Source organism: Saccopteryx bilineata, chromosome 1, assembly GCF_036850765.1.
Source record: "Saccopteryx bilineata isolate mSacBil1 chromosome 1, mSacBil1_pri_phased_curated, whole genome shotgun sequence".
Classification (NCBI taxonomy): Eukaryota; Metazoa; Chordata; class Mammalia; order Chiroptera; family Emballonuridae; genus Saccopteryx; species Saccopteryx bilineata.
In genome coordinates, this window is record NC_089490.1 from 193,552,802 (window position 1) to 193,624,890 (window position 72,089).

The 72,089-nt window shown below is 37.1% G+C and overlaps 1 pseudogene; it reads right to left on the reverse strand.

The window, feature by feature from the left end:
* Positions 1-22,305: 22,305 nt before the first annotated feature.
* Positions 22,306-26,372, reverse strand: LOC136319438 (small ribosomal subunit protein eS6-like; annotated as a pseudogene).
* Positions 26,373-72,089: the final 45,717 nt, after the last annotated feature.

Genomic DNA, 72,089 nt, shown 5'->3' on the forward strand with positions numbered 1-72,089 from the left:
GATGCCTGATATCATCTCCAGTTGAACAGAACTGTCCCTGTGGTCAACAAACCTGAGGCTTTGTTCCTAAGAGTACTTGATGCAGCTCAGAACCTCATTGTCCTGAGGACTTAATGCCTAAGGGAGTGGTCATGCAGGGGAACAGGATGCAAGAGAGTCAGTGTGCTGGATGAGGCCAGCTTGAAGCAGCCATCTGCCTCAGTTTCCCCATTCTGCTTGCCAAGAAATTTTCCTAGCTTCTTACTAACCTGTCTCAAATTGACAGGAGAAAACAAATGTAATTTTTATACTTATGAGAACTCCACATACATGAGAGGTTCCAAGGCTGAAAGGTAAAATCAGCTATCTATTCTATCTTGAGACAAAGAATGGGATAGGGGCCTGAGGCTGTAGAGGCGAGGATGAAATTCACAGGATGGTAAGAGCAGATGTTCAGTAATTAGGTGTTTGCCCTGCCGTACAGATAAATCATAAAAAGTTATTTCTGCTAGTAACTCCTTATGGGCAAGGCCCTCACTTCACATTCTTTAAAAGAGAGGTACAAGTTTCTCTTGGGCCTGCAGGGTATCCATCGTATTTAACACAAAATAATTCTCACGTAAAAGTGGCGCATCTTGGGAAGCCTGTTCTGAACCCCTAATCTGCTATTGTTAGATGAGTCTCTGTTTAGTGTTTGATCTGAAAGGAGTCAAATACAACATCAACTGCCCTGGCATGAACTTTGCCCAGTACCAAATGTTAATTAAAGCGGAAACCTGCAGGCAGGCCTTTTCTAAAAAAAAATCAGTCTAGTTGTTTGTATTTTCAGTATCCTGTATCATGATTCCACATTGTGAGGTTGTGATTTTTTTAATAAGAAATGTATCTTTGGTTCTTGTCCCCAATTCTGCAGTTTCCAAAACCCTTGGAATTTCCTAAGTGATAGGAGCAATAAAGGTATTTTTTTTCCCATTTTTCTGAAGCTGGAAACAGGGAGAGACAGTCAGACAGACTCCCGCATGCGCCCGACCGGGATCCACCCGGCACGCCCACCATGGGGCGACGCTCTGCCCACCAGGGGGCGATGCTCTGCCCCTCCGGGGCGTCGCCATGTTGCGACCAGAGCCACTCTAGCGCCTGAGGCAGAGGCCACAGAGCCATCCCCAGCGATGGAGCCTTAGCTGCAGGAGGGGAAGAGAGAGACAGAGAGGAAAGCGCGGCGGAGGGGTGGAGAAGCAAATGGGCGCTTCTCCTGTGTGCCCTGGCCGGGAATCGAACCCCGGTCCTCCGCACGCTAGGCCGACGCTCTACCGCTGAGCCAACCGGCCAGGGCTAATAAAGGTATTTTGATATTCATAACTAATCCCTTTCAAACCACATCTGAGTATATGGTAATGAGGTGACCTTTGGAAAGTGCCCATGGATGGGAGCTGGTTGTCAGGGAAACCAATAATGTTAATTAAAGGATTGGAATTTACAGCCCTACCATCTTTTCCCACCCCACCGGGACCAGAGAGGGTCTGGAGTTTGAATGAACAACCAATGGCCTGTGATGTAATCTATCATGCTGATGCAGTGAAGCCTCCATAAAAACCCAACAGGAGGGTGTGGAGAGCTTCCGTGCTGGTGAGCACAGACGTGCTGAGAGAGTGACTTGCTCCTTCCCATGTATGTTGCCCTGTACCTCTCTTCAGTCTGGGTATTCCTCCATTATATCCTTCTATAGTAAACTAGCAATCTAGTAACTAAATGTTACTTTGAGTCTTGTGAGCTGCTCTAGCAAATTAATAAAGCTGAAGAAGGGGCTCTTGGAAACCTCCACTTGATAGCTGGTCACACAGAAAGACACACAGGTCATAACCTGGACTTTTGATAGTTCTGTGAAGTAAGAGACCACAGTCTTGTAGGACTGAGCCATTAACCTGTGGGATCTAACACTATCTACTTGAAGAACAACTGAGTTAAATTTATGGGACACCCAGTCAGTGCCCAGTGAGAATTGGAAAATTGCTTGGTGAGTGAAAAACACCCACAACACTGATGTCAGAACTATTGTGAGTGTGGTTATAAAATCACACTAAGGGACAGATGTACAGGAAAACTGGGACTTTTCCAACACATTGGACACACATTTACATATGTTTTAACTGAAGTGCTTTTATTTGCTGACAGTCATTTGAGATTTATTTAGATTTTAAATGTGGTTTCTTAGCTATTAAAAGTACTTAATTCAATAACTTTAGAATGGTTTCTATTTTTTTGCAAACTTTTAGTGTACTTCTCAATTCTTTCCAAAAATTGAAAGATCATATAGCATATATGACCTTGTATATCAATTCTTTCAACTTGAATACCTTAAATACCTATGTTCCTAATTTTAACAAGCATCTAAAATTTGAACCACAATTTATAAGCTTTCTTTCCTGCCTCTAAGCTTTGGGAGTTCAAATTTCCACAAAAACAAAACAAGACATCATGGAACTTCCTAATATTTAGAGCATACGAGAGCACATTATGAAATTGATCTTCGTTGGGCTATGTGACATGAACATATATATTTTTTTCATGTGATGGCACGCCATCCACTATTCTTCCAGCCACTAAGGGATTGACTGTCTGTCTGTTGAACAGTTTCTAGAATAGGCTCGTCTCAAACTGCACAGCACATTAAGATCTGACATGTCACCCAGAGTAATGTTTTTTGCCTTAGTTGTCTTCACTACTCTGCCTCAGTACCGACTTGCTGTTTGTTTTCCTCTTTTGGTTCCTCTCTTGTACCAGCCTAAGATGCTAGTATAAAGAAGTGGATTCATAAACCATCTATTGCTGAAAATTGCTCAAATTTCTACCTAAATAACATTGAGCTAGGTCTGCTATTTTCTCTTTAAAATATGATTTGGGGAAAATGAAAAGAATCTGAATGCTTGTGAGGTTTAAGAGAGTCCATTCAGGAGCCAAAATTGTGAGAAAGCCAAACTATCAGAACAGTGAAATATGTGTACAAAAATGACATTACATTGTACAGTAGAGTACATTGTGCATTAGAAACACTTGCGCAATAGAGTGTGACAAATCTTGCTAAAAGGGTCAGAAGGGTTGAAGTAAAATAATAATAATAATAATAATAATAATAATAATAATCAAGCCATATAAAAGGAAAGCTCATGAGTATCATTCGCGGACATTTAACGATTTACTGCCTCTGAGCTCCAAGTTCACCCTTGATTGCCTGCTCTGCAGTGATGGAAGATGGTTCTGCCATCTTTTGTCAGCTGGCACCATATCATGCTTTGTCATTAGACGCTACTGGAAGGGGAAGAGGTTTCTTTTTCTAATGTGCTCCTCTTACTGGGATCCTCTGAAATGTGGATGGGTGGGAAGGGTGGCCCTGGGTAGGGGGGTGGCTTTTCCAACACCAGGCTCCCATAGAGCGGAGGGGGAAGCTGCTTCCCCTGGCATCTCATACTGCAAAGATGCTGGCCACTCACTTGAATAGCTCCCCATCAAGTACCAATATGTAGTATCTCTATCTCTCCATGGATGGCTTCCCTGACATCTCAGAGGGCAGGATTTTGCCAACATAGAACTTCAGCATACTGCTTACCCATCCACTGATCTCTGGTTGGACCTTCTCCAGTGAGGTCTTATACTAAGCCCTGGGTATAGGTGGGGGACTCTGGCTTAGGTGCTTGCTTAGCCCTGGGTTTAGTGGCTGCTCCTTATATTTGCTATTCCTATGTTTTTTTTCATCCATCTCTTAAACCCCTTAAAAGCCAAAGCCTCATTACTCCAATCCCCAGTTAAAGTTAGCAATTCTAACAACAGCTTTCCCTGTCCAAATTACTGTATACTTTGTTCGCCAGTTAGAGTCTAACTGATGCAGAGGGCCAAAGAAAAAAAACAAAAAGCTTGATTGACCATCCTCTCTAAAGCCTGCTTACAGGATAAAATTTAATCTATGCAGGAGATTCTTATGTATTTATTGTCACTCTTAAGATTCCAGAAGAGTATGTGAGGCTCATCTGTTCTATGACATCACGTTCACATCTCTTATAGTGGAGATGGGGGGAGTGAGAAGGTTTCACGGAAGAAATCAGAGGGAGAGAGAAATATGACTTTGCAAACATTCCCAGATGTTTTATTTTAAAAATTTTATCGTATTTCTTCTATTGTCGGTGATTGAGCACTCTTATCTACAACGCCAGGTCTTCAGGCTCCTCTTCATATTTAACTGGAAGTACACTTGGTTGATTTTTTTCTAATTTCTTAGTAGTTGCTGTTCTGTCAAATGTGGTTGGGCAAATGAGGGTTTCTTGTTTCCAAGGTGGAGGATAAAAATTTGCCACTTTCTAGATAGTAAACACAAACATCTGCATCCAACACGCCCTTTGGGAAAGGAAGAGTTCGTGATAACTGAGTAGATGATGCTGTCAGAGGCAGTCAGTGAACCTTTGCTAAAGCAAAGCCCAAACTAGATCTCTTCTAAGCCCTCAAATATGAGGATAGTCTGGGTATGGTCAATCTTTTTGGAGCAGCCAAGTGGGAATTTGTTTATTCTTATGCACCTGGATTTGTTTGAGATTCAAATTCCCAAACTCTTATGTGTAGCCATATCACTCAGACTTCCCCAGTCTGCCCTGAGTTTGGGGTGCAAACTTTATCATTTTGTCACATGCCTCAAGTATTAGTAGAGGTGCCTTTTTCCCCCTCTTCAACTATGATTACTTTGACCAACAGAAAGAATTAGAAAATATCTGGGTAGTGATTATATCTATTATTATTAACTGTTTCTGTGTATTTGTTTATGTTATCCTGATCTTTCAAATTGAGTCCATCAACCTGATTGATGTCTAGCTTAGTCCTTGTGTGACATGTGCTCTGCTACTCTAGTTGATGATGTATAATTTGTAATCTCATTCAGTCACACCTTGGCCTAAACAGTCCACGGCACTGAAGCAATTACTTGTAGAGATACAAGTTAGCATGACTTTGGGTCTAGGAACAACGTCTGGTAACAACATTTTAAATGGCCTATTACTGATTATGACATGTTCTCACCATGATTCATAAACACTTTCTCTGGTCCTTGACAATGACACTGTTTAAGAAAAGTATCAAGTTATTCATTGCAACTAGTCTTGCACCAACAGTTGGTGCAAGGATAATAAGTTTTGCTTTGACAGGCCGAACTTTGGACTAATTTAACCAATCCTCATATTGATATCTTTACACTATCTCCACATGCTCACAATTCCTGAATAAATTAAGGGTCCTTGGAAGTTTGACATAACAGGTAATTTTTAATAACAAAACATCCAGTAGTATAGTTTTACATATCCACAATTTAGTTAATCTGTTTTATGTAATATATAGTTTCCATTTTCTTAGTGTTCACAATCTCTAAATAATCTCCATATTTTCAACTCCAAGTTCAGAATATTTTCTATACTATCTCTTTGGATTTCTTATGTTATTCAAAAACCATATTTTCATGTTATTTAAGAACAATTTTTAATCAATAGTGCTGGTGACTATAATACCTTTGGTATCAAAAGTTGGATAGAATCAAATAAAAATTGTTAGAGATATTTTACCAGTGAGGAGTTTTATTATGTAGATTAGTTTCTATATGGATTCATATTAATGGTCAAAATAATATAAATGGAATTTTACTTGAATTTAATCTCCAAAGGATACGAACCCTATTTATTATAACAACAATATTCCTACAAAACTCCTACTATTACCAAACTGTATGTCTTCCAAACCCCTTACAAGTAGGTTAAAATATACCAATGGGCAAGAGTTGGACAGCACATTACCAATGCATGGACAGCGCATGATCATCATGTGACTGCCAAATGCATAACATGTGACTGCCATGTGGACAGCACATAGTTATCACATGGCTGCCACATGAACAGTGTGTGGCCATCATGTGGAGAGCACATGGCCATCACATAAAAAGCACATGGTCATTATGTGACAATGTAGACAACCCCTGGGCACCAGGTGGAGAGCAGGTGACCACCATGTGGACAGTGTAATGGACAGCAGTTGGAGACCCTTAGAGAGAGCAAGTAGGCATGAGAAAAACAGTCTTTCTTATTTGGTTTAACATAAAAAAAGTGAGAGATATCTTATTTGATTTAGATTTTTATTATTCTTCCAATCATTGTGAAGGTGCTACTGTACACTGTGTGATTTCATTTTTTTAAAAGTAGCATTCAATGTGATTGTTATTATACTGTTTATGATTTGAAACAGAGAGCTTTCTCCCTGTAAGGACAATGGTAAATTAATGAACCTGATAGAAGCAATTTGCTTCCAAGAGTTGATGCTTTAAATTATACTTTCTGGGTAAGAGAAGTTAAAAATTTTGGAAGAGCAAACTTTCCCCAAATACAACCTTAACAATTTGTGAGAAAAGAAGTACTCTTGTCCCCCATTGCACTTCCTTCCACTCTGACAGAATTGAATTGATAAAAATAAAATCAAATTTTGCCCCAGATTTAGAAGTTTTCAAGTCCCCCAAGTGATTCCCAAAACCCTCATGAAGTTTAATTGCCTTAGACAGATAAGAACAAAAAGGACAGTGTCACAAATTGTGCGTAAACCTGAATGTGTTCAATTCATCAAATTACCCTGAGCTTTAACATTATTTTCTAAGTTTGTGACTTTAAACTGGCTTTTAATTTTTTGAAATACTGTTGATAATAAACCTGTTGCTATTTTTTACTTGTAAAACTACAAAACTGACAGACTGACAGGTTCATGCTCATCTTTTAATTTCTATTTTTTCTTCGCTCTTTTTTAAAACTTTCTTTTCTTTTTCTTTACCTATCTATGAATTCAAATTGTTGTAATCTCTGGTTTCTTCAATAAAGTTGAGGATCTCCCAAACTGATGCTCAAGGCCTCATTGTTTTCACACCCATTTTCTATAATATCTTCTTTTTTTTTCCCTGAAGTTAGAAACAGGGAGGTAGTCAGACAGACTCCTGCATGTGCCCATCCGGGATCCACCTGGCATGCCCACCAGGGGGCGATACTCTGCCCATCTGGGGCGTTGCTTTGTTGCGACCAGAGCCACTCTAACGCCTGAGGCAGAGGCTATAGAGCCATCCTCAGCATCCGGGCCAACTTTGCTCCAGTGGAGCCTTGGCTGCGGGAGGGGAAGAGAGAGACAGAGAGGAAGGAGAGGGGGAGGGGTGGAGAAGCACATGGGCGCTTCTCCTGTGTGCCCTGGCCGGGAATTGAACCCGGGACTCCTGTATGCCAGGCCAACACTCTACCACTGAGCCAACCGGCCAGGGCCAATATCTTAACAAATGTATACATTCAACCATAGCCAATGGTTCTTCTTCATCTTTTCATTTGTTATTGCTTCTGAAGATGCTTTCCTACATGTGTCATACTTCAAGATACAAACATCTCAAACATTTCTAAACATTCTTCCCCTCTACTGCCTTGATACAGCTTGTGATTGCACTTAAGCACATTACATTTTTATTTTTTGCATTGCAATCCTTCTGTGATTGAACTTATCACATTGCATTATAATTTTTTAAAGCTCTTGGCTTCTGTAACAGGGTGAGCTTCTTGAGAATTGGAACAATGCCTAATTCATTCTTGCATTTTCATTTCCTAGAATATAATATATGCAGCGTCACTTAATTCCAATTTCACGCGTGAATTCCTGAACGAATGAGTGAATGAATGAATGACTCATCTAAGCTATCACCAGCTCTGACAAAATGATCATAAATGCCACTTATTTGCTAATTGTATGAAGATGGAATTGAAATGTTTACATTATTTGGTTGTGAGATTTTCAGCTCTGTCTGTGCTTTACCAGTTGTGAAGCTTTACAAAAGCTGTGTTTGGTCCTCTATATCTTAAGGAATCTGATCTATTGTTTTGGAGTAGATTCTGGTAATTGTATATTGGTTCCTTTGTTTTAATTTTTACTCGTGATTATAATGAGCAATTAAGTTGAGAACAGGGTGGATCACCAATGTCGAAATCAAGTCTAACATAGTGATTGGCTCAATATCAGGAACTTAAGAAATACAAATGAAACTACAGATATGTGTGCTTAACTTGAAGCTTTCAATGCATGTTGATTAATTGTAGAGTGCCAATTTGCTATTTACCTGCTTTGTGTGTAATTTTGTTCCAGTTTAATGATACCTGCAAAACAGTCTCAAACAGAACTAAGGACATTGGCAAACACTGAGGATATATTAACTACGACATTGACCCTGAAAACTAGCTAATGATGGACAAGATGACCAGGGTACATGTTATGGTTAGAATTTACCACTCTAAATAAACTTTACTTTGATGTTTGTGCTGCAGCGTCATCCAGATGGTGATTTAGTAAAGCTTTGATATATCCTGCTCAATCATAGCTCCATCTGAACAGGGAGTATTGCTGTGATTTGATTAATCTAGTGACACCTTGTGGTTTCATTTTTCAAGAAGGACAGTAAAATAAGATTTCATTGTAATGATATATACAGTAGAGAGCTTCATAAAAACCTTATCTCATAAAATGCCTAGATAAGTTTTCAAGTGGTAAGAAAAAAAGAGTCTCACAGAGTTGATGACAACCTACTTATGCCAACATGTAAAAGTATGGTGATTAAAATGCCAGGACAAGATGCAGCATGGGAAGTTGGGAAGGTTCCACTCTTAAATAGTACAATAGATATAATAAAATCATGCCACATTGTGCTGAAGAAAAAATTCTATGTAATAATCTAAATACAACTGCTCCTTGACCATGTTGATGTGTTCTGAGATTTCCTCAGTGAATGTCATGCTGTAGCATTTGTAAGATTTGTCAATGATGGTAAAAGTCAAGATTTTTTTTTCTACTGCAGAAAGCAAACTGAAACAACAGGCAAAAGCCAGATGTTTTTAATGTTTTTCCTCTTACCTGCAAACAAAGAGTCTGTTTTAAAGGAGCCCTACTGACATCAGTGATGATGGTGCCCTATCAGTGTGCTTGGTTTTGTGAGAAGCTTTATATCTCTTTAAACAAACAAACAAAAAATCCGGACATGGTCAGAACTATTCTTTCTTCACAAAGAAATCCTGGTGACAAAAGTTCTTAGGGGTGAGTTTTTTAAAGTTCTAAATGATGCTACACAATTATTTTATGAAACAAAGATCAAGTTACTTGATAGTATATTTTTTTGAGTGGGTATATACCTATATACCAGGTTGACAAGCACATAAATTTGCTACAAACAGAAATTTTGTGGCTTAGTAAGTGAGCAGTGCCCAGCAGGGTGTCTCAGCAGGTGGGTGGGTTGGAGGAGAGCTCTAAAGAAGATAAAAGACTGGAGCCAGTGCAGAATTGCAACGGGAAGTGTGGCTGCGAAAACCAGTCTGCTTAGCAGATTTGTTTCCATGCACAGACCAGTTTTTAACGGGTCTTCCTGAGGTCCTGCAGAAAATGTAAAAGGAAACAGAATCTTTTGAAATAAACTGCAGAAGGAAATTAGATTGTTTCCACCCCGCTTGGACTTGAGCACAGGGAAGGGAATCAGCAAGTCTGAGGTATTTTTGAGCATCACCTGGAAGGATACTAGGAGAGAGTTGAAGAGGGTGTGCTGTCCCTTTGAATGCGAGGTATGAATGGGTGAAGGATGCTTTCTCTGAATCTTGTGCTCAGACTGAGAACTAGACTGTGACACAACAGGACGAATTTTGTGAGCTGCGGTCTAATCATGGGTTGAGGATGGGATTTGTTGATCAGCTCCAACACAAGTTCTTGAATTCTGTGAAAGAATGGTGTCTTGACACTCATAGGAATGCACTCACAAGCAATTATTTTGCAAATTGTTGTATCTTTGGACACACTCATCAACTGTTGAAACACTAGATTCTGAAGTTTCCAATTACATATAACAATTGAAGTTCATTTTAAATGTCTCTTGAGGCATGTAATAGTTTGGCAGCCAGTCACTCCTACAGATTGACAAACTGACTCAGGACCACTCTGACAATGTTAGCTATTATTTACTTTATGGCTTGTTAGGAATAACATGCAAATATTGCTTAAAGTAGTAATTGTAATCAAAACACCTCTCTGTATTTCAAAACTAATAAATAATTCAGTAAAGCAACCTCTATTACAACAGTAGTTATGTTGCCTTTACTGTTACTTTTACTACTTTTCATTAAAAAGTAAATTAACTGCATTTAATATTTATGTAAATGTATAGTACTTTATATTTAAATTTAGTGTTAGTTGCTTTGAAAATTTTTAGTGAAGATATATTTGGCAAGCTTTTAAAGTACCTAGAATATTCAAAAGGAAATTAGAAAAGGGGTACAATTTTGAGGCTTTGTACTGTCTGATTCAAGAATTTGTGAGTAAGCTACAGCAATCAAGATGATATAGTATTGACTATTGATTTGAGAATAGAAAAAACTATATCAATGAAGCTGAATAGAAAGTTTAGAAAAAGACCCAAATAAAAATATTCAAGTGATTTACAAGAAAGGTGCCATACACTTCTACATAAAAGAAAATTATTTTATTTTTATTTTTTTGTATTTTCTGAAGTGAGAATCGTGGAGGAGGCATAGACTCCTGCATGCGTCTGACCAGGATCCACCCGGCATGCCCACTGGGCGGTGATGTTCTGCCCACCTGGGGCGTTGCTCTGTTGCAACCAGAGCCATTCTAGTACGTGAGGTGGAGGCCATGGAGCCATCCTCAGCACCTGGGTCAACTTTGCTCCAATGGATCCTTGACTGTGGGAGGGTAAGAGAGAGACAGAGAGAAATATGAGGGGGAAGGATGGAGAAGCAGATGGGCACCTTTCCTGTGTGCCCTGACCGGGAATCAAACCTATAATTTCCACATGAATGGCTGATGCTCTACCCCTGAGCCAACTGGCCAGAGCTGGACATTCTTTTCAATAAATTGTGCTACAGAAATGGATATCCCAATGGGGAAAAAATGAAACTGATTATTATCTTACACCACCAATAAAATTTACTTTAAAATTAAGATTCATTTTATATATAATATGTTGCTTCATTCAAACACAAGTCACTCTATAACTTTTATCCTGGGTGGATATTGTACACTGCATGTATAGATGCAACTATATATGTCTAGTTATAATGGTGTGTGTGTGTGTGTGTATATATATATATATTCTTATATATATAAACAAAAGCCTAGCTTGACCAGGCAGTGGCACAGTGGATGGAGAATCGGTACGTAATGCAGAGGACCCAGGTTCAAAGCTCAAGGTTGCTGGCTTGAGTGGGGGCTCATCCGGCTTGAGTATGGGCTCGCCACCTTGAGTGCAGGGTCGCTGGCTTGAGTGTGGGATGGTGGACATGACCTCATGGTCACTGCTTTAGCCCAAGGTCACTGGCTTGAGCAAGGGGTCACTTGCTCTGCTGTAGCCCCCCCAGTCAAAGCACATATGAGAAAGCAATCAATGAACAACTAGGATACTGCAACAAAGAACTGATGCTTCTCATCTCTCTTTCTTCCTCTCTCTCTCTCTCTCTCTCTCTCTCATAAAGAAAACAAACAAACAAACAAAAACCTAGGAGAATATCAAATTGGTCAACATATTTGTATTTAGAAGAAGCTTGTACTTTTTTAATAATTTTTATTTATTCACTTTAGAGGGGAGAGAGAGAGAGAGAGAGAAGGGGGAGAGGAGCAGGAAGCTTCAACTCCCATATGTGCCTTGACAGGGTAAACCCAGGGTTTTGAACTGGCAACCTAAGCATTCCAGGTCGATGCTTTATCCACTGTGCCACCACAGGTCAGGCTATTTTTTAACTTGAAACAAAAATAAGTGTCCATTAAAGGAAATGTCAAGTTTCTGTTTAATATATTTAAAAGAAATCATAATGTCTTTTATTCAGCAATATTGACATTATTGTCAGTCTTGATGTAGCTAGCCTTTGAGGAATACTGGGTTTACTTTGAGCATTGTTTTCAATAAACCATAGTACCTCAACTCTGTTTCGATCTATATACTATCTCTGGTCCAACTCAGTTTGTTGGTGGAGCAAACAGACAGCCATATGGTACAATTTGTATGGACTTTCAAAGCCTCTTTACTCAAAAAAAAGCTTTTCTTATAGCCTGCCATAGGAATTTACATTCCTGAACTTTGCCTAGAATTTCTATTATTATTGTAGCATACATGTATTGAATTAAAAGCTAAAGAAATGTTCTGAATGAATTGGGCCACTTCATTTGAGAATATTGAAAGGGACCGGGCAAGGAAGGAAACATGGAGTAGCCACCACTAAGTGGTGAGGGAGGAGGAAAATTGCCTACTTCTATTTGTATATCATTTTAATAACATGAATTTATTTTGTCAGTATAAAAGTAAGGAGAGTGTGGATAAAATAAAGAGTAGTAAAATCAAAGGGTGCTGTGGAAATCTGTGCCTTGTGGAGCTAAGCAGAAAACAAAACAAATTTCAAAAGTGAATCAGGCTGAAGAATAAAAATTAAGGAACTGGAAAATAAGGTGAACTCAAGAAACACATACTCTTATCCAAAATTAACATGATCATTTCTATTGCTTTTGAGCATGTCAAAATAAATTAGAAAAACACACTTCTAACTCAATAAATTTGATGTTTAAAGATACTGAATTATTAAAAATTTTGATAAGCAAAAGAAAATTTAAGAATTACTGGTCATAATTAATTGCTAAAAATCAAAAAGTGATGAGAATAGAGGAAGAATGCTTCTGGATATGTTTTGATATTATTAGTCCTATTCAATATGAAACATTTACATACTAGTTTCTCTTCTGCATAGGGAAGCCAGGAAGATTTTTGCTTCATTCAAACACAAGTCATTCTATAACTTTTATCCTGGGTAGATATTGTACACTGAATGTATAGCTGCAACACATACAAAATTTTGCAAAAATATATAGCAACCTGAAATGATGTTCCCTGAGGTTCTTAGAAAAGAGTTTCTCAAGATAAATTCCAGAAAATAGAGAAATAGCTGGAAGTGGGAATTCTTATATTTCTTTCACTTATAATGGGACTCAATGGAAGAATAAATTCTCATGGACCTGAAAGAGTTTACTCAACTTCATAATGAGGTACTTCTCCTGCTGACCGTCAGTATAATTGACATAGAAATTGTGTGAATATCTCCAAAGGAAAGAAGAAGGAAGGAAGGAAAGAAGGAGGGAGAGAGGAAAAAGGAGAAGGCAAGAAGGAAGGAAAGATGAAAAGAAAGAAGGAAGGGAGGGAAGAATATTGGCCTTTGTTTCTTCTTTTTATGTATAGGTAAGAGAAACAACCCAGGCTTTAGGTATGTAATCAAAGCTGTGCACTGACTAACTGCAGATGGTTATGGCTCCTTTTCCACTGTTTCTCATAGACACTATTGTCATTTGGGGCTGCACAATGCTGTCTTATGCAGTATTGTAATGATGTATCCAGAATATTTAACTAATAGTAACATAAAAATGCCACAAGACATTTACAAAACTTCAAATTAAAAAGCACTACTTTGAAGTTAATAATATTGATATCAAAAAGCCAGAAAACTACCGCAATCCACTTTCCATTATTTTTTTCTCATGTGTCTTTTATTTTCAATATTTAAACAATCTTATAAAGCAATTTTTAAACATTTCCTAGCTTGTGTTTTATCTAATTTATGCATTTACTTTTCTCTATTTAAAGTAGTATTTTCTTATATTTATCCTAACCGTACGTGTTTAACAACTACAATAATAGATGTAGAGTTTATTTACCTCTTGCAAAGTGATTTTACCTCATTTTTCTCATTTGAACCTCATTAAAGCCTGTGAGACAGGAATTTTTAATCTTTAATAGATAAAAATGTGTTTTTAAATTTCAGTTAATTGACAAAATCTTACAGATTATTACATTGCAGGAGTTGAATTGGAAAGTAAATCCTATGTTTTAGTGAAATGTTTCACTGCAAGTGTTATACCAATTCAAAATATTTTAACAGCATAAAAGTTAGTTGTCAACTTGTATAACATTTGCATTTTAATGTCTATGTAAAGGTTGAATTGTAACAACTGCTGCCATACTCTGAAATATATGCCACATAATATCACTGTCATCATCCTAAATATTTTAGACAAGTTACTTCAACTTTGATTTTCACTTTCTTCCCCTGGTACATAATTTGGGCTTATTCCAAAAGAGGCTACCATCTAAACATATCCAGGCAGTGCTCGATACTGATAGTATCTCATGTGTTTTTATTAAAAACCTACAGACAATACAAGAAGAGCAAATGAACTACATAATATTGATGCAATATTCTCTACTTCTGAAATGCTACTCTTTAAGTTAATCAATTAACATTTTTCTGTGGTAAGTATAGTCTAACAGAAGCTATTCTCCGCGTGCAATGTGGAGAAGGAAGCAGAGAAATTTTCCCTTCTAAAGGAAGCAGTTTTTTTAGCACCTCCCAAAGCAGAATTTTATAATGTCACTTTAGAGTGTTGGTTTGACAAACTATGAATTCCCACACTACCTAATCTATAACCAATTAAGATACAAATATAAACGTAACAGGTAGTTCCTTAGGCCACCTGCATAGGAATACAGTTATGAAGCAAATTAATAGCATAGCAATTATTCTGAGCCCAAACACCCAGATCCCTCTTTCAAATATTGAAAAATAGAAAGCACTGCTATTCTGGCTATTTTCCACTATGTTCTGCAACATCCTCTTTTCCCTGTAATCCCTTCAGGTATTTCTATTTCCAAGTTGCTACATGATTCTTGATTGACTGCTGATGTCACTCAGAGAATTGATGTACTTCCCAGACAATCTGTACATCCATTGCTAATTGCCTCACTACCAACTCTGTAATACAAAGAGACCAGGGACCAGCGAGCTTCTGCCAACCCTGGTCTGGACCATAGCACCAGGAAAGAACATAGGAGCCAATGAAAACATTTGTCCTAGGATAAACCAGGCAGTCTTACCACCACAAAAGGGGTAGCTATTCCTTGGCTACATAGGAATGCTTTCCATATGTTAACTGAGCCCATCGCTCACTGACTTAGTGTCATCTGGGCTTTTTCGTGGCAGAAGTTCCTCATGAAACCATTACCATCTTCTTATGCCAGACATTAATGTGACCCACGATTTCTTATTTCCTTCTCCATTCTGCTACCATCAGGATGGAGGCTCAATGCAGCGTCAAAGATTCTGCCTCCTGGGTTAGGAGTTTCTTTTTGAAATACCTTGTCTACAAATTGCTTTGTCTGAGCAACCCCTGAGCACTTATCCCATTCTGTTTACTATTTTGTCAGGGAGAATGAAAATATTTTTCACCTTAATTTTTTTTTTCAGGATTGTATATGTGTGAATGTATGTATGTGTATGTGTGTTTAGGTATTGTGTTACAAAAAATATTTTTAAAGATATTTAACGACGGACTCAACACAAGATTTCAAACTATATGTAGTTCTACTGAAATTAGTTTTCTTCTTTCTTTGAAAATATAAAAAATATAATTTCCTGACTCATTTCTATGTTCACTACTAGCACCATACTGCATGTATGCCTGTGCTTGCTTATACAGACAACAGGATACTCTTAATTAGAAGTGGGAGAGGGTGGCCAGGCAGAGGGAGAGGTACGATGGATACAGACCCTGGCTTACCTTCTGACTTCCCGGTGCAGCAATGGCAAAGAGGAGTAGAGTAAAAATGATCTGAGGTTGCCATAAACAGCATACACACACACGGCAAATAAGTATACTGCGGGCGGCCACAGGTGGGGCCAGGACGTTAAGGAGGGTGGGGATGCCACCTACAAAAAAAAGGCATTCAGGCAGAAAGGAAGAAGTTCATTTCACTTAGAGGAAGTACTTGAATTTGGTTGAAGCCAGGAAAACACTTACTGTAGTATTTTCCATAACCAGCAATGAAGGAACAGGCAGAGGCAGTAGGTTGAGGGAGAAGAGGTGAAAGGAGGCTTGGTAAGTTTAGTTGAGAGGAATACAAAGAGGGAGACCTTTTAGTGAATGAATATATTGAAAGAGTCTTTTTGATTAAAAGAAAAGTGGAACTTTATCTGAGTTAAAGTACACTGAGTAGGAGTCCACCAGTGTCTGGAAAGAGCGAGGCTACGATGGCCGTGATGAGGTCTGAGGTTTAGAGCTCTGCAAATGGAGGACAGATGTGGAAAGGAAACCTACTGGAGAAAAAATTAGCATAATTTAAGAAACATGGCATGGAGCTCCCTTTAGCAGATCAGCGAGTCTCCAAATTGAAAGCAAAATGTTGTGTATCAGAGTATATATTCATAGAGATATTTCTCTGGGAGGAAGATCAATGGATTTTGATCAGGTTCTCAAAGGGATTCATGCCTTTTTTTATTGAATATAAAGAGCAAGGCAGGAGCAGAAGTCCAAGAAGGAAGACCTACAGGAAGCTGGTAGCACCGAACGTGACGGGAAACGATGAGAAGAGTGAATTGGGGTGAAGTGATTGAGTTTACAATCAAGCCTTTTGGTGAAACTAAAGCTGAGAAAAGAGAAAGAACAGGGGGCAGTTCTGAGAACAGGGACGGGATATCTCGATGCCTATTTTACTTATTTTTGTACACTGAAGCCTTCAGTATTTCAGTGTAATCCCGTTCACAGAGGCATCATAAATATTCCTTCCTCCATTGTAAGCTTTTGTACTCTACCCACTTGTTTCGATGACCTTTTTAAAGACGGCATTGTCTCTGGGATTTATTTTTATGAATATGTAACATTTGTGAAACTAGCAATTAAATTTGAGCATGAGTGGGAAGATAACGGCGTAGGGAAAATTGAACCTAGGACAATTAAGCAAATTGTAATTGTCAGGGATGAGGCAGTAACTGACCATTTCAAGGGGGACTCAGAAGCCGACCACTCTCTCACTGATTCATCAAATTACACGTGCCGAAAAAAAAAAAAAAAAAAACTATCAATTTAATCACTTCAGATTCAAAGGCATTAATTACTAAACATGAATGATAATTAACTACTATACCTAAAATATACCTGGCATAATAATTGGAAATACTTTTCTAAAGTGGATAAATGTGAGAAATTTGTTTAAAAGATCAATTTATATGCCAAAAGCAATTAGGTGGATGTGCGAGACGGGATCCTAAGTTTCCGTGAAGATCTCCGGCTCTCTCTGGTATATATGTCCTAAATAATCCCCCTGCTGAATATGACTGGTTTTGCTCCCAGGATTAGGTTGTAGTATATGGAACAGTTGATTTTAAGAAAGAATTTTCTGAGGAGGACTGATTTAATATCAGCCTTTCGAAGGAGAGTTTTTTTTCCAGGTGGTTGTGGAAGAGGAAATCAGAGTTTGGAAGCAGAAGCAAGATCCAGTGAGCATTACTGGCTTGCAGCTAGAGAGGGCCATGAGCAAAGGAACGGAGAATGCCCTTCAAGTCCTGAGATAGACTCCAGATTCCAGACAGCAAGAAAATGGGATGTGAGTCCTGTAACCAAACGTAATGAATTCTGTCAACAAGAACAGTGATATGTGAGCATGCATTTCCTGGGAGACTCCTGAGGAAAATTCAGCCCAGCCAACACCTTAATTTTGATTTCAGCCGGGTGCCATCCTAAGTGGGATGGCAGACTAGACTTCTGACCACAGAAGGGTGAGGTGTTGTAACACAAGACAACAGGCCTAAAATGGAGTCCGTTATGCTAAGCCCCATATCTCCAAACCGAGGTTTAACTTAATTAAACTTATTCAGTGAATATTTGCCCATTTAAGTGAACAACAACAATTTACCTCCCCATCTCCATCTTTTGGAAAGCACTTCAAGTTTTCATTGGGAAACTGACTTTCTCTACCATTTAAAGATACTTGAATTTGCATGGATTTAATCACATCCTAATTCCTGGAGTGAGGGCATAATGAATATAATAGATTGTAATCTTACCCAGTGCTATTGTAACCAGAAAACAAAGCCAGATTTAGGATTATTCGCTACCCATAATGCCAATAAAGAGAGACGAGGACCGAGTAAGTATAAGGGGTGTCGTCATATTGCAGCAATCTGAGAGGGCAGGTGACTCCTGTCCAAAAGAACTGCCTTAACACCCTCCTGGTGCTGGTGGTTTCTACAGGGTTCTGGAGCAAAAGGAAAAGTCTGGGCAGTTAGTCACATAAAAATATGGAGGAGGTGAGGGCTCAGTGGCAGGAGCATCTCCTCTGCAAGTTCTTTTGATGTAACACAGGTCCAATCTGCATGGACCTATCTGTGTCCTTGGTAAATCTTCAAGACAGCTGAAGTCAGGTGTCTCCCAGGAACATCTGGGATCTGGCTCCTCTGGGACCATCTGCCTCTGGGAATTACCTGTGAAATACTCCCTATTTCTTAAGATACAAAGTAAAGATTTAAGATTGGTGAACTAAGTTTCTTAATTAATTTATGGGCTTTAACTATTCACTGTAAATCCTGTAGCTAGCCTTGTATAAACAACTACTGTGATTTAAACTCCCCTAATTTTCAGGACTAACCCCAATGTAAGCTTTTCCTTACATCTCTGCAAAGGTAAATTTTTTGCTACATTTCAAAGTAAAGGCCAGGACGCTATTAAAAGAGAGAATAGCAAACAGATTAACAATTTCCTAACCCTTACATATCTCCTATTCATTACAACTAAAAAGCTATATTATTTATTTATTTATTTATTTACAGAGACAGAGAAAGACAGAGAGACACAGAGAGGAACAGGACACAGAGAGGGACCAATAGGAATATACAGACAGGAAGGGAAAGACATAAGAAGCATCAATTCTTTATTACAGCTCCTTAGTTTCTCATTGATTGCTTTCTCCTTTGTGCCTTTGCAGGGGTGCTACAGCAGACAGAGTGACCCCTTGCTCAAGCCAGTGGCCTTGGCTCAAGCTGGTGAGTCTTGCTCAAGCCAGATGAGCCAGTGCTCAAGCTGGTGACCTCAGGTTTTCGAATTGGGTCCTCCACACCCTGGTCCGATCCTCTATCCACTGTGCCACCCCCTGGTCAGACAAGAAGCTATTACTGAAGCCAAATTTCTATCTTTTCACAATTATTTCAGCTTCATGCACATGTCCTGGGTGGATCTCAGGGCAAAATCAGGACTTTTCCTGGAAGTTTTTGGAAACAAATAAACCTTTTTGAATTGGACATGCCCAAGGAAGCTATAGCCTTAGGGGTAGGTAGTTCATAACCTGTTTTGATAACAGGAGGAAAGATCTTGCCCAGTGAAATAAACCCCAAGAAAGGAGAACTGGACAGTAAGGAAAGTAAATGGAAATTAAGTGAAGTAAAATTAGTTAAATCACATACAAATCCTTGCCAAGACCACTGTTAGGCAATTACATGAGTGATAATTCCCTTTAGTTATTAAAGTTTGCTTGGCTATCTCATTTCTGCTGCTTACAATCCAAATTCACCTACAATCGTCAATGATCTTTGCTCTAAGATGTTTTCTATCTAAATTACAAAGATGAATAATCTTGAATGAGAACACATTCTCACGTGAACTTTCCCTAAATGGACACTACCAATATTTTTACTCATTTCTTCTTTCTTGGTTTCAGTAACCAAATGCTTCATCAATTCAGCCTTCCCTCATCTTAAAACTAAATATGAGTTTATTTTTCTGTGGGAGCATTTCAGATTGATTTCTTCCTGATGAATCAAGGGAAGACATTTTATCTTTGACATATTTGAGATGTGTGTCCTAGAATGGACACTGAAGAGATCCCCACAGATGACCAGTCTCTAATTCATCTTCACTGTTGTAATCACAGACAAAATATATTTCATTACAAGGCTCATGATTTGCAAAGTCTCAGCTTCAGTTGCAGACCACTGTCTCCTAGGCAGTATTGCAGTGTTAGTTGGAAAACACAGAACCATCTAAGTGCAGAGACGGTTATGCAGTTGTTGCTGTGTATCCCTTTCCTGTCAAATGAGAATGAGAAAAATCTCCAAATGAGCATACAAATATTGATTGACTTACGACCTATGCAACTTACGACCATTTGACTTTATGACCACAATTGCACCATTTCAACTGTTATCCCAGACTCGGTACAGCAATTTGTGTTTTGTGTCTGAATATTTTTTATCAAACCCCTCCCAAGATGTCTACCAAGAGGAAATCGTCTTTGCAAATATTAAACCAGTTGTACTGGTAATGCACTGTTTTACTTAAAACTGACAAATGTAAAAATAAGAAACAAAATGGTGTAGAGATGATACAAATGGCATAAAATGAACAAAGAAAATTATGATATATAATAATAATGAAAGAAAATTATGATAAAATATGACTTAAATATTTTTATAACATCATTTCACAGTACTATACATATAACCTACTCAATTTACAACCAAATCGTGTTACGACCGGTCTGTCAGAACTAATTGTGGTTGTAAGTCGAGCACTAGCTGTAATGTGCTTCCTCATTCTGATTGATTTTCTTCATTCAATTATTTTTTTCCTTCTTAAATTTGTCTTCTTAGTTCCTTTTTCATCTATTTTTTAGGTCATGCTAGAGAGACTTGCAAAACCCTAGCCCCTCCCTGCCACCGAAACAGTAAGTCCTCAAAACAACAATAAGATTTTGTGGGAGAGGAAGAAGCTTCCCTCTACCCTCAAGGTTCTTTTGGCTAGTCTAATAATTAAATTGATATGAGACAGATTACAAAAAGAAAATACCCAAATTTCGTCCATCCATACACATAGGCACAGCACAGACATGAGAGGTGAAAGACAGAAAGGGAAAATGAGATGCACATGACCTTCTGACCTAAGGATCACCTTAGGGCTTCGGAGGGAAGAAGAGGAAGGTCACTGTAGGACGATAAGAAAAGTGGATGTTCTGTATGTAACTAGAAGTTTGCCCTGCCTTATAGATAGGCCATAAAAAGTTATTGCTGGTGATAACTCTTCTTATGGGCAAAGCCCCCAATTCAAATTTTTAAAGGGAGCATTAAAAGTTCTTCCTGTCTGTGGGATCTTGATTTCTTTTAGCTCAAAAAAATTCACATGCCAAAGTGGCACATTTTTGGGAGACCTGTTCCAAGCATCTACATTTTAAAATATATACTTATTCATGCAGAAATACATGGGAAAGTCATGGAACATGTAAATGACTGATTTGGTGGTCATGGATTTGAGAAGAAGAGGTCTGAGCAGGCTGTTTATTATTTTCTTATCTACTTTTATTTTTTTAAGGATTGATTCATTTTTATTTTCTATGTAATATCTTTAAAACGAACTAGTAAACTATAAAGTTGGAAAAATCTGAATAATTCAATTAAATATATTGAAATTTAAAAAGGAATAAAAAGGGGTAATAATTTGAATAACTGGTGATAGATATTCTATTACATGTTTGTAGTTAACTTCATTTTTCATAATTTTTGAATAAATGCATTTTCATAAATTCAAACAATAAATTAGTGATGGACCTAACTTACAGACATTATGTTTTCAGAGAAAACTTCTGAGGTTTTCCTTTGAATGTCTAATTGAAAACAATAAACATTTGTTGTATGATATATACTGTAGCTTTCTGAATATATGTTGGTAGTCTCTGTTTGCTTATCTACTTTTAGAACAACCGTCTGGCATTTGTTTTTCTGAATTTGTAGCAAAATTAAATATGAAAGATTTTCCAACTCACCATATATTTCTGAGCTCTGAACTGTGTTCAAATGAAAATGATCTCTATTATTTATATATACATATGAAAATGGTAAAGAAATCAACCGCAGACCTTCTTAAAATAAAGGGAATTCAACGAAAAGCTGCTTGTGTTTGAAGCAAATGAAATAATGTTGGATAGGGATATAACTTTACCTTTGCTTCTATCACAAATCTATCTCAATGCTAGATGAGACATTGGATGAGAAGATACCTAGGATTGGGAGGAGAAGGATGCATGTCCCCAAAGCTTAGACCACCTTCTGATATGTGGTTTGTCTATCTGGTAAAGATAGTATATTGCACAGGAAAGCTCACTCCTGAATGGCTGAAGTACTTTGACCTTGGAGACAAATTATGAAAACATACATTGCTCCTATACATACATGCCCCCTTCACTCCTAGCAAGCTGTGAGCCATTTTTTTAACACCAATAACAATGGAGATAATTTCGTCCCATTCGTGCTGTTCTCTCTTATCTGCAGTTTTGCTTTCCGTGTTAACCATGGGCTGAACATCCTAAATGAAAAGTTCCAGAAAGAAACAATTTTTAAAAATTTTTTTATTTGGTGTTCTTTATTTTTTTCTCTTAGTAAAACCTCATTTTTGTCTGAACTCAGACTTAGAGGTAGAAGCTCTGAGAGAGGACAGTCTCTGTCTCTTGGCAATCAGTTCCTGGCCTTTTTCTCTCGTCTCTTTCATTCTCTTAGCCAGAAGTTTAGCATATTCTGTGGCCTCTTGCTTATATTAGTACTCTGTTTCTTCAGAGCAATACCCCGATCTTTGCTTGGCCGGACAGGTGGAGTAACAAGACGCTGGATCTCGGGGCTTTGGTCCCGGTCTTCTTATCTTCTTTATTTATGGGCTTTCTCGCAACGTATTGGCAGACATCTTCCTCAGAGAGATTGAAGTGTATGGACTCTGCTAGCTCTTTCCGGACCAGGCAATGAGGCGCAGTAGCATCAGTGAAGACCAGGAATATCTTTCTCCCTTTTGTTCACTGTGACCAAGTTGAGAACACTGAGATTGGCATCCACAATGCAGCCCTGCACAGATTCGCGCTTCCTCTCTCCCGTCCTCCTGGGCCTGTAACAGGAATGCCCCTTACTCAGCAGCAGGCGGACACGGCATGAGTCAAGATGCCCTGCTTCCTGGGGAAACCTAGTTTGTCATCCCACCACTGATCCTAGCGACATAATCCTTCCCTTCTTCACCCAGAGCATCAGTAGCAACTTCTGTGGCCATACACTTCTCATAAAAGGTTCGAAGTTTGCGTTCATCGTCCACTTCAATGAGTTTCTGGCAGCCAGTGCCTGGGAAAGTGGTATTCAGCTTTTTCCTGAAGCACTAGCAGCCTCGGAGTCGCTGCGGAAAAGGGGCCCAACTTCTGCTAAGCCTGTAGCATATTAAGAAATAAACAATTTGTAAGTTTTAAATTGTGTGCCATTCTGAGTAGGGTTAAGAAATCTTATACCATCCTGCTTCGTCCCACTTTTGATGTGAGTCATCCCTTTGTCCAGCGTATTCACGCCCAGTAGTCACTTAATAGCTGTCTCAGTAATCAGATCAACTGTCATGATATCACAAAGCTTGTGTTGAGTCACCCTTATTTGACTTGATAATGGTCCCAATGTGCAAGGGTAGTGATGCTGGCAATTTAGACATGTCAAAGAGAAGCGGCACTGTGCTTTAAGTGTGAAGATGTGTACAATATAATAAGATATTTTAAGAGAAAGAGAGCATATTCACATAAGTTTTTTACAACATATTGGTCTTTTTGTTTGTTTGTTTTTGTGACAGACAGAGACAGAGAGAAGCAGAGAGAAGGACAGATAGGGACAGACAGGCAGGAAGGGAGAGAGATGAGAAGCATCATTTCTTCGTTGCAGCATCATAGCTGTTCATTGATTGCTTTCTTATTTATGCCTGAACTAGGGGGCTACAGCAGAGTGAGTGACCCCTTGCTCAAGCCAGCAACCTTGGGCTCAAGCTGGTGACCATGGGGTCATGTCTAGGATCCCATGCTCAAGCCAGCGCTCAAGCCAGTGACATTGGGGTTATGAACCTGGATACAGTCCAACACTCGATGTTCTGCGCCACTGCCTGGTCAGGCTACATACAACATATTGTTATAATTGTTTTATTTTATTATTAGTTATTGTTGCTAATCTCATACTTTGCCTAGTTTATAAATTCAACTTCATCCCAGGACTGAGAAATGTAGGAAAACCCGTGGCACTGTCTGCAGTTCAGGCACACAGTGGGGTCTCAGCATGTCTTTTCCATAGATCAGGGAAGAGTGCACTACTACCAATGTAAAACAGTGAGAATAAAGTTTGCTTAAAAACGTAAAACCATAACCGAATTTTTAGCTTCAACAGAGGCCTGAAAATTCCCAGCAAAATCAATTACAAGGAAAACATTTATTAGTATTTACAAGATGTAGTGATTTATTACATTTTTGTTATTATTAAAAATTAGTAGTATTGATCAACACAAGTTCACACTTGTTCTGTACTGAACATACCGGTAAGCCTGGTCTCTGCTTACTGAATTATTTTGTGTGCATTGTTTAGCAAACATATAAATGGGAAAAATACTGCCAAAGGCATCAAATCTAATTCTCTTAAATATCTTTATGTTCTAACTGGTGTACCCAAAGCCATATCATATGGTTATCATTTTCTTGGATTTGTTTGTTAATCCTTTTAATTAAAGCTTAAAGCCACAATATGCTGGCATTTAAAAAGCTGTGGGTGGAATCAAAGCCAATGAATTTACGCCAGATGATACTTTTCCTCCCCAGGCAACTCTCAATATCTTAACTTCCGCCTCAAAAGTCTTAGTCAGGCTGACTGGTGGTTGCTCAGTGGATAGAGCTATGACCTTGGACACCAAGGTTCCCAGTTCAAAACTGCGAGGTCACCAGCTTGAGTACAGGCTTGTCCACATGGCCCCAAGGTCACTGGCTTGAGCAAGGGGTCACTGACCAGGTTTTAGCCTTGCCACCCCCATCAAGGCATGTATGAGAAGCAATCCATAAACTCCATAAACGACTGAAGTGAAGCAATAACCAGCTGAGGTGGTTAGCAGCCCCCTCCCTCCCATCCCTCTAGGGCAGGCGTGGCCAACAGTTTTTGCCCCCGGGCCAGGTTAGAAAGAAAACTTTTTTCGCGGGCTGGACGAAATATTAAAATAAAAAAATAAAGGCCCTGGCTGGTTGGCTCAGTGGTAGAGCGTCAGCCTGGTGTGCGGAAGTCCCGGGTTCAATTCCCGGCCAGGGCATACAGGAGAGGCACCCATCTGCTTCTCCACCCCTCCTCCTCTCCTTCCTCTCTGTCTCTCTCTTCCCCTCCCACAGCGAGGCTCCACTGGAGCAAAGATGGCCCGGGCGCTGGGGATGGCTCCTTGGCCTCTGCCCCAGGCACTAGAGTGGCTCTGGTCGCGACAGAGCGACGCCCCCTAGTGGGCGTGCCGGGTGGATCCTGGTCGGGCACATGCGGGAGTCTGTCTGACTGCCTCCCCATTTCCAGCTTCAGAAAAATACAAAAAAAAAAAAAAAATTAAATACAAAAACGATTTAAGTAAACAAAATTTTATTATGTAATTTGTTTATGAATAAATGTGAATGAAAAAAATTTTAATATACAATATTATTTTAATAAAAATATAATTACATACCGTATAAATATCCAAACTGTATCACAATCAATTGAAACAATATTTAATTAATAAAATGAGCTTGAAGGGGTTATATTGCAAATAAAACAATTATTTCGTTTTACAAACAGCCTGGACACGTTTTTAGTTATCAACTGCAGCTATTGTCTATGTGCTACAATGCCACTTGATTCTGCATGCTTGACCACAAAAGTAACGAGTTGTTTGATCTTGAGTGCGCACTGGCAAACTCCGCCTAAAAGAATGTAGGTTTCACATCGCTGCTAAACGTCAAACAATTCATATCGAGAACAGACAAGTACAAAAGTTATAAATCTTTATAATGGATTTTTTTTAAAAAATAAAGAAGTATCGTGAATCCATTTGACCAATTATTGGTAGTTAACCCTAAATTACTCACACGCGAAATTCTTTTCCATATATCATTATCTTCTTAAATATCTCGATTTCCAGTAATCAAAGATGCTTCTGTTTCTGAGTAGCTGAGATTGTAAAGTAATGAAGAATATTAAAAACTTAATTGTGGGCCACATAAACTCATTACGTGGGCCGGATGCGGCGCACGGGCTGTATGTTGGCCGTGCCTGCTCTAGGGGCACAGTGCTTCACAGGCAGTGCCTGGCCTCCTGGGGCAGCGCTCCGTTTAACACTGCTTCTATCCAACCCTGGGAGGCAAAGACCAGTGGGACTGAACTGCCATTATTATGATATACTGGGAGACTTGGACAAGGACATAATCTTACTGCATGCCATGCTAACATTCTCCATAGCGTTTTGCAGGTCAGGCAGCCCACCCACCTCTTTGATCATACTATACATTAGCATATCTGTATCCCCCTACCACAGTAAGCCCAGTTTGCAATAGCATCTCTTCTAACGGGCCTGGCCAGCAGAGGACCGCAGCTGCTTAACTTCTGTCCCCTTTCAAACATCTTCTGCATTACTTCGGTGATTGGTGCATCTTCCAAGGCTGTTTTGTCATACATAGTCCTCAGTATTTACAGACTCAGTGACATGTGTCAGCAGATCTCTGCTCTTACCATGATGAAGCAATTAGCCAAACAGTTAAAACTATATTTGATCTTGGTTGCCATGCTTGCTGTTGTCTGAGAGAGAAAGGAACAGGAGAGCGTGAGAGTTAATAACATCAAAGATCATGTATTTCCAAAACTTCATTTGTACGAATGTAGGCTTAATGCTGATTGGCAGAATTCTGTCCTGTAGCTGTAGCGTTTCCCAACCACCTGATGGTGTGCTATTCTGATCTTTACGTCATCCGTACCCAAGGCAGTTAGCTACCTGAGGGTAGGGTCCAGGGCTTCTCAGAGTGCAAGGCACAAAATGAATAAGATATAAACCTATTTGGCTACACCTAAGCTAACTCAATGAAGTGTTATAAGTTCCAATTGAAAGCTAACAGCCCCTTTCTTAATTATGACTTTTCATTTTAAAAATATTTATGTTTGGTTTACTCTATTTTGCTATACGTGCCTAGACAAAACCAGAGCACTTCGCTGAGTCTTGAACCATTCAAAAGATAATGAAGCCATACGTGTTTTTTGGCAATGTGTATCTATATTAATGTCTATCCATTGACTTATTTTTGTCAGTCTCCAATCATTTTGGGTCCTTTGAGAGTAGATTCTAGAAATGGATAGATTGAGAATCTGCACTAACTTGTTATTTGCATGTTACACATTGGGGCCAAGGGGGAAGAAAGCCAGGAGACCGTGCAAATGCTGACACTTAATAAACTGCAACCTATGGAATTAAGCTTAACACTGAGTGACCCAAATTTACTTCTATTGTATACGTGGTGGCAAAAACTATGATACAAGTTACATAGACATCTAAGTGAGATGACAGACAAAATAGTTCATTTGCAGACAAAGCAAGTGGGGATGTTAGTTGAATGAACACTGAAAATGCAAACCTCTTCCTAGTATATTATTTAATTATATTTTCCCAAATTAAAGTATATTCAGGATAGAATTAAATACTGTAAATTTGACTTCTTTTTGAAAAAATCTATAGCCCAAAAGAATATTTAGTTGTCAAGTAACAATAGCCTCTAAATTCAGAAGAATTTTTACACATAACACAGAGACAGTGCAATTTCTCTCACCGTCACTTCACAGTGTATTGTAGAGTATAATTATGGAGACATCTACTTTTTAATTTAATTTTACCAGCTGTCACCAATGGCATGAATATTTCAACATCACGGTGAAGAATTACAGGTGCTGAAAGATAACAAAATAGAAATTTGGGACACAAACATTGAATGTTACTCTATAAAGAAAGGTTGTCAGGTTTTAGTGGGACAATGAAATGAGCTGGATGCAGCAGAGATGGACACAATGAGAACAAAACCACAATATTCCAGCCATTAAAGTAAAAAGTAAAATAAGGAAGCAGAAGACTTTAGAAAGTGAATAAATGATAACGAGGTAGACATTTAGAAAAAGGAGAGCATATAAGGATTAAAATAAAGGGAAATAACATAATTTGTGAAGTATAAACATTTGTTTTAAAGTGCCGCAATAATAATCAAGATGAAAGAATTGTGTTCTTTCTTTTTTTATTGTCAGAATAATATCACTAATTAAAGATCACATAAAAATATTTTTTTAGGAGAAAGGAAAAGATGTGCTTTCCTTCATAAGGAAGAAAAACCTTTCAAGAAAGTTCATTACTTCAGGAAGTGCACAAAATGTCTTGGTCCAAATATTTGTTATAGCTATCTTTAAAGAAATATAGGGACAAATGGTGATATTTACTTCTTCATTGGAAGATCTGCTGTGGGAACACTTTATTCTAATACTTTCTACTAAATGGTCACTCAGGTACACTTATAAACAACAATGACACAGCTATTGAAGAAAAACAAACAAACAACTCTGAGAAGCATGGTGGCATAATTCTTTCAGTTTAAGTAAAAACATCATGTAAATAAAATATTTTGCTTTCTCTAATTTTATTTTAATGTAGAATTAAGAAAACCTGGTCCTGAAATAGTATTTACAGATAATGAATCTTTGACTTAAAGTATATGAGAATTTTACATTTATGATTGTATTTCAAATGCTAAAGGAAAAGGAAGAGATTAAACAAATGAAATAATGTTTCCTGATTACAAATTATTAAGCTCCCCGTAAGACAGAACTTTAGATTAGTAATTAATAGTATATACTGAAATAGTTAAATCTTAAACTCAGGACTCAAATAATTTGAGAACTCATAATTACAAAATGAAGTGAAATAAATACTATTATACCTCTACAAGCTTTTCATGATGAGAGAGGAAAAGTTAAGGTTAATTTTAATTTGTTTGTAAATGCATTACTTAAAAGAGTTAATGTATAGATATTAAGTTGACTATATCAGCATAGTCCAATTTGCATATTAATAAATATGTATAAGTAAAAAAAAGAAAATGAATGAAAACCTTAGTCATTATCCAGAGAAAGGTCAAAAATAGCCCTGGCTAGATATTTTGGTTAGTTAGCATTTTGTTTTGGAGCACAGAGGCTGCTGGTTCGATCCCCTGTCAGGGCACAAACAAGAAGAGATCAATGTTATTGTCTCCCTCACTTTCTCTCTACCTCCCTCTCTCTCTAAAAATCAATAAAAATAAATGTCTGGGCCCTGGCCGGTTGGCTCAGTGGTAGAGCGTCGGCCTAGTGTGCGGGGGACCCGGGTTTGATTCCCGGCCAGGGCACACAGGAGAAGCGCCCATCTGCTTCTCCACCCCCCCTCCTTCCTCTCTGTCTCTCTCTTCCCCTCCCGCAGCCAAGGCTCCATTGGAGCAAAGATGGCCCGGGCGCTGGGGATGGCTCCTTGGCCTCTGCCCCAGGCACTAGAATGGCTCTGGTCACGGCAAAGCGACTCCCCAGAGGGGCAGAGCATCGCCCCCTGGTGGGCAGAGCGTGGCCCCTGGTGGGCGTGCCGGGTGGATCCTGGTTGGGCGCATGCGGGGGTCTGTCTGACTGTCTCTCCCCGTTTCCAGCTTCAGGAAAAAAAAAAAAAAAGTCTGTTTTTTTTAATTAGCATGTATTTGGACAGTTGATATACTTTGGTCAGCACAATGACATCAAATGTTTTTGAATTAGTTGACCATATTGGAAGTAGAAAAATTCAACATTAATTGCAAAATGGAAACCCCCTCCCTTTTTTTGTAGCAGAGACAGAGAGAGTCAGAGAGAGGGACAGATAGGGACAGACAGACAGGAACGGAGAGAGAAAAGAAACATTAGTTCTTCATTGAGACTCCTTAGTTGTTCATTGATTGCTTTTTCATATGTGCCTTGACCAGGGGGCTACAGCAGACCGAGTAACCCCTTGCTTGAGCCAGCGACCTTGGGTCCAAGCTGGTGATCTTTGCTCAGACCAGATGAGCCTGTGCTCAAGCTGGTGACCTCGGGATCTCAAACCTGGGTCCTCTGCATCCCAGTCTGATGCTCTATCAACTGCGCCATCACCAGGTCAGGCAGAACCCCCCAACACCCTTTTTTAATGAAAAAAATCAGAACATATGGGAATTGTGATTGGATTTTGGCATGACAAAAATAAGCTAGCATCGAGTCCTCACCGGCTCCATTAAATGAGACATGTACTTGCCAGTTTGTCTCAGCCCCTCCACTGGCTGCTACCTCATCACACCAACAAACCACCTGCTTCCCCAGAAATGCCAACAGCCAGGCTCTGAGTACACAGAAGCCAAGTGGAGACAGATACACAGTAGTGACAATGAAAATCTTTTTTTTTTCAGGTTTTTAACATCAAATGAAAATAATCAAAGAGTTTTCATAGTTTTTTTTTTCATAACAGGGAATTTAGAAAAAATATAGCAACAAAATGAATAATATAAAAATTAACTCATTATGCTGTAATTTTTAAGTAGATCTCAGAGGCTATCCTGGATAATTAGTTCCTAGTATTGTAACCTCAGGTAATTTATTTTGGTTTTCTTGTTCTTCCTACCCAACCTACAAAAGGAGTCTTTAGTAATGTCAACTTCATGCATCTGTTCTTTCTATTAAATGAAAGAAGTGCTCAGTTATTTTGCCTGGCAATTTGTAAAGGTTTGCATTTGAGTACTATTAAGCAACTCTTCCTAATTTTTTCTCTTAATTTGTATCTATTACCAAGAACTTTAGGAGTAAATTGAAAAAAGGGAAGCCCTGAGTGTTAAGCAGTTTCCTACCTCCAGGAATGTTTTTCTCATCCTCTCCCAAGAACTGAGGCACACGTGACTCACCACGTGACCACTGACATCTGACACCTTTTGTCAAATTGGGGCAGAAGGATGTTCTGGTGAGCAGATGTTTCATTGTATAAGAAAACACAAGGACCATTCTCTTTTCTCCGAATGTGTATGATATAGTATACTTAGATGGAAAGAAAGTGTAAACTTTTAGACCATGAAAATACTACCTAGGAGTCCTTATACACAGTACAATAGAATTTTCAAAAACATGAAACCATAGAACTGAGCAGCAGTCTCACAGTCGGTGCAGAAAACAGGGGGAAGAACTTGTGAGATCCTCATTCACTAGAAAGAAGCAGTACATTCATTGCTATATGAAATAGACTGCTTCTTTGTGCTTAATATGGCAAATTCTGGGGTTACTCATGTAGGGGACAAACTTTGATAACTCTGGGTATCTTAGACAATAGGGTCTTCCCAGTGTTTGAGGACCCAGTAGAAGGTCAAGCTCATGCAGAAACCAAAAAATGCATAAAGCAAACAAAAATTCTATTTTTGGGGAAAAATAATTTAAAAAAACAGGGAGTATTTACTATGGAAAATAACTTGGTTGACCTTCTTTGCACTAGTTTTTGAGCAGATTTTATTTTTAAAATATTGTGGAAGTTACAGGGCATTATAATACTTTCACTTGTGTATCTAGCCCTCTGTTGTCCTGGGGGTTAGGTCTTTGGCTTGCTGTGTCCCAGCTTCTTTCTCTGGGACTCTAGGCTCTCTCCAGGACTTTGCAAACAGCCTCAATTTCAGAATGTTTTCCAGGAATATACTACATCAATTGAGGGTGCTCCTGATTTCTACCAGAAGTCTGCTTGCTCAGCTAGAGCTGAAAATACTAATCCTGTAGGGTATTTTCTTCTAGTTATCTCCATAAATGAATGAGTCATTGGTAAATCATTCCACTGTTCCACCTGGAGCTTCTTCTGGATAATGGGGCATTAATGAGGTTGTGTAAACTCATAGGTACAAAGCCACTTTTTGCATTCTGTTGCAGTGAATTAAGCTCCTTGGTGAGAAGAAATCATGTGTATGATACCAAGCACAGTGTGAATAAGAAGTTGGGAATGTTAGGGTGGGCCGGAGCTCTACAAGAAAGGAGCATGAACTCATCTATAAAAGAGTGCTCAATTCCATAGATACCCACAGAATAGAGTATCTTACCCATGTGATTACTGAGCGACCCCTCTACTGAGGCAGTACTTTCATGAGTCTTTATATGCAACAGAAAATTCTCACATTCCATGTACGTACTGGGGATCTCTGGGTTACGACAGTCTCGAAATATGACATTTTGAGTTCATGATACTCACGCCCATAAAAAGTTAAGAAAATTAAGATGTAAGTGTTTTGGTTTACACCATTAGCATAATACATATAGACTACACGAGTGGACTAGTTTGTTGCACATGGCAGAGAAGAATACACAGTGTGTTTGTGTTTTTATGTTCTAGATTATGATTTTACAATTATGTTAGGATAGGCAAGTGACAGGCTAGGGTGTGCTTCAATTTACACCAAAATTTGGGTTATGTCATAGGAATGGAACTGTGCCTTAATCTGAGGACTCCCTGTACTAAATAAAGGTCTGTAAATATGCCTCTACCTCAAGCACTGTTGTCATTAGAATTCTAGTGTTTTCTTTCTAAGCTCTTATCTGAAGACATAAATTGGGGTACATCGGTACCCAGGCCACTGTCTCTTTCAGAAACAGTAAACCTTAAAGAGACAAATAGGAGGTCATCCCAATGTGAGGACTTCCATGGTTTTTTCCAAAATCCTAGAGCTAGCCATCGTTATTTTCCTATTTTGCCAGACGCTCTATAAAGGATCTTTACATGCCACAAACATGACTATTCTCAATTGTCCCATAAGTCCTAAATATCAGAGTTCCTTGACTTTCAGCCAGACGGCAACATAGACGCTTGTTTATGAATCCCAATAAAAGCTAGTGCTTTAAATTTTCTCAATTAATGGATGTGAAAGGCAATTTTTATCATCAGATGCTGTTTTCTCTTCTTCCTGCTCCTTAGTCTCCTACCAGAGCACTTTCTCTGAACTTACCTGAAACCAAGGAGTAAAGAATAACATTTGCAAATGTCAGCCCCCTGATGCGTAGGAGTGGATCTGAGAAAAAACCCAGAAACGATGGCAGAAGCTTTTTATGTAGCCCTGTCTTAAAAGTTATATGTCTTAAATGAGAAACAAATTTTAGTTTATAACTATAATACTTAAGCTATTTACCTAATACTGGAGAAATAAGACAAAAAGTATTCTTTTTCTCAAATTTCTAGCAAGGCTAAATAATAGCACTCTCTTGCAAAAGTAACACATTCTTTGCTTTTAGTTTTCTGTTGCTGTTGTAACAAAGTAACATGGATTTAGCATTTCCAATGTGCATTAAACCCTGGCTGAGGCTAACATGTTCACCCTTGTTTCTGTATTAGCTTTCTATTGCTATATGAAAATGATGACAAATTTAGCAGCTTTCAACCCAGTCTGTGTATTATCTCACAGTTCTGCCTTTAAAGGCTCATCTGATTGGATCAGACCCACCTGGTTAATTTCCCTATCTTACGTTATAGATAATATAATGGAATTAAAGAAGTGAAATTTTATCATGGTCACAGGTCCCATGAATTGGGTGTGACCTCACTGGAGGGAGGTCACGTTTCAGAGGGTCTGCCAGCCACAAGGCACACTGGTAAGGATAGTAGTGGACAAGAGTCATATGTCACCATCTGCTTTGTACTTCAAGAGTGAGCACAGTGATTACTTTTGACATCTGATACTAAGGAAATACATATTTAAAGGTAATAATTGAATTCTATTTGACGGCAGCATTTTAGATTAATTCCTGAAACAGAGAAACACCGGCATTTGTGGAAATATGAGAAAAGTCCTGTCAGATTATTACTATAGTTTATTGCAAAATATGGCTCTTATTGAACCAAGATGAATTCCTTTTTCCTAAGTAAAATTGCTCTAAGTACAGTAAAAGGAAATAAGATGATAAAGATGTCGAAGTCCCAAGGTTTCAATAGATTATATTAGGTGTATGACTTTCTGGGTAGTTTCCTTTTCTCTACAGAAGGGAGTGTTTGAGCGTCTCGTAACTTTTCACCATTAATTCTCGCGGCATGAATTGCTGTCTCTGAGTATCGGCTGTATTGTAGCCAGAGCACCTGCACTCAGATATTTAGTGAGCAAGCCAACAATTCATCTGTGCACTTAGAGCCTTTCTTACTGCTATAACATTGGAGACTAATAATAATAATAATAAATTCTAGGAATTGTTTTGAGTTGCCTGAGATATTTTTCCAACTTATAAATTATTACTTAATTTTGATATTTTCTTTGGAAATAGATTATCTGTGTTGATTTTACAAAAAACTATAAATTCTTAAGGAATGATCAACTATTAGCCTTGGAGAATTTCAAGCAAAGACAATATTATGTAACAGTAAAATAGTTAACTTCTTAAATTAAACACGTGCATGAACACAAACTCTTCCTCATTGGAAACCCAAGTGATTGCCATTAGCCTCTTTCGTATCACAGCAGGCTATACAAATTATTATTACATTTAATTAGCAGTCTGACAAGTTGAGGAATCCTTTACCTGCATTCAGATTACACACAGAAAATAATTTGAAAATATTTTCTGCCCTGAAAGCATCAAAGCAAATCAAAGAAATCAGCTCCAATCTTATCTTTATTATGAAATACCTGGGGATCATTAAGTGAAATAACAGAGCAAGAAATGTCATTTCTACATATTGTTTCAAAGTGACATTTGATTATCCCTATAAGGAGGTTATTACATGCAGAATGATATAATTCCATAAAACAATTTTACTGTGATGTAATGTTAATGCAGCCATTATTCACCTCTTTTTCTTAATAAAAGAAATGGTATGTATCATCATTTATATTTGGAGCATCATTCAATCCCTATTTAATTCTACTTCTGATGTAATACACACTGAGTAATAGTAATTTTGAATTCTTTTTTTTTTTTTTTTTTTGAAGCTGGAAACGGGGAGAGGCAGTCAGACTCCCCGCATGCGCCCGACCGGGATCCACCTGGCACGCCCACCAGGGGCGACGCTCTGCCCCCCAAGGGGCGTCACTCTGCCGCGACCAGAGCCACTCCAGCACCTGGGGCAGAGGCCAAGGGCGCCCGGGCCATCTTTGCTCCAATGGAGCCTTGGCTGCGGGAGGGGAAGAGAGAGAGACAGAGAGGAAGGGGGGGGGGGTGGAGAAACAAATGGGCATTTCTCCTATGTGCCCTAGCCGGGAATTGAACCCGGGTCCCCCGCACGCCAGGCCAACGCTCTACCGCTGAGCCAACCAGCCAGGGCCTAATTTTGAATTCTTGAATATGAAATTAAAGTTCCCAGCCAAAGTAAATTTCAGTGGCAGAAGAATATAGAGACTTATGTACTTGAAAAAGTTTCTGTGCTGAAACACAATGGTCTAGAACAGGATAGATTAATAAAATTAAAAAATGATGAGAGTAAGAAAATAATTTTATGTATCACTAAATAAAATTGCTTTTGTAATTTGAAATATTTGCTAATGATATTCCTATGTTAATGATGATTTAGTAATGCTATTTAGAACTTTCTTATACTTAGCTAGCTTCTTGGTGCTAAATCTCTAATGTGATGAAAAGAGTAAAACTTGCATAAGAATATATTCATTTAAAAAATTAATTTCTCATCCCTGGCCAGTTGGCTCAGGAGTAGAGTGTCAGCCCAGCGTGTGGAAGTTCCGGGTTCAATTTCCAGTCAGGACACACAGGAGAAGCACCCATCTGCTTCTCCACCCTTTCCCCTCTCCTTTCTCTCTATTTCTCTCTTCTTCTCTCACAGCCAAGGCTCCACTGGAGCAGAGTTAGCCCCAGTGCTGAGGATGGCTCTGTGGCCTTCATCTCAGGCGCTACAATGGCTCTGATTGCATCGGAACCCCCTGGTAGGCATGCTGGGTAGAACCCGGTTGGACTCATGCAGGAGTCTGTCTGTCTGCCTCCCCCCTGCTCCTCACTTCGGAAAAATACAAAAGTAAATAAATAAATAATTTCTCGTTTTTGCTACATTGAAAGTAGAACCAGAGACATTTTAGTTCTCATAAAATGTTTATTTTAAATATAAAAGTTTCCCTCAAAAAAAAAAAATTGGATAAGGACAATAAAATGGAAACTGTTATCTAGGCTTAGCTCAGAGATTGAATATACTTTAAGATACATTGAAATTCACAGTGGGCACATTCTTTTTAATTGGAATGATGTAACACAACATTTTTTCTGCTCCTTAGTTGATGTTATGTGTATAAATAGCACTGATGATTTCTCATATTATGGGAGGAGAAAAAGGAGAAGGAATTGTTACTATGAAATCCAAAGCATTAAATTTAATAATAGAAAATATTCCCCCTTAATTCAACATAATTAATATTACTTCTTAAGATGATTACAGAATGCCCTTAAAAGGAATATTTTATGAAAAAGTGCATGAATTAAAAAGATATATAAGGTCCTTAAGGATCATTTTTAGTCTACCAAAGATTGAACTTTAAAATTCTCTACAAATTGTGGATGGAGTGCAGAGCACATTCTTAGCAGCTGTGGCTGATGCAATGCTGTGAGAACACTCCAGCTCCCAGAACCCTCCTGGGCACACCCAGGAAGGAAGCTCGCCCACCATAAGGAAGTGACTCAGTGCCAACCACGCAGCTCCCTGATCTTTTCAGCCATTGGCTTTGAAGAACACCCTGCAAAACCCTATAGGCTGAACTTGTTTATATAAGCTAGCTTGCTTCCTGAATAAAGTGGATCTGCGTCACTGAAACTGGTACCTGGAGTTGAGTCTCTGCATCTCCGTCATCCTCACCCCCGTAGGCCTTGTCCACAATAAATCATAAAGATCTTTAAGAATATATTACCAGGCCCTGGTCGGTTGGCTCAGCAGTTGAGCATCAGCCCGGCATGTGGAAGTCCCGGGTTTGATTCCCGGCCAGGGCACACAGGAGAAACACCCATCTGCTTCTCTACCCTTCTCCCTCTCCTTCCTCTCTATCTCTCTCTTTCCCTCCTGCAGCCAAGGCTCCATTGGAACAAAATCACCCAGGCAATGAGGACTCTCCATGGTCTCCACCTCAGGCACTAGAATGGCTCTGGTTGCAACTAACGCTGCAACGCCTCAGATGGGCAGAGCATCGCTCCCTGGTGGAGATGCCAGGTGGATCCCAGTCAGGCACATGTGGGAGTCTGTCAGCCAGCCACCCCCACGCCCCCCTCCCCGCTTCTCACTTCGAAAAAATACAAAAAAATCCCAACAAAATAACAAAAAAGGAGAATATACTACCTAGTTTATTTAAAGATAAATGCTATTTAAAAAAAATTTTTTTTTCTTTTCACACCATTTTTGCTTACATACTGACAGATATGCTCAGCCTACAGCCTGAGGATAATAGTTAAGTGATGTTGGACAACTTAATTGAGCTTGTGTGACCAAGTTTTTCATCACTAAAATAAGGATAAATAGTAGTATTCACATCATTAGGATCAGATGAGTGAGTACAAATAAATTGGGGGGAAAGCTATCACATAATTAGCCCTCTATCAATGTCAAGCAAAATTAACTAAAACAATATATAAAATAAACAAGATAAAATTCTAAAAAACTTTTCCTGAATTTTCAATTTAGAGATTCTGTGCGTCTTTTCAGACTCTACTCATTCTGCCCACAAAAATAAATCACCAACAGTAGGAGCATAGCTCAACTTTGCACAAAATTTTTCCAATTATTCTCATAAAAACTGTACAAAGCAATTAGGAAGATGATGAAAGCCTGCTGCTCTGTCTTACGCCTTAATCAAAATCCAAAGACAGAGAAAGCCGCTAAACACAAAATAACTTATACAACAGGAGCAAACTGCACATAATAAGAACAAAACAGGGTTTTGCCAGATGTTGAATAAGAATAGGGAAGGTCAAAGGGCCAAAGATGTAATTGATCCTAGGGAAAATAATAAGTAGGAGTTATTCAGCCCAGAAGGCAGGAGACTCTACCCAATGTAGAAACTGCTCATTTCTGAAAATGCATAGGGCCAGGCACCATGCTGGTAGCAGAGGAAATAAAATATGGGTGGCACAGAGGGGCTCAAGCAGGCAACACCATCTGTAAAAAACATTGAACTGTATAGCAAGAGAAGAGAGAAGCGTTGAGCGGTAAAACCAGATGAACTACCCTTACACTTTCCACGTTCTCTGCCCAGTCATTCTGCTCATCGATGGACCAGAAAATTCTATTTATTCAAATGTAAATAATAAGAAAGGAAAATGACCATGTCAATGAAATGAGATTATTATTAAAGCATACACTACCACACACAGTGAAACCAGAGGGGGAAAAACAAAAGATAGGAAGCACACACCAACAGAAATCAGAAAATAAGTCAAATAAAACAATTATTTCAGAAGTTTATACTAATTTACAGCTAGCAAAAAGGAGAAAAAGTGAACACAGAAAACAAAGTAGGGATATTGTGAATAAAAGTACAGAAAAGAAAATTTAACAGAAAGAGAGAAAGAAATTAAACTATTAGAAAGGGATCAGAGAGTATATAAAGAATACTGTACAGCCCTGGCCGGTTGGCTCAGCGGTAGAGCGTCGGCCTAGCGTGCGGAGGACCCGGGTTCGATTCCCGGCCAGGGCACACAGGAGAAGCGCCCATTTGCTTCTCCACCCCTCCGCCGCGCTTTCCTCCCTGTCTCTCTCTTCCCCTCCCGCAGCCAAGGCTCCATTGGAGCAAAGATGGCCCGGGCACTGGGGATGGCTCTGTGGCCTCTGCCTCAGGCGCTAGAGTGGCTCTGGTCGCAACATGGCGATGCCCCCGGAGGGGCAGAGCATCGCCCCCTGGTGGGCAGAGCGTCGCCCCTGGTGGGCGTGCCGGGTGGATCCCGGTCGGGCGCATGTGGGAGTCTGTCTGACTGTCTCTCCCTGTTTCCAGCTTCAGAAAAATGCAAAAAAAAAAAAAAAAAAAAAGAAAAAAAAAAAGAATACTGTACAGCCTGACCTGTGGTGGCACAGTGGAAAAAGCGTCAACCTGGAATGCTGAGGTCGCCAGTTCAAAACTCTGGGCTTGCCTGGTCAAGGCACATATAGGAGTTGATGCTTCCTGCTCCTCCCCACCTTCTCTCTCTTTCTGTCACTCTTCTCTAAAATGAATGAATGAAAGAATTTTTTTTTAAAAGAATACCCTTACATACCTATAATTGGAGGCCTGAAAGAGGAAACATCAACTAAGATAAAAAGAAAAAAAAAAGAACTAATATAAGCTCAGACAATACTATATATATATCATTCTAATTATTTTACATATATTAATGTTATTTTGGCTAGGAAAGTCATGTCATTTTTAAAAGATGTATATTAAATATTAAGTATACAATGGCCCTACGGCTGTAATTTAAAAATACTTTTATGACATTGAATGTTGATAGTCTCCTACTGATTAATACACATACCTCAAAGGAAAACTCTCACACACAGTAGTTCAAAACATTGGCTTTAAATTTAGAGAGACCTCAGTTCAACTCATTGGTATCAAAATTTAGCAGTATTTCTGAAACTTGGTTTCTATGTCTAAGTCTAGTGTAATTTATGGATTAAGACAAGTATGAGTGCGTGTGTGTCCACACACTCAAGCTTCAAATTATCTAATACCTATAACTCAAAGATGAACATTATTTTCTTCATTTCTGGGACTATCCACAATCTACATTTTAGAACTCTCCAAACAAATGAATATGAACCTAGTGAAGACAATAGAAATATATGATAATGAAATAATAAAGTTCAGAAAAATAGCAGACTATCCCCTCACCCCACCTTCTCCCCCATGAGATAACTAGTTGTTACAATTTCCGTTTTTAACATTAAAATATTTTTTTATTTGAATTTCTGTGTTGACCAGATTCAAATCAACAGATAAGAAATGTCTGGTCACAAACAATGGCCTCTGTTTACTGTTAAATTTTAATATTTTCTTCTACTGTTGTCCGATTTATAATTATCTTAAATTTCACTGATTATTCATGACTTCACATAACTTTCTTGACTTACAGTGATTCAGGTACATAATTTTTTTCCCCTAATTTTACTGGGACATTTACAAAATACTTTACTGTTTGTGAAATTTGCATTTATATTTTACCAAATTTCTTGTACCTTGTTTATTTCACTAGCTCTTTATTTTTATTTCGTTGACTTATTTTATAATTTTATAATTTTTTATTTTTTAATTTGGGAGAGAAAGGAAGACAGAGAGAGAGAGAGAGACATAGATTTGTTGTTCCACTTACGCATTTATTGGTTTAATCTTGTATGTGCCCTGACTGGAGATCGAACATGCAACTTGGCCTACTGACAATGCTCTAACCCAGTGGTCCCCAACCTTTTCTGGGCCACGGACTGGTTTAATGTCAGAAAATATTTTCACGGATTGGCCTTTAGGGTGGGAAGGATAAATGTATCACGTGGCTGAGACAAGCGTCAAGAGTAAGTCTTAGACGGATGTAACAGAGGGAATCTGGTCATTTTGTAAAAATAAAACATCATTCAGATTTAAATATAAATAAAATGAAAATAATGTAAGTTATTTATTTTTTCTCTGCGGACCGGTACCAAATGGCCAACGGACCGCTACCGGTCCGCGTCCGGGGGGTTGGGGACCACTGTTTTAACCAACTGAGCTACTCAGCTAGGGCTTTTTAAAAGTTTTTTCTGTAAGTACATAGAGAGCGCATTATCTTTGAAGAAGGAAAATCAAGAAAGATGATAGTTTGGACCAGAGGCTGGAGAATAGGAGACTAATTCAGACTCTGGATATATTTTGAACATAGGGTATTTAGTATTTGATCACAGATTGGATATATGATATCAAAAAATGGAAACTCCATGAAGAATCCAGATTTTTGAATTGAAGGATAGCAAGAATAGGCTTAGTATTTATTGCTAAGGGATTTTGAGAGAAACCTATTTCAGTGGGAATATAGGAAGTTTGTTTATTGTCATTATTTCTGAGAACCTTATTAGAATACGTGTGTAAGTAGAAGTGTTATGTACATGTGTATTATTTGGATCTCTCTTTCAAAAAACTTGTATTTAGTTGTTAAATAAGTGTCAAGTCAGTGAGTGTGTAAGACTGAAAAAATCAAATTCTAAAACCTTCAATAGAGTGACGTCACGGAAATGGCGCCGTGAGAAGCGCGTCCGACAGCTCTCCCCTAAATCACAACAAATTTATCAACTAGAAACAGAAAAATTTATCCTCGGAGCATTCCGGAGTTCCACACAAACTGAAAGCAAAAGGACTGTTATCACTTGAATCTGAGAGACGAGGGTGTGGAGGAAGCTACCGCAGCGACGCTCATTCAAGCCGCCAGGGAGTGCGCCCGCGGTGAGTCAGCCCATATACTTGGGAACCGCAAGCCGCTGCGAGCGGCCGACCGCGAGCCGCCGCGAGCCCGCGAGCCGCCGCGAACCCCCGCGAACCGCCACCGCGAGCTGCCGCGAGCCCCCGCGAACCGCCACCGCGAGCAGCCGCCACGAGCCGCTGCGCGCGCGCCCGGTCCGGTTGAGCACTGCTGACGTTCCCAGCGGCCCGCACACTGCGAGTGGGGGTCGCCGGCCACCGGTGCCCGGAGCGCCCCATTCGCGCGCGTGCCTTGGGCATTCCACGCGCCCAGGGCGCCCTACTGGCCCGCACACCCAGGGGGCTCCATTATCCTGCGCCTGGTGCGGTCCAGCCGCCAGCGGTGGGGCAATCGGGAGAGGCTTGGGAGATTCTCTCCGTGGGCGGGGCACCTCACCCAGCCATTCAAGCTAACAATCAAGCGTTGGGGGAGGGGCGCGCGCAGGCAGCCTAAAATACCTTCGGAAACACAGCTGCGACCCAATCACTGAAATTAGCTTAACCCATAAAATCTGCGCACCCTCGGTTCTAATTGATAAGATCTCTCTCAGTTCAGCGATCCAAGACAAGAGGCGTGATATTTTTTAGTGCCTCTCGCTAAAGGGGCGGGGGCAACTTCTGATTGATAGAGCCTCCATATTCAGGGATAAACGCTAACAAGAAGGACTTGGCAGATAATAAGGTCTATACTACACTAGTCGAAAGCAGAGACTAGTGCCTCTTCTTCCCTGCAAAAACAGGCTACAAAGTGTGGAAAGCCTGGGTTGAGAGGTCCAACTAAATGATAGGTGCTGAACAGTCACCTTGACAACAATTGACTCCCACCCCCGCCTGATTACACTGGAGGCCCTGACTGTCAGAGCCTTTCCCAAAGCCTTGCACTGAGTGGGGATAGAGTGGGGATTTCCCAGCTCTTTGAGCCTCTTACTCCCCAGGCAGAAGCAGTTGCAGCCTTATAGCTGGATCACCAGGCTGCTAATTCAGAAAGGGGGGACTAGGAGAGAGAATCCAGGAAAGCAAACTCTCTCATCGTTGGACCCGGCAAACGCCAACAAGCCTTTACTTCCAGCAAGACTAAAGCCAATTATATGACATTGCCATAGAATCCCATCAACTGCAAATCCCTAACTAAGAGTGACACAGGGGCAGAGCCTGGGGTACAGAGTCACCGACTAGGAAGAGGGAGAGAAAAGAAAAAGGAAGAAGTTAACCTCTCAAAATCAAGAAAAACCCACAGACTTTACAACTTGATCCACTAATTTTTTTTTTTTTGTTGTTGTTGTTGCTTGTTTCTTCTATCTTTTTGCCTTTATTTCCTCCACCTCGGTCCTTCTATTCTCTGCCCATCTTATGCTTCCCCTTTCTTGAACTACACTACCCATGAGTGTTGCATTTTATTTTTCTTCTTCATCCTCACCCTCCTTTAAGGTTATACTCCAAAACACTTAACTCTCACTCTCTCCTCTTTTGTTTTTTTTTTTTTGTCTTGCTTTATTTTGTTTTTTTCTCCTCCTATTTTATTTCTTCCTTCGTTTTTCTCTTTTTCTTATTTTTTCCTTTCTACTCGTTTTTAATTTTCTCATTTTACTTTCCTCCCATATAATCCTCAATCACGAACAAATTAGTTTATTTGGGACTCAAGGCTTTTTTTTGGTTTCATTTCTCTTTTTTGCTTTTGTTTTTATTTTTTTTTCTCTTGTTTATTTATTTTTGTGGCATTTTGGGTCCTCCCAACCCAAGGTCTCCATTGTATTTAGTCTTCGCTCCACTTAATACAACAGATTTTTACTTATTATTTTTATTTTTTCTTCTTTATTATTCTTTTTTGGTCCTTTTTTCTGATTCCCTCTTATCCCTCTCATTATATCTCTTAGTTGACCATCACTTACAAACAAATCATCTTATGCTTGTCTAAGATTTTCTTCCTTTTTTTTTTTTTTTTTTTTTTTTGCATTTAGTAGGTCCCTACTCCCTTTTTTTGCCCCTTGAACTCTTCACCCCAAATCAGGCCCTCCATTATAGGCACGATATTTTCCTGAGGAGGGGAGAGGAGGGAAAGAGAAGAGAGAAAAAAGGGGGAAATAATAAATTATTACTGTTTTTTTTTTGTGGGGTGTTTTACCCTTTTTTTTTTTTTTTCTTTTTACTCTTTATTAATTCTAATTAGTGCTATCAATAAGACCACCCTCAGATGCCGATAAGAAAGAGGAAATCAAATATTATGGATACAAAAGAAAGAGAGGTAACACAAATAGATGTGGAAAAATCTATGGAGAAAAGACTTAACATATTGGAAGCCTTGGAGCTAAATGACAGAGAATTTAAACTAGAAATCTTAAAAATACTCAGAGATATACAAGAAAACACAGAAAGGCAATATAGGGAGATCAGAAAACAACTCAATGAACACAAAGAATATATTACCAAGGAAATTGAAACTATAAAAACAAATCAAACAGAAATGAAAAACTCAATTCACGAGCTGAAAAACGAGGTAACAAGCTTAGCTAACAGAACAGCCCAGATTGAAGATAGGATTAGTGAAGTAGAAGACAAACAACTTGAGGCACAACAGAGAGAAGAAGAAAGAGACTTAAGAATAATAAAAAATGAGAAAGCCCTACAGGAATTGTCTGACTCCATCAGAAAGAATAACATAAGAATAATAGGTATATCAGAGGGAGAAGAGAAAGAAAATGGAATGGAGAATATACTCAAACAAATAATAGACGAGAACTTCCCAAGCCTGTAGAAGGAACTAAAGCCTCAAATTCAAGAAGCAAACAGAACACCAAGTTTTCTTAACCCCAACAAACCCACTCCAAGGCACATCATAATAAAGATGACACAAACCAATGACAAAGAAAAAATTCTCAAGACAGCCAGGGAAAAGAAGAGTACAACATATAAAGGAAGGCCTATTAGATTATCATCAGATTTCTCAGCAGAAACTCTACAAGCTAGAAGAGAGTGGACCCCAATATTTAAAGCCCTGAAAGAGAGGAACTTTCAGCCAAGAATACTATACCCATCAAAGCTATCCTTCAAGTATGAAGGAGATATAAAAACATTCACAAATACAGAAAAGATGAGAGAATTTATCAACAGAAAGCCCCCACTCCAGGAAATACTAAAGGGGGTTTTCCAACCAGATTCAAAGAACAAAAGAAAACAACACCACAAGTAACAGCTCCACCAAGAACACAATAAAACCAAACTTAAACTGTGACAACAAAGGAAAAAAAGGGGGGAGAGGATGGAGATTAACAGTAGCAAAGGATGAAGTGCAGAAATACTTATAAGATAGGGTACTACAATGAATATGGTAGGTACCCTTTTCATTACTTAATGGTAACCACCCTTAAAAAAACCACCACAAAAACACTTGACTTAAAAAAGGTAGCAACAGAGGAAAGAAGTATGGAACAAAAACAAACAAAAACAAATGATAGAAAAACAAAAGAGAAGAATCAAACTAGATACAAAACTAACAGAAAGCAATTTATAAAATGGCAGTAGGGAACCCACAAGTGTCAATAATTACACTAAATGTAAATGGATTAAACTTACCAATAAAAAGACACAGAGTAGCAGAATGGATTAAAAAAGAAAATCCAACTATATGCTGCCTACAAGAAACACATCTAAGCAACAAGGATAAAAACAAATTCAAAGTGAAAGGCTGGAAAACAATACTCCAAGCAAACAACACCCAAAAAAAAGCAGGCGTAGCAATACTCATATCTAATAATGCTGACTACAAGACAGAAAAAGTACTCAGAGACAAAAATGGTCATTTCATAATAATTAAGGGGAAGTTGAATCAAGAAGACATAACAATCCTTAATATATATGCACCAAACCAAGGAGCACCAAAATATATAAGACAGCTACTTATTGACCTTAAAACAAAAACTAACAAAAATACAGTCATACTTGGAGACCTCAATACACCGCTGACGGCTCTAGATCGGTCATCCAAACAGAGAATCAATAAAGATATAGTGGCCTTAAACGAAATACTAGAACACCTGGATATGATAGACATCTACAGGACACTTCATCCCAAAGCGACAGAGTATACATTTTTCTCTAGTGTACATGGAACATTCTCAAGAATTGACCATATGTTGGGCCACAAAGACAATATCAGCAAATTTAGAAAAATTGAAATTGTACCAAGCATATTTTCTGATCATAAAGCCTTGAAACTAGAATTCAACTGCAAAAAAGAGGGGGAAAAACCCACAAAAATGTGGAAACTAAACAACATACTTCTAAAAAATGAATGGGTCAAAGAAGAAATAAGTGCAGAAATCAAAAGATATATACAGACAAATGAAAATGAAAATATGACATATCAGAATCTCTGGGATGCAGCAAAAGCAGTAATAAGAGGAAAGTTCATATCACTTCAGGCCTATATGAACAAACAAGAGAGAGCCGAAGTAAACCACTTAACTTCACACCTTAAGGAACTAGAAAAAAAAGAACAAAGACAACCCAAAACCAGCCGAAGAAAGGAGATAATAAAAATCAGAGCAGAAATAAATGAAATAGAGAACAGAAAAACTATAGAAAAAATCAATAAAACAAGGAGCTGGTTCTTTGAAAAGATCAACAAAATTGACAAACCCTTGGCAAGACTCACTAAGGAAAAAAGACACAGGACTCAAATAAATAAAATCCAAAATGAAAGAGGAGAGATCACCACAGACATCATAGAAATACAAAGAATTATTGTAGAATACTATGAAAAATTATATGCCACCAAATACAACAACCTAGAAGAAATGGATAAATTCCTAGAACAATACAACCTTCCTAGACTGAGTCATGAAGAAGCAGAAAGCCTAAACAGACCAATCAGCAGGGAGGAAATAGAAAAAACTATTAAAAATCTCCCCAAAAATAAAAGTCCAGGCCCAGACGGTTATACTAGTGAATTCTATCAAACATTCAAAGAAGACTTGGTTCCTATTCTACTCAAAGTCTTCCAAAAAATTGAAGAAGAAGCAATACTTCCAAACACATTTTATGAGGCCAACATAACCCTCATACCAAAACCTGGCAAGGATGGCACAAAGAAAGAAAACTACAGACCAATATCTCTAATGAATACAGATGCTAAAATACTAAACAAAATACGGGCAAACCGAATACAACAACATATTAAAAAAATAATACATCATGATCAAGTGGGATTCATCCCAGAATCTCAAGGATGGTTCAACATACGCAAAACGGTTAACGTAATACACCATATCAACAAAACAAAGAACAAAAACCACATGATCTTATCAATAGATGCAGAAAAGGCTTTTGATAAAATACAACACAATTTTATGTTTAAGACTCTCAACAAAATGGGTATAGAAGGAAAATATCTCAACATGATAAAGGCCATATATGATAAACCATCAGCCAACATCCTATTAAACGGCATAAAACTGAGGACTTTCTACCTTAAATCAGGAACAAGACAGGATTGTCCACTCTCTCCACTCTTATTCAACGTGGTGCTAGAAGTTCTGGCCAGAGCAATCAGACAAGACAAAGAAATAAAAGGCATCCATATCGGAAAAGAAGAAGTAAAGCTATCACTTTTTGCTGATGATATGATCCTATACATCGAAAACCCGAAGGACTCCACAAAAAGATTATTAGAAACAATAAACCAATACAGTAAGGTCGCAGGATACAAAATTAACATACAAAAGTCCATAGCCTTTCTATATGCCAACAATGAAATATTAGAAAACGAACTCAAAAAAATAATCCCCTTCACGATTGCAACAAAAAAAATAAAATACCTAGGAATAAACATAACAAAGAACGTAAAGGACCTATATAATGAAAATTACAAAGCATTGTTAAGGGAAATCAAAAAAGATACAATGAGATGGAAAAATATTCCTTGTTCTTGGATAGGAAGAATAAATATAATCAAAATGGCCATATTACCCAAAGCAATATACAAATTTAATGCAATTCCCATCAAAATCCCTATGAGATTTTTTAAAGAAATGGAACAAAAAATCATCAGATTTATATGGAACTATAAAAAACCCCGAATAGCCAAAACAATCCTAAGGAAAAAGAATGAAGCTGGGGGCATTACAATACCTGACTTTAAACTATATTATAGGGCCACGATAATCAAAACAGCATGGTATTGGCAGAAAAATAGACACTCAGACCAATGGAACAGAATAGAAAGCCCAGAAATAAAACCACATATATATGGTCAAATAATCTTTGATAAAGGGGCCAACAACACACAATGGAGAAAAGAAAGCCTCTTCAACAAATGGTGTTGGGAAAACTGGAAAGCCACATGCAAAAGAATGAAACTCGACTACAGCCTGTCCCCGTGTACTAAAATTAATTCAAAATGGATCAAAGACCTAAATATAAGACCTGAAACAATAAAGTACATAGAAGAAGACATAGGTACTAAACTCATGGACCTGGGTTTTAAAGAACATTTTATGAACTTGACTCCAATGGCAAGAGAAGTGAAGGCAAAGATAAATGAATGGGACTACATCAGAATTAAAAGTTTTTGCTCAGCAAGAGAAACTGATATCAAAATAAACAGACAGCCAACTATATGGGAACTGATATTTTCAAACGACAGCTCAGATAAGGGCCTAATATCCAAAATTTACAAAGAACTCATAAAACTCAACAACAAACAAACAAGCAATCCAATAAAAAAATGGGAAGAGGACATGAACAGACACTTCTCCCAGGAAGAGATACAAATGGCCAACAGATATATGAAAAGATGCTCAGCTTCATTAGTTATTAGAGAAATGCAAATCAAAACTACAATGAGATACCACCTCACCCCTGTTAGATTAGCTATTATCAACAAGACGGGTAATAGCAAATGTTGGAGAGGCTGTGGAGAAAAAGGAACCCTCATTCACTGTTGGTGGGACTGTAAAGTAGTACAACCATTATGGAGGAAAGTATGGTGGTTCCTCAAAAAACTGCAAATAGAACTACCTTATGACCCAGCAATCCCTCTACTGGGTATATACCCCAAAACCTCAGAAACATTGATACGTGAAGACACATGTAGCCCCATGTTCATTGCAGCACTGTGAACAGTGGCCAAGACATGGAAACAACCAAAAAGCCCTTCAATAGAAGACTGGATAAAGAAGATGTGGCACATATACACTATGGAATACTACTCAGCCATAAGAAATGATGACATCAGATCATTTACAGCAAAATGGTGGGATCTTGATAACATTATAAGGAGTGAAATAAGCAAATCAGAAAAAAACAAGAACTATATGATTCCAAACATTGGTGGAACATAAAAATGAGACTAAGAGACATGGACAATATGTGGTGGTTACCAAGGGTGGGGGGGGGAAGGGAGGACATGGGAGGGAGGGAGGGAGAGAGTTAGGGGGAGGGGGAGGGGCACAGAGAACTAGATGGAGGGTGACGGAGGACAATCTGACTTTGGGCGAGGGGTTTGCAACATAATTTGATGACAAAATAACCTAGACATGTTTTCTTTGAATATATGTACCCTGATTTATTAATGTCATCCCATTACCATTAATAAAAATTTATTTAAAAAAAAAAAAAAACCTTCAATAAGTTGATAAACAAATAGCTTTCAACATATACAGCAATTGTTTAGAGGAGTAAAAGTGGTTATCCATTGCAACAAAATAAACAGAGTATAAAGACCTTTTATTTAAACAATGTCATTCTCATAGGCAGTATTCAGCCAAGGAAACTTTGATGAGAGTCAAGAAAATCTACACATCCTTACCCATTGGAATAATGCATAGAAAAGACAAACTTTTCCATTTTTCAAAAACAACAATAACAACAACAAACTATTTTCTAAAATATTATGGATCTCCAGACAGGTGCCTTGGAGCTAAAATAGAATTCTAGAAATAAGTACTTGAAAAGATAAGATTTGATTAGTTGCAGATGGAGAATGTGAGAATACTGTGCTATAATTATTTAACTGTCTTAGTAAGACCTCCTTAACTTTTAAGTGTAAAAATCCCACTTAGATGAAAAGAAGAAATTATCTAGTTCGTGAAGAGGATTCATAGTGATTCCTGAAGTCAAGAGCAAAACGGGAACCTTGTCTCAGGAGAATTAGAGCCACTATAATTGCATTTACTTTATTCTTTCTATTGCTTCAAAGTGATTTTTTTCTTCTTTTCTTTTTCCTTCATGGAATAAACAGTGCTACAATTTCCAAGTTTTATTACTTATAGCGATTGGCCCTTTATCGGTCCTAACTGCAAATTATTAGAAGAGAGGATATGATGAGCCCTGCTTCAGTCAAGTATCTATCCAATTATATAAGGAAGAGTGTAGCACAAATATGACTGCCAAGGAGGCTCACAATGTATTGTGTCTGAATCGTTAATAGGGAAAGGCATTCGACCAATTATGCACTAATAAAAAGAATGGCCTAGTCTGGTGAGGACCCAAGTAGGCAATGACTTTCAGTGAAAAGAGAAGTCAATCAGCAGATGATACAGAAACAATATTAACTAAAAAAAAAAAAAAAAAAAAATAATCCTAGTTATTCTCAGCTAAGAGATTTGCCAGTAATGAAACAGGAGGCATTTGACAACAAAACTTGGGAATTACACTGTAAATTTTTTCACATATTGTTTCAGATTGAAATATGTTTATTTATTTACATACATAAATTTACAGATTATTCATGTTTCTTTTCATAACTATCATTTCTATATTGATCCATATGTGTAAATATAGACATACCATAGTTAAAATAAAGTTGTCTTCTCAGGGACAAATATTACTGTCGTGCTTACAAAAATCTGAATTAATTATAACTATTTAGATGAATATCTAAATGCAGTGGAATGAACCAGTTTAAGATGTCAGAATCTGGTTGAGCTAGGTTTGACCAGACAAGATAAGCATTGCTATTTGCATAATATGGCCTAATTGGGTCCTATTTAACTGGGTAATGACCATCCAAAGTCTTGTATTTCCTTTTATCCAGGAGCTCCTGGTTCTTCTGTATAACATTTCTATAAATATAAAGATTCTGGTGTAGTGAAATATTTTGGGTCCTTATTCCTTGAGATCTAAGGCATTACCTCAGATTTCTTACTCATTGACACTGTCACCTAATCGTTTCCACTGGTTTCTTTCATATTATTAAATTTTAAATCTATTTTCTATCTTCAATATGCAGAAAATGGAAGGGCTAAAAAAAACCTGACTTTATTTTTTGATTATACTAGATAATAATTTAGTAAGGTGTTTTTGTTTGTAAATGATATACTGAATTCAAGATTTATTAAAATATAACTTACAATACTGTATATCAGCTTGAATAGACATAGTAAATACTTTTTGTTATGTATATTTTATTTGCATATTTATAAACTATTAAATTACACTTAGAAAACAAATATTTTGTTAAATTATATTTTAACATGGGACTAAATAGGTGTGATTAATTTTTACTGTCATATAGAAGGTAGAAATGTAAATTTTGCATTGATGATGGTAAAACATACATGACATTTAAGCCTTTGTATCTGCAATTACTATTCACGGATATATTACTGCTCATTATAGCTTATAGGTTTCCATAAAGTGAACTGGGTACCAAAATAAAATAAATTAATTTTTGAGAAGTAACAAGGATCTTATTTGGTTCAAAAAATAAATTATTTGCTATTTTGAGCTGAATATACATGTTAACAACTTTTATTATTATTGCCATTCAGGTCTTATGTTCTATTCACTTCCAACTGCCTACAGCCTTTTTTTCTTTAATATAAAAAATGCAAAACTATTTTTGAAATTCTGTATGTGTCTGATTAATTTGAAAGCTATGAGGTATTCTTTAGAATGTAAGGCATAAATCATTAAAGGGTTTATTTTGCATCTTATGCATTCAAAAGGTTTAGACTTCATTTTGAATGTTTTAAAGCACACCATTATCTTATGTGTTTTTACTCCCAGAACTCACATGCTCAGTGAATTATTTTCATTTATAACACTACCTGGGCATGAGGTTTACAAGATAAAAAATGAGGCAAATTTCCTTTGAACATAACTTTAAATCATATTAGGAAAGAAGCCAATATTTATGTTTAAAAAGTGGATTCAGAAGCATATATATCATATATATATGTGTATATATATGCTTTAATAAAGGATATGTTAACTCAAATTTAGTTGTAGTGTCAATTATACTAGAATTTCTCTGTTGCTTTAAGTCCTGAAGAAATAACTTTAAGACTTGTACACCAAATTAACTTCTAAAATTCATACTAGTATACTCGATCATGACTCAGTAGAAATCAAGATCATTTGTTGTTTATTATTATCTCACAAGGACTAATCTGAGAATCATACATATAATAGATACCCAGTGAGTTTTTTTGTTGAAAGTATTAATGCAAGGCATTTAAAATGACTCTTTAGTCATTGAATTAGTGGTTATTTGGAATAGATGTAAATAATTTATGATCAAATTTAAATTATTACATTTAAGTTTTGTTTTGAAAAATTTCAAACTCACTAAAAATCCAGAGTTCTAAAACTGTTTTTTATTGTTGTATATTCAATAAGCCTTTTCATAATGATTTTAATGGCAGTATCATAATTTCTTTGAATACACAAATAATTTCTTTTTTCATTTATGTTTACATAAGAAAATAACCACATTTGGAAAATGACTGCTGAGAACCTAAGTGATATATTAATGTGCTGAAATTTAATAAAAAAGAACAGTTCAAATTCAGGCTTATAATGTTAAGTTTGAAATACCAACACAGAATATCTATCAGAACAGATCCGCTAGTCTTTCCGACTCTGCTTTAAAATTCCAGTGGAAAAATAAGAAAAGATGCCATTGGAAACACAAGAGAAAATTAAGAATTGATGTCCAGCTCCCTGTAAGAAGGGATTTCTATTTTCCTCAAGCCCTGTGCAACTGAATTCAAAATCCCAGTCCAATGGCAACATGCCTGTTGGCATAGAAGATACAGCTGTAGAGATATATTGAGTTGCGAAGGCTGGCCTTTCAAGAATGACATTTGCATCTCTGCATCAAGTTAACAGACACTGGCAGGAAAAATCATGGGTGTGGTGCCCAGGAAGGGGTGCGCGAATTCTGAGCCCTGTTGTTGCTATTGCTGTTTTTCTTTAACTTCCATTCGGTACAGAAGATAAAGGGATATGACTGGTCCACACAGTTCAGGGCAAAGAACGTTGCTCACCTCCCACACAAAGATTAGTTGGCAGAGTTTAATTTTAGGCGTATAGGAGCTCCTTAGAGGATGACTAATGAGAAAGAAAATAAAGTTGGACTCGTGGAAATATACTACAGTCCGATAAAGAGAAAACCCTATCTTGTAAATGAAAGGAAAACCATACTCTTTAAAAATGATTTATAGTAGTAATATTTTTGAAATCTGTTCAGTGTTTTAATAAAATTCAAGAAGGCTTGATGAAACAGTAGCACAGAGAAACAAGAAAAGAGCATTTTTATAACTTAAAAAAAGACTGCCGATCTCATAAATATACATAGAAACTAGTGAAAAGAAAAGGATTTGGTTTTACAGTAGGATCTAGAATTCAAAATGTCAAAGAAGCTGTAAGCAAACAAACTGACATAAAATCTTTCCAAGGAAGAGAACAAACCTTAGCAGCTGGAGTTTGGGACCTTGTTACTAGGACCATGTGTACTCTCCATTGGGAGTGATAAGAACAAGGTCCAACCTTTGGGTTCATTTGTGTATTCTCAGCTCTAAGATAACATGAGCTAAATAAATATATTTTTAGAAATAATGATGAGGTAACATTTTTTATTTAAAACTGTATCTAGATGATAGAGCAGTTGTTGGCTTTGAGGACTGGATTATGTAAGATTGTCAGCATAAACTCCATTTGTGTTTGGGGATAACAGTTGAAGGGGCAGATATCAATCCAGAGCCCCAGGTGACCTCAGAAAACAGCATCACTAATTTTGGATCATCTTTGGGAGTGATTGTTCTTCAGTGGGTTTTCTGTGGACTTTGTAGAACCAACTGAGGAAAAGAAACACGAAGAGATATGACTTCAAAATAAATAATATTAATTTTGCTCATTTATTTAAAATGCTGCTGATATTAAGATTGTAACATCTGTGGGTGCATAGTAGAAAAGGAAGTTTCTCAAAAAAAAAAGGGTATGTTTGTAGACAACAGAGCCATGAATACTGAAAAAGGTAAAGAAATGAAGAGGGAGATAGCAGACAGAGATTAAACAAAAGAACAAAATATATCCTGCAAAATCACAAGTCCAGATGGATACGTGATAAATCCGCTCCATTTCCTGGTGGGTAATAAACATCAAAGGGTATCTTTCACTGGGGCCGCCCATTACTAGGACAGTCTACTTATCTTTGATGTTCCACACAACTCATAAGTATCTTCCGGAACCCTATTTAAAGCCTGGCTTGTTTAGGAAGGAAGGGGTGTTTCTCCCACTGGAGGCTTGCCTTCAGGCCACAGGAAAGTCAGCCCATGTGGTCAGTTGTCTGTGCAGTGCAGCTAGGTGAGGGTGTGAGGGGCTGCGGCTCCATCTGTGGACACTGACTTATTTCTGAATCACTCCCTGGGGTGGGTTTTCTGAAATGTAGCTCCATTGTCACTCACATGTTGCCGGTATCGTTCAAACAGGATATGTATAATTTGATACTGCCTCATTTTAGCCTTTTTTTTTTTTTTTTTTTTTTTTTTGCTGGAGTGCTCTTCAGGTCATTCTGATGCAATACAAGGTCACAGCGATTCCATGAGAGAGTCGGGGAGCAGTCTCCCATCCTGTTGCATCTACCCACATAGCACCCCTATTCTGATCCACAATTACAATGTGACAGCAAGACTCTTTGCCATTAAACTTGTTGGCTTCCTGTTCCCCACCTATCGTCTGGGCTCTGTCCACTGTAGTTCCCTTTGAATGTAAAGGTGGAATGAGCCTTCTCCCCACAACCTATTTCTAAGAAGAGGGGGGAGAAGGGTGTATTGTCCCCTGTAATATGGAAAACTCCTGCTTCCTCAATTTCCCGGTTCTCTCTTCCGTAGTTTGGGAACTGTATTTAGGGGAAGTGATCATAGTGAGAGTTTTCACTATTTGTTTCATTTCTTTAGTATTTCAGATTTAAGTCTAGATACACAGCTTTTTCACTCAGAAGTTTAGTAATTCTCACATATGTTGTCAGGTCCCTCTCTGATGGCTTCCTCTGGCCTCATGCCTCATGACAAAAATGAGAGGTGAAAACCAGGGACAGCGGTGTTGGCGAAAATAACGCTTCAGTGATAATATCACCTTATTATCTTACTTTATCTTTATTTTTCTTTTGTGTAAGATACAACATGTCCACATGCATAATTTTGTAGGCTGCTTTCTGAAAATGATTGATGTAATATCAAGAATTATTAATAAAACTCACCGAAAAACCAGCACATTTTGAACAACATTATGAAGCTGACCGTGGCGCATTTCACTGTCTCAGATAAACTTTTCAGCAACATTATGTTAACTCCTCTTGGCAGAAGACAAGTTCTTGGCCAGAACAGCATATCCCAAGGGAAACAAGATTTGTGTGCCTCGTAGAAAATCCTGTGGAAGCAATTAGAAGGCTGATCAGTGTCTCAGGCACAGATTGGACCGGAGCATAAGGTCAGGGAAGAATAGAATGGTCATGATCTCTCCTCCGATTTCCCGGAGGATTAGATCCAAAAAAGACGCTAACAGCCTCCCCAGTGTGGACAGCACAATTTTGTGTGGCATCTGCTTAAAATGTTCAGCAATTTTAGCTCTAAACATCAGTGTAAGCCTGTGTTAAACTTCGGAACTCACAGTACTTCCAATTTTTCTTTTATTCCAGTTAGTATCTGATGTCCTAGTTTATTCTCTTCTTTGTTAGATTCATTAAAAATTTTATTTTGCCTATTTATCTTTTCCTTTTAATCTTTTAGTCCTTTTGTTTTTCAAATCTCACAGTTAATTGTTCTTAGTTAATTTGTCTTTTCTTACTTTTTTTAATAAGACTGTTCTTTTATCTCTTTTACTTTGTTCTTATCACCTTTAGGAGTTGCTTTAATTATTTCCTTTCTCCGTTATCTATTTTTCATTGTAGTTTTCAATTTTTTATTATCTTTTTTTTTCTTTCTTATCTTTATTTTAGTTTATCTTAGTAAAACAACAAAACAAAACAAAAACAAAAAGCCATAAACACGTGAGGAGAGAAGGGAGTAGAACTTGCCTCTGCCCGAAGCTCCTCTCCTATTCCTGAGGTTGTATCTGTCTCTCCCAGCATCTAGTCTTAAACTCCCTGTCTCAAAAGGCTTGTTTTAGAAAAGCAGTGTTATATGAACAGTAGTTAAGGCCACAGTCAGGACTAAAACTAAACATGATTCACATTAGAACTGTGCTGTTGAGAATGTGTTACATAGCACTTTAAATTTTCTATGTTAATAACAATACCTTTCCAGTGGTTTGTGTATTAATTCATGTGAAATATATTTAATAATTTTTAATTCCCGTACTCTAACAAAAGGACAATTATGTTTCTAGAAGAGCTACAACCACTATTTTTATATTACTCCCGAAAAACGTACGTTTACCCTCTGTTAGGCAATTGATACTGATAATTGTGTCTGTCATTTTTGGTCAAAATAGACAAACATGATAGTTTCATTCTCTCATTAACTCTGATTTTTTTTCCTCTGACTTTTCTACCTTTTTCCACACTTTGTCAGGGGGAAACTTGTCCTTTAACCAAAGCATAAAAACTCCAAATTTCTGTTAAGATAACTAAGAGTAGCCAAAATCCTACCTTTAGGCTAATTCTTTTATTCTTGTGATGTTTGTATATTTAGATTGTCAACTGATTAAAGCTAATGCTAATCAAAAGCCATATTCCACTGACAGATTTTAACAATATTCAGCACAAACTGACTACTTTCTAATTGGTCTCAAATGTCTCATCTGGAAAGCTGTAGAATAAAATATTGGGATTCAATTTTCAAAGTCTCTGATCTATAACTTTTAGAAGTTGATGTCCAGAGCTTACATTTCTGATTTCATCTCTCTCTCAATTCGGCCAGCACAATATAAGATAATACTGTATGCAAGTTTCACTTGGTTTCCCATGGAAAATGGGGCTAGCTTGGTGATCAGATGTAGAAATGATCATTCAGATCATTTCTTGAATGATGTAGAATTCAGGATTTTAAATGTCACAGTCAAATTCAGTTCTTGTTTTCTAGTTTTTAGTCTCAGATATCAAATGAAATTTCTAATAGTAAAGTGACTTAGATACTTTCTGCTAACTGCTTTCTAAAATTATTTGGATTCTTCATTAGATTAAAAAATTTAAATAAATCATCCTCTTTGTCCTTTGACATCTCAACGTTCAAAACAATTAATTCTGCATTAGTAACACTATTTGTCACATCAAATCTCTTGTCATTTACAACCTACTGTATATGACAAAATCATACTACTACATTTTTGAGACCTTACAATTAAAGCTTTCAAATTATTTTTTCTTTTGGAAAGATTGTTTTGTAAATATAATAGTAAATATACTATCCATTTTCAAAATCAGAATTCTAGACATAAATAATATTGAAATCTTTTCTTTTAATGACGTGATATACCTCTAATACCACCATGATGAATTACCTTTTTTGAACTATTTTTATTCTAAGCATTTTCCTTATACTCAATATGTTCCTTTTGATTGACTAAGTGACATAAGAACGAGGTACAAAAAGTAGCAAAAGCATTTTCAGACACCATTCTGTTCAATGAGGTTGAATACTCACTCTATTTGTCCAACATTTGAATCTTTAGTAATTTTTTATTCTTTTGAAATATTTTGGATGTTTTCCTATATGTATAAAACCTGGCTGGAATCAAACAAAATATTTTTTCATTTATTGAATTATCTTAAGCTTTGTAGCCAGTAGGTAAGTAACCTCTGTTACAATGATTCTTTACAACAATCACAAACATTAATTTTTAATATGGGAGCTTACAGTTAAGGTTGAGTTAGCCTGTTTTCAATTTTGCAAACATGACAAAAAGAGATCAGGCTTATTACTATTTAAAACTCATTCACAGCATTATTCATATTTAGTAATTCAGACTTTAATAATACCGCATCTGAGAATGCAACTTGATTAAATAATTCTTTTTATCTCCATATCTAATTTCATATCAAAATTTGAAATGAGTAAAACACACAGTTCAGTAAGACATCATGCTCGTTAAGCTTTATTTGTTTATAAATTCATGTACCTTTCATTTTTGTTTGTTTGTTTTTTGCTTTGGACTAGAAGACTCATATTTATTTTGTTGAAAAATAAAAATTTACAAATAATATTATCTCATTGTCTGAATATAGGCAGAACCTGACCATGGAACTATTAACCAAAATCACTTCAATTTGAAGGACAAAGCTTTTCAGCTACAACTTTTTCAGAAAAGTTAAGACACATAAACAGGGTAGGTGGTTATTGTCTTCTTACCTTTGTTTGTGTGACATATAAAATTTAATTTTAATTTTGTTTATACCTGTATTTTTATTTTTGATGCTGTCTCAATTTCTTTTCTCCCCATATATATATATATATATATATATATATATATATATATATATATATATATATATTTTGTAGATATTTGGAAAGCTTACCTTTCTCTTTAAAAAGAAAATAATAATACTGTAATTCTTCATCACTTGGAAGACTGTCAATTTTCTTTCCCCACCTTAGTTTTTTTGCATTTTTCATCAGGTAATTCTGTCAGTCTCAGGTTTTCTTCTCTGTAATCCCCCCCCCTCCTTTCCTTAAGTGAAACAGTAGAGAGAGACAAAGTGTTTCTTATTTTGTTGTTGCTGCTGTTGTTCTTATGGGACTTTATTCTGTCATCTGAGATGGATTTGGGTTGTGAACTAATAGAAATGATGGTTTTAAAACAGTAAATGACTTTATTATTTTCCAATTATAAGAAGGCTGGTGGTATCAGACTGGGTCTGGAATAGCAACACTAAATTATCTTTGAGAATGCAGAATTTGTCTATTTTTTCACTCAGAAGGTGAATAAGGCAAAAATTTTATACCCCCTGAGTCTCTTCAATTAAAGACCTCTCTGGCTAAATTCTCTTTATATCTAAATCCTCCAAATTTATTTAAATGACCACTCTTAAATGTAACAAAAGAAGGAAAATATAGTCTTTAAATGAGCACATTGACACTTGAAACAGAATCAAGTTTCTGTTAAAAAAGGAGAAAAATTAATATAGCATAGACCACAATAGAATTTTTTTTTCTAGTAATTAAGCTCCTTTAAACATATAACTTTGCTAGACGGGCTCTAAATAACACCCTCACAATGGACAGTGCTTTCTCCTTCTTTATTTCAGTTATTCTAAGTTTAAATAGGCTCATAATTTCCATAAAATTTCTGCAAGTAATGTTTATCCAAAATTGTTAAAAAAACAAATTAAAAAATTAAATTCTATATTTATAGGATCTCACCATGAGACTACTCTTAAAGGAAAATAAAAATAACTAATATACAATGGTCAACAATATAATCTTTATCAATCTCTCACAAGAAATAGATGCTCTTTAAAATGTTAACCATCACCAGAGACTAAACAGCATTTTAATATGATAAATTCACATATGCTTGAAATTAAAGACAAAAAATAGAAAGTAAACAAAAAATAAGCTCCAAAAAGTAATTAAAAAAAGTTCTATTGCTGAGAGTTATGCTTGAATGCCAAATTAAAAAATTAAAATATCAGTATTACTAGTAAAATAATGTAATATGATGATACTTTTCTTTTTAACATGTTGACACTAGGAATCCAAATTTTCCAGTTTTGCGACTGTTTATTTCCTCTATGCCAATAGAAGAAATTTACATGGACTTAAATCTAATATAACTACTCTTCCTTAGAACAACCATCTTAACAAAAACTATCAATCATTGTTCAGAAAGTAGAAATGTAAAAACCAATCTGCATACTCATAATCAATATTTTTAAATATAAATTATGTCTTTGGAATCAGTTAAAATTTTTAAATATCTTCTAGATTTTCCAAAATCTTTTCAAGGACCATTGGCTTTGGTGTCATATCATTTTTGAGTAAACATTACTATCCTGGGAGCTGTGGGCACATTTTATTCATAAAACAAAACTGATTTCTTTCCCCATGAACAGTAGTTATATATTTGCCAATAATCTTTCTGTTTCCTTTGCAATAGTCCTCATGTTACCTCTTATGTGGCTAGGACAGTAGAGTTCTATATAGAAGATAAGTTCCTTCTTGGTGTCTGAATTAATATATTCCAAACTTTTGGAAAAAGGACAAGTAATTGTTCAAAGTTATGTTCTGTTAGAAGTTTTCTCTTATAGTCATTTTGGGATTCAAATTTCTTTCATTTTTGTAACTTCTTATCCCCTAGTGCCTTGGAGTACTCTGTATTTAGCCAGCAAAAGAAAAAAGAGTGTGGGGTCTTACATAGCTTCTAATTAAAGTAACCTAACTTTAAGGATGATAAAGATCACAACTAATCCAGTGTTGTAACCTGACACAATGGGAGAAAAGATTTGGAAATCAGGCACGTGCCCTGCACAGAGCACACATGTGTATGGGCAGTAGTCGCCCCGTCGTGGCCATGAACATGCAGGTTCCCACTGGATTTGGGCAGACAGTAAAGAAACAGTGGAGCCAAAAAATGGTGGGCCATTTCTTTATTCAAGTCTTACACTGGCCAACGAGCAAACACACAGGGAAAACAGTCCCTTTTCACTCAGAGCTCACAAAGCTACTGACACGTTATCCAGTTCCACAACCAGGAGAATCTACTCTGGTTCCTCCTAGAATCAAAGTCCTCACCAGTCCCAAAGCCCCTCACTTCTGGTTCCCCAGCTTCTCCTTCAGCACTCTGCCTTCTCTCTGCTCTCACTCTGCAAAAATGGCTCCTTTCTCCTCCAGTGCATATTAACAAGACAATGACCCTTCCCAAGTAGGAAGGTAATTTGTAATTTCACAGATCACATACCTGGTGCTGCCCAGTGCCGTTTCTTAACACTAAAAGTGAGCAAACTCAAAAACACAAATTTTACAAACTCATTTGCCCCACAGCATGGCCTTGCCTATCATAGTTCTACACACTAGGTTAGTTCTTGCCCAAAGGGTATATATAGCCTTATTCACTTGCCTTAATGGCTTTTAATATTATATACTAACTTATTTCTTTATATTTTCTATATTTCTATATATTTAATTACTATAACTTTATATTACGGTAACATCTACTCATTGTTAAAAGTTTATTTTTAAGTAATTAAGCAAAGAAGTAAATGAAAGGGTTACATAGTGTAAATTATATCAATATTTTTGTTCTTAGAAACAGATTATTTTTCTAGTTTAAGTGTGGATTTGGAAGGAGTAGTTTTCTTGTGATTTTATAAAAAAACAACAACAACAGAACAGCACAGAATATCAAGTCTAGGTTCCAAAACAGATACAGATTAATATCTTCAATATTTATAAAAGCGATATCAGGCAGATAAGTTATTTTGTGCTCACTCTGTTAAAGATGGCCACTTCTCTCATGTGGTGATGCTCTCATACGATACAGCTGATTGCCTCTCATGCTTGGGAAGGGGCTTGGTTATGCTAATATATGTTGGGGGAGGGCTTTCGCACTAAAATGTTTTAAAAGGAGGAGCTAGGAGGCCATTTTTGATAGAGAGGAAACCATGTTGAGAGGAGGAGCCCATGTTGTAGCAGGGCAGGGAGGCCACAAGGAAGAGGCAGCCAAAATAGCTGAATGATGGAGAAGCCAGTTTGTGCAGGAGAAGGACATGGGAACAGAGGTGAATAAGACTGGTGAGGGCTTTCGATTCTAGGAAAAAACCGGAAAGAGTGGGTTTTGATGCTCCATGTGTTTGTTTTTTACTTGTTGGCCAGAATGAGTCTAGAATAAAGGCAAATGGCCCACCAGATTTTGGTTCCACTGTTCTTTATGATCTGTCCCATTTAAATGCGAATCTAAACCCGCACGGGCCAGGCGGCTGTGATGGTGGCCGCAGGTACTGACTTTACAAGCGACTAAAAAAGTAATGTTTTTATATATTTAAAGACTATGTTATACATGGTTTTTAATGTTATTTTAAAGGTATTTAGACCAAATTAGATCTTCAGCTTAGATTATAATAAAATTGCTTTTGGTAAACTATTCCATTTTTACCTTTTGTCACAGGTTGCTCTAAGAAGTGGTCTTGCCCTGGCCCGTTGGCTCAGTGGTAGAGCGTCAGCCTGGCATGCAGGAGTCCTGGTTCGATTCCTGGCCAGGGCACACAGGAGAAGCACCCATCTGCTTCTCTACCCTCCCCCTCTCCTTCCTCTCTGTCTCTCTCTTCCCCTCCCTCAGCCAAGGCTCCATTGGAGCAAAGTTGGCCCGGGTGCTGAGGATGGCTCCATGGCCTCCACCTCAGGCACTGGAGTGGCTCTGGTTGCAACAGAGCAACGCCCCAGATGGGCAGAGCATCGCCCCCTGGTGGGCATGCCGTGTGGATCCCGGTCAGGTGCATGCGGGAGTCTGTCTGACTGCCTCCCCGTTTCCAACTTCAGAAAAATACAAAAAAAATAGAAGTGATCTTACATAATCACTTTCTGTTGCTGTCCCCTTCAAAACAATTAATATATCAGAATTGAGACCTTTTTCAGGATTCTCAGTGCTTTGCATATCAGTACCAAGGAAGCAGTTGATTCTTAGTTTTCCTGATGTTCTTTCCCTGCTGTTGAATCAGGGAAAATTACAAAAGCAATATTTGAGTGGGAGTGAAAAAAAACGTTTTTTTTAGGCTGAACCTGACAAGCTCAAGGAAAGCCTGCATATTGGCCTTGCTAACACAGGGAACTAAGGTAAACACAGGCTGGTCTAAATCAAACCTTTCTAACTAAAAGCAGTTCATGGTGGGTAGTCATGTCCTAGAGAAGAACTTTCTCTAAAAAGAGGTCAATGCTTGCTTTCACTCAAGCCTGTCTGCTGTATTTTGCATCTAAGATAATGCACCTGATAACACACCTTTGGAAGGTAAGGGTATCTTCCTTCTCCATCAGGCCAGACATCCCCCAAGAGAAGAAGCCAGTCAACTGTCATTGTTATTGTTATGTGAACTGTTAACTGTCCTGTTCCTGCCTATGTAAATGTTTTCACAACATATACATTTTCACTTTCATCCAATACCAAAGATTTCCCTGCTTTGCCTCCTCCAGCCTCCGCAATCTATCACCACTCCATTTCTTGTAACCTCCATATGTCTTCTCATTTGATTCTAATATGCAAAATAAGAGGAGAAACCACCACTTGCCTGAGCATTTTTTCAATTCGTTGAGACTTTGTTTCCTGGAAATTGTTGACAGTTTGGCTCAAATAAACTCATAAAAATTTTTATAGGTTTGGAAGTTGTTTTACATTGACAAAGGCCGAAAGTCCACCAAGAACCAAAAGACAGTTTCAAAACTGTATCAATCTAAATGGGCCAGGACAAGGAGAAAAGCCCAGGTCTGATGGAATGGGATTACAAATTGAATGAGTATGGTTTCGGAGAGGAACAAGCTAGATTTCTCGAACTAGTAGGCTATGAAGACAGTCATCATTGTATTAGTAAACTAAGGTCTCCCCTAAGAGAGAAAGGATGCAACTGTGAGTGATGGTCCAGCTTGGAAAATTATGAAATTATATGTAAAAATATCTTTGAAGGTTATGACAACTACTCCTTGATTTACAAAGCAAAAGTTGTCAATGCATATTTCCATTTAACCGAGTAAAGACAAACAAAAACATAACATTACTTCTAAAATATGTTCTGATATATGAGTATTAGTATTTTTATTCTACTGATAAATTTTATAAAACTTTATGGAGGTTTTTTTTTTTACATCAGACATTTTCTATTGGTTTATGATTGTTAATAAATGAATATGAGCAAGTCTTCATCTTCTTTCCCCAACATCTTCACTTTCGCTTGAGAATAGAACCAGTCTCCCTGTGCCTTTGTGCAGCTTTGTATGTGTGGGAGTTCTGTATGGCTGTTCAGCCTTGCCCTTTCTCCATACTTTTCTGAACCAAACTCTTTAAAACAGGCCTCTGCTCCCACTTTCTCTCACTGCAGTTACTTAATTTTTGCATTATTATGTGCAGCACAGTTGCTAAAAACAAAAAAATTGAGTGTTTAGTTTATAATTGTCCAGTATAACTGTACATCACATATACGTACTGTGGACGAGAAAGGGGTTCTACAGAAAGTAACCTCACAGGGTAACCTAATCACAATTTACTAATTTGGCCGGCCATTGTGGGTCATGACCACCCAGGAATGACTTCATTTGTATAGTCTCCTTGTCTTAAGTAAGCCTTACCCATTGTTTTTGTGCAGCTCAGTTAACACACCTTTGAAATAACCATTCTCAAAAGAGCACATAATCTTGTCAAGTATTCTATAATCCAATCTTTGCCTTGGTTTTTCCCACCTTCTTATAATCTTCCTTAAATTCCCTCAGTACTTGCAAATATATAGAAGAAAGTGCAAATTGTTACTCTTGGATCATTTGAGGTCTTGCTTCCTGGCAATTGTCAGTTTGGCTCAAATAATACTCATAACAATTTTTTTTTGAAAAAGGAAGTATAATGTTATGTTTGCTTTCCAGGAGCAGCACCTCTTCTGAAAAGAAACTTTGTAGGGCTTGCTGCTGTCTTAAATTCTGCACTATCTGCTTCTCTGTATTTATTGAATTACACCTGCTTCTTTCATTCAAAATTGAGTGTGTGTGTGTGTGTGTGTGTGTGTGAGTGTGAGTGAGTGATATCAGAATGAGAAATGGAAAATGATTCTTGACAGAAGTCCCTGATAGTTCTTGAAAGTAGGCATGGTGCATTCTTCTATTTTTACAATGAAGAATCAGAAAACAATACACGATTGACCTGGGCTGCTCAGCTATCACACTGGAAAGCAAGGACTAGAAATGCTTTTGCTCTAGATCTAAGGAAGTTGTTCTGAAAGATGCTCTGATTAAGAAAGAATGCCTCTCTGCTATGTTATACAAACTTATGTGGTTTTATTATTAATAACAAAATAAGTATTTTTATTTATTTATTTATTTATTATTATTATTATTATTTTGTATTTTTCCGAAGTTGGAAATGGGGAGGCAGTCAGACAGACTCCCGCATGCGCCCGACCGGGGTCCACCCGGCATGCCCACCAGGGGGCAATGCTCTGCCCATCTTGAGGCGTTGCTCTGTTGCGAGCAGAGCCGTTCTAGCGCCTGAGGCAGAGGCCATGAAGCCATCCTCAGCACCCGGGCCAACTTTGCTCCAATGGAGCCTTGGCTGAGGGAGGGGAAGAGAGAAACAGAGAGGAAGGAGAGGGGGAGGGGTAGAGAATCAGATGGGCGCTTCTCCTGTGTGCCCTGGCCAGGAATCAAATCCGGAACTCCTGCATGCCAGGCTGATGCTCTACCACTGAGCCAACTGGCCAGGACCTAAAATAAGTATTTTTAGTAGCAAATAATTACTGATAATAAGATGTCTAGCCATGTCTGTGATCTAACTCTCTAACACTAAGATTTTCTTGATTGAGTTATCTTGTCTGAAACTTGCGTACATATCTAGGGTTCTCCTTCCTTCATTTGTTCTGGGAAAGCCAGAGCTTCCTTAGTCATACTGCATTTATATTCAATTCAATTACTGACTTCTTAAATATATATTTTGTACTGATGTTATTAGTGCAGTGTGAGTATATAGAATTTGAAATTCTTTTACCCATTTTGAGCTGTTATGATTATCTTTCAGGGATTTTCTCAAAGAATTGGAACAGAAAAGGTAAGGGGCATGGTCAGAAACACGGTGCAGTGTGTGCTTTCCTGTAATGGTACTTTAAACAGTGGTCGTTTACTGATCACCTTTTAACGGAAATGGCTAAATAGATCTCATGGAAGCCATTTGGGGAACGCAGAGCATAAGCACTCAAGACACCTAGAATAAAACACATTCCTGTGTTTCAAGAAGCTCGTGTTTCACCTTCACAGTTGATAAGTGATGGTCTATTTAAATGAACTAAGTCGGCCAGGAATGGACACATTCTATGCATAGGCAACGTGTTCTCTCCATGCATTTCTATGTCGTGACATAACAAAAATATACTTCAAAACATTAACACTTGTAACTTTCTCAAAAGTTTATTCTTGGAATAAAATCACACACATATGCCATATTTTTTGAGGACTCTGGAATAGAGCTATTAACCTTTGACTTGGAATCATTGAATAGACTGCATTAAGACACCTGAAAATGTACACCATGAATTCCTATGATGAAATTGACAAGGGATTAGATTCGAATAGCATTATATATATATATTTTTTTTTAAATCAAAGAAATGGTGCTTTTGCCACAGGCTGATTAATAACGTTGGGGGTTTATATTTTCACATAAATTATTTATTTGTGTCTAAAATTCATGTAATGTCCATTATCCTTTATCTTAAGTTGCAGATCACTGACTTAAAATTAGAATGTGACATTTTAAATAACATCCCAAAATGTTCTAGTAAGTAAACTAATATGTCTTTATTAGTCCTTGAGAATCAATTTCAAAAGCCTTTAGATTCTGATGAAAATTATGCAAATTCCAGCATACTATCATCCTTATAGTTTATGTTAATTTGACATTAATGTTAGTTGCCTATCTCCCTAACAATAATCCATCTGAACCAGCAGGCTAGAATACCAATTACGGAAATTAGTAGAGCTCATCCTTGAAGTTTCTTTTCTGTGTGGCAAGTAGATGTGTATCAACACACAGGGAATAGCACAGATATATCAAAGTCTTTCAAGTAACCCGGTATCTTTATATAATGGAGCAGGCTGTGGTTGACATACTAAATCTTAAAAAGAAAAAGAAGTCACTTTGTATTGAGAACAAAAAGAGCTGGAAAAGAGAAAAAAATTGATGTGAAGATATTCTTACATGTTAAGAGTCATTATTAGAGAATGTTGACCAAATGCTATTTATCTTACAATGGGTTAATTTTTATTTTATTGATTTTGTTTGTGAGGAATTCAAAGTACTAATTAATTTTTTTACATGAAGGTTTCTTTTTCTGCTCTTGATTCTGGCTGTTGAGTACGTTTTTGTTATTTTTCCTTTCATTGTTGGCTTATAAAAAAAGTAAAAGTTGAAAAGAAAAGAAAAATGACTTTTCCCATTCAAAATATATTGTTACATTGTTATTTGTCTTCAAAGGAAGAGTTAGCAGAATCTATAAATTCTTGTATGTGTCTTTTCTTATAGTGGTTTTTTTAAAATCTTTTTTATGCCAGACTTAAGTTGAATGACTGGGAATTTCTTGAGTATTTTCCAAATATTTCTCCCTCTGTGTATTGTGGGAAGTACTGATACAGATGAGCCAAAGATGAAATGCCCAATATCTCTCTATAATTACTATGCTACCTATTTTGTGATAGTTAAAAGGTTGCTTAAACATACTTTTTGATATATTTACACATTATGTTGAATCATATGCGTGCATTTATATGGACTTCCTTTGTTTTTATAAGTATATTATAAGGTTCTTAAGATTTAAGACAAGTTTAATTCTTTTTTATTTCTTCCACAATGCTTAAGGCAAGAAAAATTCAAATATTCTCTGTATTAATTCTGCCATAACTATGTATATGGGTAGAAATGATTAAATACCCCCAACCCCCAATAGTGCAGCAACACTTTAATGACAACTATTACCACAAATATATATGGGGATAGATGGTTATGACATAGATAAGAAATAGTAAAATAATAACTCAGAGAAGATAGTTCCAGTGTTTGGACTAGAAAATTGATCTTGCTATAATTAAAATTTAAAAGGAGGTACCAATTAGGAACAGATCTTCCAAGATTGTAAAAAGGCTCCTTGGACAAGGCATAATCTTGACACCGCAGACATTTTATCCTCTGTTGCTTTTTATGAGGATGCACAATGATTTCACAGGAATGGGGATTATTTTAAATTTATATTATGAAATACTCTGAATAGAGAGAATCGTATAGCAAACAACAGGTAACTTCACCTGGGTAACAACTGTTTATATAGGCCAAATTGTTTAAAGTGTTGTTGTTTTTTTACTGAACTACTTCAACTTAAATACAGACAACACAATTATTTATCCCTAGATATTTCAGTATGTGTCACTAAAATTACAGATATTTTTTATATAACAAAAGTGTCATTTATATGATAATAAAAATGTAATAATTCCCTATATCTAATAATTCCCTATTATCTAATAGTTCAGTGATATCCAAATTTCAAGGTAAAGTTTTTAGGGCTATTGCATTTTAATATGTACTATGGAGAGTTCTCTTCAACCACTTTATTTACGAGAAGAGCAAATGTGTGTTTCTGATGGATGGATGACTATCAGAGAGTAAGTCTTGAATGGTCTCACTGCAGAACAAAAATGCTAATTATATGGGGTGTTAGCTACTAACATTGTGGTGATAATCATATTATTATATATATGCATATATTTATATTCAATAAAGCTTGGGGATAAAAAAACACACTTGCAACAGGGATTGGAAGGCCTTAGGATGAAACCAGTGATGAGTGTACCTGCCCTGCAGTAAGCGACATCAGCAAACAGATGGTGCTTCTACTGCGCAGTTCCTGGGCCACCAACACGAATAGGTGAATATTCTCATTCAGCTACAATTGATAAACATGTTTTTTTATAAAAAGACTTTAATTTTTGAAAAGAAAGTGGAGAATTCCAATTCTTCTGCTAGCAGAGTGATAACTAGTTGGTAAATAAGCTATTTTCAGTATCACACATCCCTTCAAGTTAAAACAACTTTTATTTTTAAAATATCCTCTATCCCTCCCACAGCTCTTTTCACATTGCAGCCTACTCCTTATCTCACCCTCTCTGCTTTCTGAAAGTATTTCTTTTCATTGTGTTTTCCCACCATTCAACGTGAGCATTCTCACGTCTCTGACTCATTTTCACTGATATATCATTTGCATGTTTTCACTTATAACTACCTTTTCCCATAAACCTCTTCTCAAATATTTGAATTGTTGTGACATTTTAGATTCATCACAAACATTAGGACACTGTATGTTTCTGAGTGACCCTAAATTGTAGCACTTAATATTAAATTTCATTTGTAGAATGGATATGATAATATGGTCTTAATAACAATGTATAGCGAGTCAATAATTATACAGTATGTGATCCGTGTTTATTAAAATCTTTTTAATTTGTTTATGTAAAATAGAGGTTAAATCATTAACCTTGGTGTTTACTTCAAGATTGTAAATGGCCTTGCTTAGCTTGTGAAGACAATAAAATTAGATAATGTGAATGAACGTTATTTGTAAAGTGTAGAATTCTATGTGTATAGGATTAAAATAATCTAACACATTTAATCAGGTTTTTACATGAAAAATGGCCCTCTAACTAACAAAGAATGCAAAGACAAAAGCTAACGCCAATCTTAGCATAGCTAAGAATTTACATCTTTGTTCTGGGTAGCCTGAAATTTTTTTTCTTTTCTTTATTTTCCTCCTCTAAAACTTCCTTTTTTGCTCATGAAACTCTCTTATTCAATTTTCCAATTTTCCAGTATGCTCTTGCTCAAAAGATCTAGACCTGCTCAAAATATTCCTACTTCAGTGAACTAGTGATATAATCTTCTTCCCTTCAGTTTAGACTTACATATATATAAATAAAAAGAACTCATTCCTAACTGGTAAGGTGGTAAATTTGCATAATTTGCATTCCACCAATTAACAACTTGATCATGGTTATATATAGTGATATTTATAAATTTACATTTTGATCATAAAAGAATTTTGTTAACTGATCTGTAAGTCAGATATATTGAGAAGCAGCCTTGACCAATCAAATCCTATCAGTTTGATGTTGTATTCACTCAAACCTTGCTTTCTCAGGAGTGTCTAGCTTACACTAGAAGACCAATGTAAATCTGTTGAATGGGGATAACCTACTTTGAAAATGTAACAAAGTAGAGTTAATAAGGGATATAGTCTAAGGTGAGAATTTAGTTAAAATTCCTCCATGGAAAAATTTGAAAAAAAATTCATCCTAACTATATTAATTGGCATTTTAGCAACAACTTTTAACAATTTTTACCAAACTATCATCTAAGACTTTTTACTTCTTTCCTTAAAATTAAAATCAGAATGGTAATGTATCAATTTGCACTTCATATAAATGTTAATTTCTTTCTATTAGAGAGACAGAAACATTGATCTGTTCCTGTATGTGTCTTGACCAGGGATTGAACACACAATTTTGCAGATCAGGAAAACACTCTAATCAACTGAGCTATTCAGCCAGGGCTAAATGTTCATTTTTTATGTTGTCCTGTTTTGTTTCAGAAACATATTTTAGCAATTAGAATTACATTTACCAGATATTTGCATAATATTTTTAACCAGATTTTGACATTACTGCAAATGGCTGATTGGTTTGCATTTTCTGATTTTGAGTTGGTTTACTGTGGGTCAAGTGTACTCTAATTTGGCTAATCATGATACAGAGAAATGCATGTAATAAGTGCATGAGAAAATGGTGATAGGAGTAAATCAGTGCAATAAAGATGTGGTATAAGTTGGAATAAAAAGGATTTGATAACAAATTGGGTATGGGGTTGAAAGGGAAGGGGTGTCAGACATTAGTCAGAGGTCCTTAATTCAGATACCCTGGTAGAGTAACTGAGATAAAAAAAAAATGCAATGCAATGTAAGTTTCCTGAAATAAATACATTAATTGTGGATTTTTAAGTATCAATTACCTATGAAGCACATAAATTTGTGAATGAGTGTTGAATTTAAGAGGAATAGGTGAACTGATGATTCTGTTTAGGTAAATATCAAGAGTCAAAATAGTCTGGTGCTATAAAATACCCCATTTTGCTGTGGCTCTCTTGTATATCACATACCTCACCACCTCGAATATATCTAGAAATCTAGACATAAACTGTTTCTTCTGTGTGACAGATGGAAACACTGCCTTTTTTGAAAATATGGAATAAGAGATGTATGATAACATTTAAAATAAAATACCATGTACATGTAAAGTTAGAAGTTCAAGTGTATTTTTAGTTACCATTATTTAATATTTTAAATAATAAAGGAAGAAGCGATTGTAATATGGGATTATATAACTTTGATGATCAATGTACTCATTTACCTAAGACATAGTGATTAAAAACACACAAGTAGATTGAGACTGGTTGCTTAAGAGCACTAGTACCCAGTTTAAGAAAGAATATTAAAAACCCCTCTGTGAACTACTACTTCTTAATGATGGACTTTTTCCAACAGCAAATATGTAAACTAAAGAGAATCTTATAAGTAGAGCTGAGGAAAAATGCTGGGTAATATGTTACCCTATTAATGAGTTTATAAGTAAGAAAAAAGACAAATGTAATCAAATAAAAATTAATGTAATATTTTAATAATAAGAGCTAGTAAATCATATGGCCAAATTATAGAGCAATGTCATTTAAACAACTACTTTAAAATCATCTGACTTAAGGCCCTGGCCAGGTAGCTCTGTTGGTTAGAGCGTCATCCCAACAAGCCAAGGCTGCCGGTTCAATTCCCGTTCAGGGTACGTATAAGAATCAACCAGTGATGGCATGAATGAGTGGAACAACAAATCAATGCTTTTCTCTGTGTCTCTCACCCTTCTTCTCTCTCTAAATATCAATTAATAAAAATATATATCTAAAGTTATCTGACTTTAGAAACTGTTTAATTTCTCCAAAGCATATTTCTAAGATATCTCCCTTATTTGATTTTGAACATGAGATTTCTGCTTTGAGAGAAAAATGATTTATAGGCCCTCCTGAACATCAGTAAAATTTCTTGACTTGAAATTTATATTAAAGTGAAAATGTAAAATAACTCAAGGTAAATCCTCTTTGCTTTTCTACTCTCCCTTCTCTTTTCCTTATGCTGTTTCCTTCTATTATGTGTCCATGTAAAACTAATGAAAAATATTTTAGAGATCTTTGCTTTTCTACTCTCCCTTCTCTTTTCCTTATGCTGTTTCCTTCTATTATGTGTCCATGAAAAATATTTTAGAGATCTTTGCTTTTCTACTCTCCCTTCTCTTTTCCTTATGCTGTTTCCTTCTATTATGTGTCCATGTAAAACTAATGAAAAATATTTTAGAGATCTTTGCTTTTCTACTCTCCCTTCTCTTTTCCTTATGCTGTTTCCTTCTATTATGTGTCCATGAAAAATATTTTAGAGATCTTTGCTTTTCTACTCTCCCTTCTCTTTTCCTTATGCTGTTTCCTTCTATTATGTGTCCATGTAAAACTAATGAAAAATATTTTAGAGATCTTTGCTTTTCTACTCTCCCTTCTCTTTTCCTTATGCTGTTTCCTTCTATTATGTGTCCATGTAAAACTAATGAAAAATATTTTAGAGATCTTTGCTTTTCTACTCTCCCTTCTCTTTTCCTTATGCTGTTTCCTTCTATTATGTGTCCATGTAAAACTAATGAAAAATATTTTAGAGATTTAAAAATCTGACAATTTGACAATACATCTCATATAGTTAAGATCCATCACCTTGCATTTAAAAGGTTTTTTTTATTTGTTTGTTTGTTTGTTTTTACAGAGAGAGGGATAGACAGACAGGAATGGAGAGATGAGAAGCATCAATCATTAGTTTTTCGTTGTGCATTGCAGCACCTTAATTGTTCATTGATTGCCTTCTCATACGTGCCTTGACCGCAGGCCTTCAGCAGACCAAGTAACCCCTTGCTCGAGCCAGCGACCTTGGGCTCAA